General features: G+C 42.5%; 2 protein-coding genes across 3 annotated transcripts; one reads left to right on the top strand and one right to left on the bottom strand.

The window, feature by feature from the left end:
- Positions 1–27,447: 27,447 nt before the first annotated feature.
- On the bottom strand, positions 27,448–48,191 carry LIG4 (DNA ligase 4). Its single transcript, XM_075265295.1, has 3 exons — positions 48,112–48,191; positions 45,305–45,401; positions 27,448–30,277 (listed from the first exon to the last, which is right to left on the bottom strand). The coding sequence occupies exon 3, from the start codon at positions 30,263–30,265 to the stop codon at positions 27,542–27,544; it is 2,724 nt and encodes a 907-aa protein (XP_075121396.1). The 5' UTR covers positions 30,266–30,277; positions 45,305–45,401; positions 48,112–48,191; the 3' UTR covers positions 27,448–27,541.
- A 3,326-nt stretch (positions 48,192–51,517) lies between these two features.
- On the top strand, positions 51,518–67,620 carry ABHD13 (abhydrolase domain containing 13). Of its 2 annotated transcripts, none has more exons than XM_075265293.1 (3): positions 51,518–52,185; positions 63,687–63,819; positions 66,516–67,620. In XM_075265293.1, the coding sequence occupies exon 3, from the start codon at positions 66,539–66,541 to the stop codon at positions 67,547–67,549; it is 1,011 nt and encodes a 336-aa protein (XP_075121394.1). In that variant the 5' UTR covers positions 51,518–52,185; positions 63,687–63,819; positions 66,516–66,538; the 3' UTR covers positions 67,550–67,620. The 2 variants fall into 2 exon arrangements, with proteins under 2 accessions (XP_075121394.1, XP_075121395.1); XM_075265294.1 differs by lacking the exon at positions 51,518–52,185 and adding an exon at positions 60,114–60,432.
- The last annotated feature ends 4,469 nt before the right edge of the window (positions 67,621–72,089 follow it).

The raw sequence follows: 72,089 nt of genomic DNA, 5'->3' as shown, positions 1-72,089 counted from the left end.
CTTTAGTATATGGTATTTATGAAACTTTGTGGGCAAAATGTACATAAAAAGGGTGTTCTCTCAAAATCTTAGAAGAGTGGGTTATCTCCTGGGTCTGGCAGAATGCCACTGCATCAATCATTTTATACAGTATATAACATGGGCCCATTATGTGCTAGGCATGTCTTTAAATTATGGGCATGACCAGAACATTGCTTGTCTGCATCACAAAAAGAAGCGTTTATGGGGATAATGTCACTCCATAAGGAGAGACCACCTATTAGGTGTGTGGAGACTAATACAGCCATAGTCGCTCCACTGTAAGGGATCATGGGAGAAATATGCAAATATGTGACATACACAAATAGGGGTTCAGCTTTATTCAGAGGGTATATGGTCATCACAAATATCTTTACTCGCCTGTTTAGTTCAAAGTCGGACCCATGGCAAGATGGAAATCTTGTGATGGTCCCATTCTTTCCAAAACCACTTTCCATTGCGTTATAAATTGTGGTGTCTGTCATTTTGATAAGAAGATTTGTGCTGCATGCTGTGCTAGCCTTTCCAACCAATCTGCTATAACTGCTGATTGAGGCTCTAACACAGGTATTTATTTTGTCAAGAATTATAATCGATCACTACTTTAGGGTTTCTTGGAAGGTACTTTTCACCAGGGGGGTCCTTCACATGAAATGGTTGAGACACACAGCTCTATCAAGATAAGATTTTGCCATCAAGCCTGTAGCAATGTAGTAATCCATAACATGGCAACCAATGTGCTATGAGTTATTGCACTCTTCATGTGTGAGGGTATCATACTGCAGTACATTAATGTAAGTGGACTGTACCGACAGTACATGTCTGGGCCAGCACATGCCAGTAGATGTCAACAAAATGAGTGATACTGTTCAGTTCTATATATTTCAGAAAATGCACTTGCAACTTGGGCAAGTAGAGCTCTGCCCCTCTTATACACCACACACCTCCCTGCCAACGTGCTTTTACACATTTAACACATCCTTACTGGTTGCCTCTTGTACACTATTCACATCACTACTGGCTGCCTTATAATACTCTACAGAATGCACTCCACTGCTACCCACCATACACATCATACACGCCATTACTTCCCTCTCCCATCTACTCCTACCTGCATTTTACACAGTATATACCTCACCGCTGCCCGTCTTTTAGAAATTCACCCTTATTGTCATGCTCCTTCTATACTATACACCATACACTCCACTGCAACCCCCCACCCACATAACCACCATACAACTCACAACCAACTGCTTGTTATACATTTCCCTCAATGCCATCTGTCTATTTTTCAGCATTAAATTAAAAAAATATTTTGGTAACAGCAGGCAATTGTGTGAATATCAAAAAAAAAAAAAAAATCAGTCTTTCTAACCAGTCCTTTGATCTGCCATTCCTGTGGCGGGGTCTTGGTTCGCTCAATCAGTCTTTGGTTCAAGTGGTGCAGTAATAAGGCCAGTGATTGGCTGCCAGGGCCATATGAGGGGTCACAGATGTCATCAATGGAGGACTGAAACCAGAGCCGGTGAACTGGCGCCCCACCACTGGAACACCAGTAACATTTTATTTTACACCATTATAATGCCATAATTGATTTTTACTCTTGGAAAACCCCTTTATAACCATAGAAAACATCTATTTATATCAAAATATCAGGCACAGGACATTTATTTGTGGAATGTCATGCCCCTTAACACAACCTTGTCCCCTTTAAGTAACCCAGTTCTTTAGTTCTCCCCAAACAGTATAATGATCCCATAGTGTCCCCCACACAGTATAATGCTAGTTGAATAGTGTTCAACATCCAAGTTTGTCCTGATCCGGGTGGTATATTACCTATGTGAGAGGGCCACTGTCATCACAAATCAGTTTCCCACTGGTGAGGTATATGGTGTTTATTGGAGGCAGCAGTGGGGTGCACAGTGCATATGGGGGAGGGGAGCAGTGTCCATGTGCCGTAACAGGCAGGAGTCAGGAAGGTGGAAGAAGAGGCACACTGCATTATGCCAGCTGCAAAGAAATGTATCAGCAGAGCATTACAAAATGTCTTCTCTTGATTGTAGAGTTTTTGGCCTGAACCATACAGTATGAATCATATACATGAGTACCAAAGTATTCCTTGCAATCATTCACATGTGTGGTTAAAAGATTCACATGCCATCTGGTGGCAAAATAAGGCTATTGCAAGCTAAATTTGTTGTTTTTTTTGTTGTTGTATTAAGGTTTGCTACCTCTATAACTCAGCCACTTGGCTCTCAGAAGAGGTTCTTTAAATACTGAGGCAGAAGATACAACGTCTATCCTTTTCCAATAAATGTAGTGCCTTTAAGGCACAAATGATATCACATATGACAATAGCATATTTTCTCTTTCATCTACTGTATGCTTATGAGATTTACATTGTTCAATGCACACGTTGTAATCTATGGGGCAGATTTACGAATAGGGTGAAATTATTAACAAATCCACGCCAGGTTTCTGGCATACATGCGTTATGATGTGTAATGTTGCACCAAAGATATGTGTGGTGGTATTATAATTCATTCAGGTTTTCTGCTGTAAATGTCTACAACCACCACCACCTGTATTCTGGCTTCTCCCGCCCCCCCTCCTTTAACCTCCCAGGGGTTACCTGCAGTGGCTGCCAGCCCCCCTCCCTCCAAAGGGTTACACACAATGATTGCCCTCCCCACTCCCCATGTCTTATACCAGTCACGGCTGCTGCTCCACTCCTGAGTCCCAGCTGGAATGGCTCCAGCAACCACCAACCCCTTTCCCACTTCCGGGGGTTACCTGCAATGCCAGCCAGCTAATGCCATTAGGAGTAGTTTGAGGAGGCAGGGGAGGGGGCAACCATTAGTGGTAGCACACGTTGGGGGGCAGTAAATCCCTAATGGCTGCCCCTACATGTGATACTCCTAATGGTAATTGGTGAAGCACATGTGGGGTTTAGCAAAGGAGTTGTCCCCGAGAACTCCAAATTACAGCATAGATTTAAAAAAACAATATTATGCCCCACAGCGGCCCCTGCAACATCTATTATGCCCCACAGTCTATTACGCCGTATAGGTGGCTCGGGTGCGTGGAGAAATGAGGAGTCAAAAATGTCTGTGTTGCAAGCTTTACAGAGACATGTTACAGCTGGAAGAAGTGGTTATGGCGGTCAAAGGGGAAGAGACAGGAAATGTGAGCGATTAATCAGATACGTACATCACCTGTAAGGGGGCGTTCACACTACCATTAGTGTCCGACAGGTAGTGTCCGCTCCTAGTGTCCGTTCAAAATCTGGCACAGACATTAGGAGCGGACACTAGCTGTGTCCGTGACACTTTTCACTCATTTAAATGGCGATCGGGTGCGTTCTTTTGCACTCCGTGCCCTTCCTTCACTGTCCGCTTGTAAAGATGTCCGACTTTTCAAGCGGACAGAAAAAACCTACATGTCGGGTTTTTCTGTCCGCTTGAAAAGTTGGACATCTTTACAATGGGACAGTGAAGGAAGGGCATGGAGTGCAAAAGAACGCACCCGATCGCCATTTAAATGAATGAAAAGTGTCACGGACACAGCTAGTGTCCGCTCCTAATGTCCGTGCCAGATTTTGAACGGATACTAGGAGCGGACACTACCTGTCGGACACTGACGGTAGTGTGAACGCCCCTTAAGTCACAAAATGTTACTGCACTGTATTCACTCTAATGTTACTAGCAGCTACCACCCCCCCCCCCCCCACTGAAATCTGTCTGTAGTAATTGAATACATGTAAATAGTTTTTTTAGGAATAGGGAGAGGAAAGTTTGAAGATATTCTCTGTCTTTCTGTGACTGGATGCTGTGAGAGGGGAACAGAAGTTGAGAGATGTCCAATTAGCTCAGAGTACTGTTAAACATAAAACTTCTGTAAAGTCACAGTTTGTCTTGTTTTCTTTTAACCATAGTAATATTTTACTTTTTTGCTACTTTGGTAAGAGGGAGTCTGTCACCATTTCTTCATAATTTAATTAATAGTTTCATGAGTGGTGTTTTAGCCAACAATAAAACTGCATTTTCAGAGAGTCAGTGAAATTCCCTCCCGTCTTTTTGATTTATCTACACATTTATGTTCTAGACATAGGCAATAGATATAAAGGATCTATTATACTGGATTGAACGCTATCAGGGTTTTTTGACCGGGAAATTTGCAGCAAATCTGCTGCAAAATCTAACTTTATTACATGTGTTATATCTGTGAATTACACTTTCGGCAATGAACAAGGGAAAATTCCCAAGTAAAATCTGTGGTAACGCCACTACATTAAAGCAATGTGTTTTACTGCAAATAGTTGCAAAATTCAGAATTTGTGATAAATCCAAGGTACATACAGGAACCATGAATGCCTACTACAGCTGTATGCATTGTAATTCTATGGGAGATATAATTATTTTGCCATAAAACGAATTGTATATTATTGTAAAATCTTGCTTAGATATGACTAAGGAAACATTTCAGATTATAAAACAAGTTATTTATAGAAATCAGCAACCTAAATAATAAAATAGAAGGGATGTCACTATGTGGCAGCAGAGTAAAGCAACAAGATGATGTCAACCCAAGGACAATGCAGAGCTAAGAGATGCATTATGCTGATTATAAAGGTCCAACACCAATAAGTATTCCCACTGAATGTAACAAGGTCAACGCTGCGCTTGGAAATTAATACAGCATAAATAACTCGGAGGTGTCTGATCTGCAGTTCTGCACAGTATAGTAGCTTAGTACAAAGAAGCACCTATAAGAATAAACTGATTTCCACATCAACTAGCATGACAAAAATATAATCAATAATTGTATATACAGTCCTATGAAAAAGTTTGGGCACCCCTATTAATCTTAATCATTTTTAGTTCTAAATATTTTGGTGTTTGCAGCAGCCATTTCAGTTTGATATATCTAATAACTGATGGACACAGTAATATTTCAGGATTGAAATGAGGTTTATTGTACTAACAGAAAATGTGCAATATGCATTAAACCAAAATTTGACCACTGCAAAAGTATGGGCACCTCAACAGAAAAGTGGCATTAATATTTAGTAGATCCTCTGTTTGCAAAGATAACAGCCTCTAGTCTCTTCTTGTAGCTTTTAATCAGTTCCTGGATCCTGGATGAAGGTATTTTGGACCATTCCTCTTTACAAAACAATTCAAGTTCAGTTTAGTTTGATGGTCGCCGAGCATGGACAGCCCGCTCTCAAATCATCCCACAGATGTTCAATGATATTCAGGTCTGAGGACTGGGATGGCCATTCCAGAACATTGTAATTGTTCCTCTGCATGAATGCCTGAGTCGATTTGGAGCGGGTTCATGTGACGTCAGAGATGTCAGAAAGGACGTCTGGACGGAAGCCTTGCAGGATCGTGGAGAGGTAAGTAACAGTGTTTTTTAATGTTTCTTACCTCTCCCGGTCCGCCGATCATTATACTCGGGGGTCTGCAAAGACCCTCGAATATAATGATAGTATTTGTGGGGCCCGCGGTTCACTTACTGATCCCGGCCCAGCCAGGATCAGCAAGTGAATAGGGCCTGTAACGGCCAATTAAAAAAAAAAAATGCAGCGGTAGCGACTGTCACCGGGCCCCCTAATGGCCCGGGACCTGTGGCAGCTGCCTCCGCTGCCTCTGTGGTAGTTACGTCCCTGAGTATATTCAATACAAAATTGGGTAGTGTCAATGATAAATACAACCATCATACCTGATGTGCGGCTTGTTGACATCCTTTAGCTAGCTAATGATCAGTTATAATGCAGCTGATTAATTGGTAATGGAACTATCCCACCATCAATGTAAATAACTAAAGTGGACAATCAGAAGGCTAATTTAGTGGAAAATATTTCTCTGAATCTGCTCATTATGGCAATTGAATTCAGCCAGTCATGCCATACATTTATATTTTGATCCAACATGACCAATTTTACTTTTGGCCAACTATTGGTGGAGATTGACTATAGGAATATGTGCAGTGTCCACTGAGAAGCATATCATACTGTGCGGAGTCCACTGTGGAGCATATTATACTGTGTGGGGGTCCACTGTGGAGCATATTTTGAGGTTTGTAGGCATCTGCCTTCAACTTCGTCTGAGGGTTGGTGGTGGCGCTGAGCCGCTTATATGGATGCAATCGCTGTCGCTTCTGATTCGCGGTGTGCACACGTGCCAATCCCTGCGAACCCGCAGCCCCCATTGCCCCTCGCTTGGCACAGCAGTTTCTCTACCTTCTACCTACTGGCTTACATTTGTAATCATCAGGTTGTCTACTTTCAAAAAATATATAGGGTTTAGGGGTTCACTTGCTTTTCATGGTGTGTAATCCCTACATTTTATAGGATGATACTTTTTTAACATCTCTAGCTTCAAAGTTGATTTTTGTTCCTTCCAGTTCTAGCGATTTTCTGAAGACATGTGCATGCAAGTGTAGGCCATAATGATATGAATGAACTCTGTACATGTTGAACTCTTATTTTTAGGAGGTTTTGTGCATATAATTTATGGTTTGGTTTCCAATTTAACAATTAATATACATTTATTTGCATTTTTTCATAAAACATTCACTTTAAATCAAAATTTCATAAAGGTGCCTATTCGTATACAGTACCAAGTGACATTGAGACAATGCTGCAGGTGTCTACTTTAAGAAAATATATACAGTAGATATGGGGGGTTGGATGCTTTTTTTAATGTTGCAATTTAGCTTTGATTTATCCATCCCAAAACTGTGAAAATTGCTCTGGCTACTGGAGGTGCAAAATTTCCAGAGACCCTTGGCAGTGAAAAGGTTAAGGGCTACTAAAACTAAACAGTTACTGTAACATTTCATAGTAAATGTGAACAAAACTTAAAGGGAACCTATCATAGAAACTCTTTTTTTGTGAGTAACACATCGGAATAGCCATAAGAAAGGCTATTCTTCTTCTACCTTTCGTTGTCTTCTCCCCGCCGCTGTTCCGTAGGAATCCCGGTTCTTGTAGGTATGCAAATGAGTTCTCTCACAGCACTGGGGACATCCCCAATGTTGCGAGAGAACTCTCTCCAGCGCCGCCTCCATCTTCGTCAGAAGCGTCCTCTTCCTCCTCTTCTTCCAGTAGTGGCTTGTAACTTCTAGGCCTCGGGCCTTGGGTAGAGCAGACTGTGCATGCCCACAGGCCACGAGAAAATGCCCGCTTACAATACGAAAGGTAGGAGAGTAGCCTTTCTTAAGGCTATTCCGACGTGTTACTCATAAAAAAAAGGGTTTCTATGATTAGAGATGAGCGAACACCGTTCGAATAGGTAATCGATCAAATATCAGGCCGTTCGAGGTATTCGTTTCCAATCGAATACCACGCGGCATACACAGTAAAAATTCACATCCCCTCCCACCTTTCCTGGCGCGTTTTTTCACCAATAACTGTGCAGGGGAGGTGGGACAGGAACTACGACAATGGAGGCTTCAAAAAAATTGAAAAAACCCATTGGCTGCCGAAAACGTGACCTCTGATTTATAAGAACATCGGCCACCATCTTCGATTCATTCACGGAAAAACAACAAAAGCTCTTTTCAGAGCTATACACTGCAGGGACAGGAGTCATGCTTTCAACGGGGTGTCTCCCCAAATCAGGGATACAGAGCAACTGTCCAGCGATATATGCTCAACCCAGCTTTGTAGGCAGTGTGTAACCCCAAAACAGGGATACAGAAAAATTCAGTCCAGCTATTTACACTGAACCCAGCTTTTCAGGCAGTGTGTAACCCCAAAACAGAGATACAGAAAAATTCAGTCCAGCTATATACGCTCAACCCAGCTTTTCAGGCATTGTGTAACCCCAAAACAGGGATACAGTGAATTCAGTTCAACTATATACGCTCAACCCAGCTTTACAGGCGGTGTCCCCCCAAACACCTAACAGGGATACAGAGCAATTCAGTCAAGTTATATACGCTCAACCCAGATTTGCAGGCAGTGTCCCTCCAAAACAGGGATACAGAGCAATTAGGTCCGCCTATGTACGTTCAATCCAGATATCCAGGGTGTGTACCCCCAAAACCTAGGTGGTAGACGCCGAAATTCAGTCAGGCTATGTACGCTCAATCCAGATATCCAGGGTGTGTATCCCCAAAACCTAGATGGGAGACACCGAAATTCAGTCAGGCTATGTACACTCAATCCAGATATCCATGGTGTGAACCCCCAAAACCAAGGTGGTATAGACAGAAATTCAGTCAGGCTATGTACGCTCAATCCAGTTTTTCAAGATGTGTACCCCCAAAACCTAGGTGGGAGACACAGAAATTCAGTCAGGCTATGTATGCTGAATCCAATTTTTAAGGGTATACCCCCCAAAGCTAACTGGGAGAAACATCAATCAGGCTATATCAGCTCAATCCAATTTTTAAGGGTGTACCCCCCAAAGCTAAGTGGGAGACAGCTGTTCATTCAGTCAGGCCATGTATGGTCAAACCTGTTTTTAATGCTGTACTGCGCAAAGCTAAGTGGGAGAAAGCCGTTCATTCAATCAGGCCATGTATGGTCAAACCTGTTTTTAATGTTGTACCCCCCCCCCCTCCCCGAAGCTAAGTGGGAGACATAGCAATTCAATCAGGCTATATCAGCTCAATCCAATTTTTAAGGGTCTACCACCCAAAAGCTAATTGTGATACACAGCAATTCAGTCACGTTACATAAGCTCAATCCAATTTTTAGGGGTCTACCCCCCAAAAGTTAAGTGTGATACACAGCAATTCAGTCATGCTATGTAAGCTCAATCCAATTTTTGGTCAATCCAGATCTGCTACCAGGTTCCGGCCATTATCACATACGCAAACATGCCTGGGCCCAGGTGCAGCGGGAAAAACCATATTGCCATATCATCCAGGATGGCATCCCTCACCTCGGAGGCAGAGTGCTGTCTGTCCCCCAAGCTGATGAGCTTCAGCACGGCCTGCTGACATCTCCCCACACCAGTGGTACAGCATTTCCAGCTCGTAGTTGGGGTCGAGGTTGCAGCTCAGGAGTAGGATTTCAAAGAACCCCTGCCATGAATTTTGGGCTGGGAGAGGAGTTAGGCCACCCCAGTTTGCACCCCGGGCCCAGACTCCACTACATTCACCCAGCCTGTCATTAAAGAGAAGCAGCATCCCTGATCACAGGTGCTTGTCCATGCGTCGGTGGTCAAGTAGACCTTGCAGCAAAGCGCGGAAGTGGCTGGGAAGAGGCGCATGATGGTGCGGGCAAAATGGGCGGATGAGGGTGAACTCCCCAAAGTGCCAGAGACAGATGTGTAGGTGTCCAGGCTGGTGGTCTGGACTGCAGCACCAGCACTATAAACAGTGGAGTGTCAGCAAGGCTGGGCTTGCCTTCCAAATGACTGCACACGCAAAAGGTGGTAAGATTTCTCTTTTCAGAGCCCCTACTCAGTTTAGACTTGCAAAGTGTGCAAACCGCACTAAATTCGTCATGTAACTGACATGTAAATGATGGGTCTATCCATTGGCTGTTAATTTTGATGAAAGTCAGCCGGTCAGCACTGTCAGCTGACAGCCGACTGTGCTTAAACGTGATGATGCCACCGGCTGTGCTGAAGACACTTTCCAATAGTACGCTGGCGTCAGGACAGGAAAGGACCTCCAAGGAGTATAGCACAAGTTCCAGCCACAAATCCAACTTGAAGACCCAATAAGTGTAGGGTGCAGAGGGATCGGGGAGGACAAGGCTGGGGTCAGCCAGGTACTCCCGCAACATGCGCTTATACTTGTCCCTCCTGGTGACACTAGGCCCCTCAGTGGCGTTCGTTTGGCCAGGGGGTGCCATTAACGTGTCCCAGACCTTGGAGAGTGTGCCCCTGGTGGGTGTGGATCGGATGGCAGTTGTTAGCCTGTTGGAGGAATAACTCTGCCAACATGGGCGAGTTTTGCGCGAGTGGCTAGTACATGGAAAATCTTTGACCTTGCTGCCTCTGGACATGCCTCTGCCTCTAGCCACCTTTTTTGCTGCTGCGCTTGCATCCACATCTACACTGCTTTCCCTCCTAGACATCACCTCTGTCCATGCCTCTGCCTCTAGCCACCTTTTTTCCTGCTTAGCTTGCCTCCACATCTACACTGCTTTCCCCGCTAGACATCACCCCAGTCCATGTCGGGTCGGTGGCCTCGTTGTCCACCAACTCCTCTTCCAATTGCTCATTCTCCCCTTACTGCAAACCGCACATAACCACAGCTTGCCCTGATGGCAACTGTGTCTCGTCATCATCACTGAGGCCCAGAAACGCTGGTTGCGGGTCCACAACCACAAAATTGGTAGGAAATGATGGATGCTTCAGTATTTGGGCATCAGGACACACAAAGTTGTCTGGTAGCTCCTGCGATTCGGGAAGTGGTTCAACAGAGGGAGAGACCCGAAAATGACCCGAAAATAGATCCTGGGAGGGGGAAAGGGTGGGATGACTCTGTTGGGAAGATTGGCCATGTTGGGCGGAAGGAGGGGCAGACTCTTGGATATGAACACGACTGCAGGTAGTGGCTGACTGGCTGGTGGAAAAGCAGCTGGAAGCATTATCCGCTAGACATTGTAACACCTGTTCCTGGTGCTCGGGGCTGGTCTGCATTGTACCCTGCACCCTGCTTAACGCAGCTGTCATATCAGGAATTGTGATGAGCGCATGCTAATGTTTCTTGTCCAGTGGAAAGGATGGGATTGGATTTCACATAAGTCTGCCACCCATGGAAACTCATGATGCATAAACTGATGGAGCTGACTTTGATGAACCCTTGGGTTTTAGAGATGGAACTCTATTAAAGGTTTCTGCTGCTCACACACTCTGCTCAACATATGGTATCTAGGGTTTCAGCGTGTGGTGACCTCGCACAACAGCCGGTGCTTCGGGCAGATGTAGGTATTGCTGGAGTGTATTGAGGCTAGCAGCAGCTACTGTAGACTTGCCAAAGTGGGCGCACAAGAGCCAAACTTTAACCAGTAGCTTGTGTAAATTGGGGTACATTCTTAGAAACCGTTGCACCAATAAGTTGAAAACGTGGGCCAGGCATGGACCATGTTGGAGGCTGGCAAGCTCCAGAGCCACTACCAGGTTCCATCCATTATCACACACGACAAAAATGCCTCGCCCCAGGTGCAGCAGGGAAAAAAACATTGCCATATCATCGAGGATTGCATCTATCACCTCGGAGGCAGAGTGCTGTCTGTACCCCAAGCTGATGAGCTTCAGCACGTCCTGCTGAGGTCTCCGCACACCAGTGTTGCAGCGTCTCCAGCTCATAGCTGGGGTCAATTTAACGGCGAAGGAGGGTGGTGTTTCAGCACTCCTGCCAGGAATATTGGGCGGGGAGACAAGGCAGGGCGCCACAGTTTGCGACCCGGTCCCAGCCTCAACTACATTCAGCCAGTGTGCCGTGATTGAGAAGTAGCGTGCCTGGCCTCATGCATATGTCGGTGGTCAAGTGGAACTTTGTGCAAAGCGCAGAACTTAGGGCCCGCCTGATGTTACGGGACACGTGCTGGTGCAAGGCTCAACTCACCCTAAGGGCAAAAACACTGCTGGTGAATTTTGCTCAGTTCCAAAGGACTCTGTGTTTAGATACGACTCAGTCACAGCTCCAGAACATGCCTTTGAAGGCAATGTTTCCTTTAGTTGCTCCATTTCAGTAGGACGATGACGGTGAAGCTTGGTTAAATCTGGTGCCGGAAGGGAAAGTGGTTTCTGATCTACATCTAAAGTACTGGAGCATGTTGTTTGGACTATTAACACCTGATCAGAACCCTGTAGAGGTAATGTAGAGTCTGATATTAGAGGACCATTACCGGTAGTAGTGGTTGCAGCCAATTCTCCACCTTTGCGGTCCTCTAAATAAAAGTTACCCCCAGGACTTGATGCCAAAATGTTATCAATTTCCCAATCAAAATCAAGGTTAATGTCTGGGTCCTCACTCCAATCCACTGCATCAATCCCACCCAATGAGAGTGATGGTTCTGGAACCACCATTTTAGGGGCTAAGAATTTTAAAGGAGCTAACACTCTGCTGGTGCAAGGCTCAACTCACCCAAAGGGCAAAAAACTCTGCTGGTGCAAGGCTGAACTAAGTTAAAGGGCCTAAAACTCTGCTGGTAAGAGGGTGAAGTCACCTAAAGGGCCACAATCTCTGCTGGTAGCTCAGTTTATGGGCCTGTAACTTAATTTGGAAGGGCTCACATTAAGAGCCATAAAAGTTAATTTTGGAAGGTCTTACCACATCACACACACACATCCACAATGACAGTTAAGGGTGGGGGCTGTTGGATTTCCTATTACCTATGCCATCTGTGGTTGTCATGGGAACGTGATTTAAAGGAGTGCTTGATAATGTTTCTTTAGCTTAAAATTTAGGTTTCTGTCCATCCATTTGGGGTGGAAAGAAGGTTTCTAGGTATTTTTCCACTTTCATAGAGGTCTTTTGGAGTGTGGAAAGTGTGTAGTTGATAGGCTATGATTGTGGGGTAAAACTGTGACTTGGGCTTGTTAGATGCCCCCAGCCATGCTTCCCCTGCTGTCCCAGTTGCATTGCAGAGGTGTTGGCATCATTTGCTGAGGTGTCATATTGGACTTGGTGACCCTCCTGAGTCGAATGGTGGGTTCCCCTGACACAAAGCATTTTTCCCCATAGACTATAATGGGGCTCGATATTCGTTCGAATAGTCGAATATTGAGCGGCTAACATAACGAATATCAAATATTTTACTGTTCGCTCATCTCTATCTATGATAGGAGACCTTTAAAAAAATACAGCACTTTGGCATGGCATTAGGCCAGTAGCCTCGCGGGAGATGGGTGCTGTAGGGCTTTGCATATATTCAGTGGGAGATGCAACAGTTATCCATTGCTACCTGTTTATCTGACATGCCTATGGTCGAGGGAGACAGAGCAATAGTGTTTAGGGAAAGAACATTCCAATGATCTGTATTCAAGTTTACTCCCTCAAATCTATGTTCATTTTTCTGACTTGTTCAAGTAGTTTACTATTTGAAGTGGCTCAAATATATGGGATCATCCTGTAATTTGTGACCTAAAAAAGATCTGCTGGTGTTTGTGAAGAAAAACTTTTTTATAAACACGTTTTGAGACAATCTTTTTTTTATTTTTAATAATATTTAATAAAAGTCAAGTTTTATATCTATATCTTCTAGATAGTTTTGTCAGTGAATCTTGATGGCACTTGGCAGCACTGTAAGCAACCGTCTGCTTCACCCCAAATGTGAGAAGGAGCACTATCGCAAGTCCTTTCTTCCAACCGCGATCAAGCTACATAATCTACATCAGACCAAGCGAAGATCACTCCACACAGAGGACTAAATGATCCTGAAGTCTTCCTTCTTTCTTTCTTCTCTTCCTTAGGTGCTATGGACTCCTAGTATATCTTCTCTTCTCAGCATACCGTGTTTCCCCGAAAAAAAGACAGTCTTATATTAAATTGTCTTCCGAAATATATGACCTGTTTTACTTTTGGGGGATGATTTATACAACGGCTGGAGCGGGGGACAATCAGCAGTCATGCCAGCGCTTCCTTAGCGGAGCACCGGCTTTACTGTCGGTTGTAGGTGGTCCAGGAGGTGAAGGGGGGGAGGTATGCTACTTACCTTCCCCATCTTCGTAGCAGCACTGGTTCTGCTGTTGGTCGTGTTGGATGTGGTGGGCGGGGCTTAGCGTAGATAAGTGAGGCTTCTGGCGGTTGCGCTGAAGAGCCTCACTTAGTGGGCATTGCAGCCGGCTGAACGCTGTGCTCCGTGTGCACAGGAAAGCCGGCTGCTGCCTCTGCTTTGATACCACTATTCCGGCTGCTATGGGATAAGCTGGGAGAGTGGACTCCCTGCAGCATACGATGCTTTCCCAGCGCATCTTACAGCAGCAGGAACAGTGGTATCACAACAGAGGCAGCTGCCGGCTTTCCTGTGCACATGGGACATCGCACACAGTGTTCAGCCGGCTGCAGTGTTTTTTTGGGAGATGCCTTATTTTCAGTTGGGGTGCCTTATATTAGGCAATTTAACAAAACCTCCCCCCTGCCTTACTTTCGGGACATGTCTTATTTTCAGGGAACACAGTGTGTGTGTCTACTTCTGAAATATATTACTGTGTATTATCCTGTAACTGTATTACTATGCTGCTGTAACATACTGAAATTTCCCGGATTATCTTATCTTATCTTAAGCCCTGCTGCCATGTTCTGTTTTGAATGTGTTCCATTTGTGAATAAGCTTTCTCTTTCATTCTTTGATGGACTTCAAATTGTTTGGAAAAGGTCTTAAAACCCTTTTGAGTCTCATGGCATCAGCAATGTTGTTTATGTATGAATAGATCTGGCACTCACATGGTACATAGAAACATAATACTGGAATGTCCGATTCATTTCATCAATAGCAAGGTTACAGACAAATAGAAGATGTAGAGATTTCCTTCTTAGATGAAATGAATCACTTCAAGCAGTTTGTCATGTCAGTTTCTGTAGAGATGTTTGTCTTTATAGTCCAGCTTTTCCTGATACTTATGAAAAGGTTTGCGACAGACGGCATCAGAAATGTAACAGAAATTAATGACTTAGGTGTTAGGAAAGTGAACTGCAGCAGAGCCTGAAACATTATCAATTGTAGCCCCAGCAGGAGAAGGACTTTCCTCCCTGTGTGAAACAATTAGCTGAGAGCCAAAGGAATGCCATATATTGTTCAAGATATGTGAATTTAATGTGTGAAAATGCTATGATAGATATAAAATGAGCTCTGGCCAGATGGACCGCGCTTATTGTAACACTGCAATACTTCAATAAGATCAACAGCTGACAAAGTATGATTATTAGAGATGAGCGAACAGTGTTCTATCGAACACATGTTCGATCGGATATCAGGGTGTTCGCCATGTTCGAATCGAATCGAACACCACGTGGTAAAGTGCGCCAAAATTCGATTCCCCTCCCACCTTCCCTGGCGCCTTTTTTGCACCAATAACAGCGCAGGGGAGGTGGGACAGGAACTACGACACTGGGGGCATTGAAAAAAATTGGAAAAAGTCATTGGCTGCCGAAATCAGGTGACCTCCATTTTAGACGAATAGTGGATTTCAAATCCGGGTCATATGAGAATGTGAACTTTGTGACTATGAGACAGGGATAGCTGTACAGGCAGGGATAGCTAGGGATAACCTTTATTTAGGGGGGAATGTTATTAAAAATAACTTTTTGGGGCTCTATCGGGTGTGTAATTGTGATTTTTGTGAGATAAACTTTTTCCCATAGGGATGCATTGGCCAGCGCTGATTGGCCGAATTCCGTACTCTGGCCAATCAGTGCTGGCCAATGCATTCTATTAGCTTGATGAAGCAGAGTGTGCACAAGGGTTCAAGCGCACCCTCGGCTCTGATGTAGCAGAGCCGAGGCTGCACAAGGGTTCAAGCGCACCCTCGGCTCTGATGTAGGAGAGCCGAGGGTGCACTTGAACCCTTGTGCACCCTCAGCTCTGCTACATCAGAGCCGAGGGTGCGCTTGAACCCTTGTGCACACTCTGCTTCATCAAGCTAATAGAATGCATTGGCCAGCGCTGATTGGCCAATGTATTCTATTAGCCTGATGAAGTAGAGCTGAATGTGTGTGCTAAGCACACACATTCAGCTCTACTTCATCGGGCTAATAGAATGCATTGGCCAGCGCTGATTGGCCAGAGTACGGAACTCGACCAATCAGCGCTGGCTCTGCTGGAGGAGGCGGAGTCTAAGATCGCTCCACACCAGTCTCCATTCAGGTCCGACCTTAGACTCCGCCTCCTCCGGCAGAGCCAGCGCTGATTGGCCGAAGGCTGGCCAATGCATTCCTATGCGAATGCAGAGACTTAGCAGTGCTGAGTCAGTTTTGCTCAACTACACATCTGATGCACACTCGGCACTGCTACATCAGATGTAGCAATCTGATGTAGCAGAGCCGAGGGTGCACTAGAACCCCTGTGCAAACTCAGTTCACGCTAATAGAATGCATTGGCCAGCGCTGATTGGCCAATGCATTCTATTAGCCCGATGAAGTAGAGCTGAATGTGTGTGCTAAGCACACACATTCAGCACTGCTTCATCACGCCAATACAATGCATTAGCCAGTGCTGATTGGCCAGAGTACGGAATTCGGCCAATCAGCGCTGGCTCTGCTGGAGGAGGCGGAGTCTAAGATCGCTCCACACCAGTCTCCATTCAGGTCCGACCTTAGACTCCGCCTCCTCCAGCAGAGCCAGCGCTGATTGGCCGAATTCCGTACTCTGGCCAATCAGCACTGGCTAATGCATTGTATTGGCTTGATGAAGCAGTGCTGAATGTGTGTGCTTAGCACACACATTCAGCTCTACTTCATCGGGCTAATAGAATGCATTGGCCAATCAGCGCTGGCCAATGCATTCTATTAGCGTGAACTGAGTTTGCACAGGGGTTCTAGTGCACCCTCGGCTCTGCTACATCAGATTGCTACATCTGATGTAGCAGTGCCGAGTGTGCATCAGATGTGTAGTTGAGCAAAACTGACTCAGCACTGCTAAGTCTGCATTCGCATAGGAATGCATTGGCCAGCCTTCGGCCAATCAGCGCTGGCTCTGCCGGAGGAGGCGGAGTCTAAGGTCGGACCTGAATGGAGACTGGTGTGGAGCGATCTTAGACTCCGCCTCCTCCAGCAGAGCCAGCGCTGATTGGCCGAATTCCGTACTCTGGCCAATCAGCACTGGCTAATGCATTGTATTGGCTTGATGAAGCAGTGCTGAATGTGTGTGCTTAGCACACACATTCAGCTCTACTTCATCGGGCTAATAGAATGCATTGGCCAATCAGCGCTGGCCAATGCATTCTATTAGCGTGAACTGAGTTTGCACAGGGGTTCTAGTGCACCCTCGGCTCTGCTACATCAGATTGCTACATCTGATGTAGCAGTGCCGAGTGTGCATCAGATGTGTAGTTGAGCAAAACTGACTCAGCACTGCTAAGTCTGCATTCGCATAGGAATGCATTGACCAGCCTTCGGCCAATCAGCGCTGGCTCTGCCGGAGGAGGCGGAGTCTAAGGTCGGACCTGAATGGAGACTGGTGTGGAGCGATCTTAGACTCCGCCTCCTCCAGCAGAGCCAGCGCTGATTGGCCGAATTCCGTACTCTGGCCAATCAGCACTGGCTAATGCATTGTATTGGCGTGATGAAGCAGTGCTGAATGAGTGTGCTTAGCACACACATTCAGCTCTACTTCATCGGGCTAATAGAATGCATTGGCCAATCAGCGCTGGCCAATGCATTCTATTAGCGTGAACTGAGTTTGCACAGGGGTTCTAGTGCACCCTCGGCTCTGCTACATCAGATTGCTACATCTGATGTAGCAGTGCCGAGTGTGCATCAGATGTGTAGTTGAGCAAAACTGACTCAGCACTGCTAAGTCTGCATTCGCATAGGAATGCATTGGCCAGCCTTCGGCCAATCAGCGCTGGCTCTGCCGGAGGAGGCGGAGTCTAAGGTCGGACCTGAATGGAGACTGGTGTGGAGCGATCTTAGACTCCGCCTCCTCCAGCAGAGCCAGCGCTGATTGGCCGAATTCCGTACTCTGGCCAATCAGCACTGGCTAATGCATTGTATTGGCTTGATGAAGCAGTGCTGAATGTGTGTGCTTAGCACACACATTCAGCTCTACTTCATCGGGCTAATAGAATGCATTGGCCAATCAGCGCTGGCCAATGCATTCTATTAGCGTGAACTGAGTTTGCACAGGGGTTCTAGTGCACCCTCGGCTCTGCTACATCAGATTGCTACATCTGATGTAGCAGTGCCGAGTGTGCATCAGATGTGTAGTTGAGCAAAACTGACTCAGCACTGCTAAGTCTGCATTCGCATAGGAATGCATTGGCCAGCCTTCGGCCAATCAGCGCTGGCTCTGCCGGAGGAGGCGGAGTCTAAGGTCGGACCTGAATGGAGACTGGTGTGGAGCGATCTTAGACTCCGCCTCCTCCAGCAGAGCCAGCGCTGATTGGCCGAATTCCGTACTCTGGCCAATCAGCACTGGCTAATGCATTGTATTGGCTTGATGAAGCAGTGCTGAATGTGTGTGCTTAGCACACACATTCAGCTCTACTTCATCGGGCTAATAGAATGCATTGGCCAATCAGCGCTGGCCAATGCATTCTATTAGCGTGAACTGAGTTTGCACAGGGGTTCTAGTGCACCCTCGGCTCTGCTACATCAGATTGCTACATCTGATGTAGCAGTGCCGAGTGTGCATCAGATGTGTAGTTGAGCAAAACTGACTCAGCACTGCTAAGTCTGCATTCGCATAGGAATGCATTGGCCAGCCTTCGGCCAATCAGCGCTGGCTCTGCCGGAGGAGGCGGAGTCTAAGGTCGGACCTGAATGGAGACTGGTGTGGAGCGATCTTAGACTCCGCCTCCTCCAGCAGAGCCAGCGCTGATTGGCCGAATTCCGTACTCTGGCCAATCAGCACTGGCTAATGCATTGTATTGGCTTGATGAAGCAGTGCTGAATGTGTGTGCTTAGCACACACATTCAGCTCTACTTCATCGGGCTAATAGAATGCATTGGCCAATCAGCGCTGGCCAATGCATTCTATTAGCGTGAACTGAGTTTGCACAGGGGTTCTAGTGCACCCTCGGCTCTGCTACATCAGATTGCTACATCTGATGTAGCAGTGCCGAGTGTGCATCAGATGTGTAGTTGAGCAAAACTGACTCAGCACTGCTAAGTCTGCATTCGCATAGGAATGCATTGGCCAGCCTTCGGCCAATCAGCGCTGGCTCTGCCGGAGGAGGCGGAGTCTAAGGTCGGACCTGAATGGAGACTGGTGTGGAGCGATCTTAGACTCCGCCTCCTCCAGCAGAGCCAGCGCTGATTGGCCGAATTCCGTACTCTGGCCAATCAGCACTGGCTAATGCATTGTATTGGCTTGATGAAGCAGTGCTGAATGTGTGTGCTTAGCACACACATTCAGCTCTACTTCATCGGGCTAATAGAATGCATTGGCCAGCGCTGATTGGCCGAATTCCGTACTCTGGCCAATCAGCACTGGCTAATGCATTGTATTGGCTTGATGAAGCAGTGCTGAATGTGTGTGCTTAGCACACACATTCAGCTCTACTTCATCGGGCTAATAGAATGCATTGGCCAATCAGCGCTGGCCAATGCATTCTATTAGCGTGAACTGAGATTGCACAGGGGTTCTAGTGCACCCTCGGCTCTGCTACATCAGATTGCTACATCTGATGTAGCAGTGCCGAGTGTGCATCAGATGTGTAGTTGAGCAAAACTGACTCAGCACTGCTAAGTCTGCATTCGCATAGGAATGCATTGGCCAGCCTTCGGCCAATCAGCGCTGGCTCTGCCGGAGGAGGCGGAGTCTAAGGTCGGACCTGAATGGAGACTGGTGTGGAGCTATCTTAGACTCCGCCTCCTCCAGCAGAGCCAGCGCTGATTGGTCGAGTTCCGTACTCTGGCCAATCAGCACTGGCCAATGCATTTCTATGGGGAAAAGTTAGCTTGCGAAAATCGCAAACTGACAGGGATTTCCATGAAATAAAGTGACTTTTATGCCCCCAGACATGCTTCCCCTGCTGTCCCAGTGTCATTCCAGGGTGTTGGTATCATTTCCTGGGGTGTCATAGTGGACTTGGTGACCCTCCAGACACGAATTTGGGTTTCCCCCTTAACGAGTTTATGTTCCCCATAGACTATAATGGGGTTCGAAACCCATTCGAACACTCGAACAGTGAGCGGCTGTTCGAATCGAATTTCGAACCTCGAACATTTTAGTGTTCGCTCATCTCTAATGATTATCCTTATACAATCCCATAATGTAACTCCAGCATTTACCAGGCAGTGCAATCGGCCAGAAACTCTTATAGAATCCTAGAAAATGGTATTAGCAAATATTTTTAGTATAAGCCCTGCCTATAGAAGGCTGTAGAGAAGGCGGAGAAAGAAAAAGCTTAAGCTCACTATATCAAGATAACAGTTATTTGACCCGAGAATGGCGCTTAGTATTAATGTTAATTGTGGAAGGAAGGTATTAGTAGATAAGGCAAATCCTTTTTCTCATTAGGAGGTAAAACCAGGAATGGATGGTACTGCTTTCTACTTCCCTTTCAAGGATTTTCTTCCCATGTTTTACTAACAAAGAGAAAAAAAAAATATTGGAGGACAGCAGTCTTAGGGCTAGTTCACACAGGGGGTGGTGGGGTGTATTTTGGCACCGAGAGTGACGCGGGGAGCCGGAGTCAAAACCCGCCTGCCACGACTGTCGCAGTCGTGGTTTCCCCCTCCAGACTCAGCACAAAGGAATGAGTCGACTGCGGAGGTTGCCGCGGAATCCGCCTGAAGAAAGGGCAGCTCGCTTCTTTTTTCCGCTAGTCGTCACCATAGAATACCATTGTGAGGGGACAGATTATGACGTGGATTACGCGCCATAATCTGCCCCCTCTTTGCGTTTTTTTCCACGTGGTTTTTGCCAACTCCACGTGGATTTTCCACCTTCCATTGACTGTGTTGGTTTTTGCAGGTGGAATCCGCCTGAATGAAGTTTTTTTTCTGCTAGTGGAAAAACAAAAGCTAGCGGAACCCATAAAAATCTATGGGGAGGCATTTTTTTCCACCTGGATTCTGACACGGATTTAGCGCCAAAATCCTCGCCAAAAAACTGTGCGAATAGACCCTTACCATTCTCACCTTATTCAGTAATGAGAACCTGCCCCAGCTGATCTCGTGATCCAAACTTACAGTACAGCAGCATAGATCTCTAAGACAATACTAGCATGGGTCAGTCTGTGCTACAAACAACATGTTACAGGAATCCTTTACATGGCAATGTAAAAAAAAAAATCTGTAAACAGTATGTCATAGAGCAGGAGGAGCGGAGAAAAATTGATACATAGTCAAGGAGGCAGTCCTACTTCGAGTCAATCACTGATAGAATGCCTCCTTGACTTCTCAGCACAGAAAGAACAGAGATATAAATGAAAAAAAAAAAAAAAAAAAAAATCATACACAGTCTCTTCCTACAAAGTTATATGTCAATCTACTCCTCTCTTCTTGTTCTGTACCATAATACTGGGACATTATACTGCAATTCCCTTGTAACAGTGAAAGCTGGCACCATGTATTCCAGGCTTGTAGTCACAGTGACAATGGACACTCATTTAGGCAGAAAACTAAACTTTACTTATAAAGCACAGCCACAGTAAATTAAGGCCATTACTGAGGTATACTATCCTAATTCAATTAATGCTGAAACACACAGGGGCAGATTTATTAATAAATGTATGCCAGATTTGTTGCAAATCTCAGGGTTGCGTTATTTTGAACTCCAGGTGTTTTTGTACCTCTTTCATTGCATGCCACTTTCATGGTGTGGGAATTGCGGTACATTAAATATACTAAGGATGGCAGGGGAATTTATACTAAGAATCGTAATACTTACTAATCCAATAGATTCATCATTTCTTTGAAAAAGCCATTTTTCTAAATATGCAATTTAAGACCAAGTGCAATTTCTAATATGCAGCCTTTTCAAAAGAAAAAAAAATGGTGCAACTATTGGACTATCCAAAAAGGTAGAATAACAAAATGTCCCCTGCAATGCATTGTGGCTAATTGCCTCCCTTTATTAATCAAGCTCCAGTACCTTGTAGTGTAACGTCTCCTTCATCACAGTCTTACCGCTAGAATTGCAGATTGTTGATCTATTTGTATTTTAAAAATAAAATGTTTTTTCATAATATACAAAGAAACCCCAAATGTAGCATGGTGTGTGAGTCTGGATGGACTACATTCCAGGAGCTTCCTTCTTCCCCAAAAAAAAACTGCGTCACACGCGACCCCTGGACCTTTGACTGACTGCTCCTGTCTTGTTTTTGACTTTGAGACTCAGTGCAAAGTGTGGAGGACTTTTCCATATCAAAAGATAACCACAGCTCCCTCCATCAGATGCTGGCTGGAGCATGGACAATACAATCCCAGATGACACAGGCACCAGCGAAACTGTATTATGTGCATGAGTCAAACAGCCAAAAACAAGACAGAGCCCATCAACTAAAAATCCCACCAGGTGGGTGCTGGTCAGAGTATTGGGCAACCCCCCCAAAAAAATAAATAAATAAATAAATAAATAAACAAATCACCCCTTTCCATAGATCTGGGGGGAAAAAACAACACATTCTCTGTGTACCACTCCCCTCTTCACTCTCCCCTGCAGTGAAATCACAGGTAATAAATCATTCCAACATCCAAAGTCACATGGAGCTGTGATATTTCGTTGACAAGTTCACACCCCTGATGGATGACCATCAGCCCATTTGCACCGACTCCCTGAGCTTTTTCTATTTTTTTTTTTTAGGTAAACTAATCCCAGATCAAACAGATATTACATGCTGATTTTAAAGAGGACCTTTCACGATTTTGCCCACAGGCAGTTCTATATACTGCCGGAAAGCTGACAGTGCGCTGAATTCAGTTTGGTAGGCGAGTGCGGGGTGGAGCCAAGACTCGCTGCATGTCCTGCATAGTACTAGAATCCCGGACACACAGTGGGTCCCGGCTCAACCCCGCACTTTGCTCACCTTATCCCAATGAGCAACAACCAAGCATCAGGGTTGTGGTCCTGGCTCAACCCTGGGCACTCGCCAGCTCCACAGCAGCTGCTGACTCCTTGCCACCGGTAGGCGGACCGATGTAACACACCCCGCGGCTCGGTACTGGTCCGGTTGGGGACCCTTGCACTAGACACTCTGCACGGCAGGACTGCAAGAGCAGCACAGTAGTTCTCTGGTGTCCATGGCTGCAAATGTGGCTATATTGTTCCTTCTGCTAACTACTTGACCCGTTTTATAAAAGTGGGCTGTAATGATACTAGTTATCAGATCTGGAGTCCAATTGGTGAGGCAAACGGTATAGTACTTAAATAGTGAGACATGCAAGAATAGTACCTCAGGAGTAGAAGAAACCATGGTCAGACGGTTGCAGAGTTCATTTCACAGGACCGGTAGAGTGGTGGTGAAGCTCAGAGTAATCAGGTACAAAATGGAGTATGCTGTGGGTTTATATGGGACTAGCTAAACTGTGATTGGCCACAGAGCAGGCGATATCCATAAGCCAATTACTCCGATGGAAAAGACTAGACAAAGCAAAGCACAGAACAAACAGGCTTCTCAATCGCATAGTGGTTAAGGGTGCGTTCACACGATGTAATGTGCCGTGTGATGTGGCACGTATACGGCGTGTGAGACTTTGCGCGCCGTAAAAGCTCTCATTGATTTCAATGGGGGTTAGGATCGTTTATGCCGCGTTATTTTGCGCAAAATCACAGGGAGTATACGATCCTAACTCCCATTGAAATCAATGGGAGCTTTTACGGCGCGCAAAGTCTCACACGCCGTATACGTGCCACATCACGCGGCACATTACATCGTGTGAACGCACCCTAAGGCTGTAGAACATATCCAGGAAGTCATGGGTTCAAGACCCAGTGCTCTCAGTTCCTGACATGGGCAGGCTGGGGTGGGATTTCCATGGCCAGACCCAGTTACTATAACTCATGCCAGAAAACTGCTGAGCTAATCAGAAATCTATGTGCTGGTCCTTGACTGCCATTTTAATCCTGGTGTATGGTAGTGTGTCTGAATTATTAACAGGCTGGAGCATCTAAATCATTCAGGCACAGTTAGTGCCAGCAGGGAAAAGGATTAAACCTGGTATTCCAGGGGCCACACGGTGGCTCAGTGGTTAGCACTGCAGCCTTGCAGCGCTGGAGTCCTGGTGTTCAAATCCCGCCAAGGGCAAAAAAACATCTGCAAGGAGTTTGTATGTTCTCCCCGTGTTTGCATGGATTTCCATCCCATATTCCAAAAGACATAATGATAGGGAAAAATGTACATTGTGAGCTCTATGTGGGACTCACAATCTACATTAAAAAAAAACAAAAGAAAAAAAAAGAAAAAAACTGGTATTCTGTACTGTGTATCACTGAGGGGTAATTACTCAAAGCAAATATATTCACTGAAGGAGTAATAAAATAAAACTTAACTTTTAATATTGGTACTTAAAATAGGATTCTAAAATCACCCATCACCTAAATACACATGGTGCTCAGGGGTTGATAGATTGGAGGTATGTCCATATAATAAGGACCATACTATTAATACTTGCCTCCACTATCCCTGTTACACCACTACACACCCCTAAATGCAAGCAGGGGTTAGACTTGTATGGTCAGTAGCTTGGTTTTAGCTCAGACCTGATTGCAAGTACGGCTGGACTATTTCTAACATCCTAGCCAATAGTGTTGTTGCAGAAAAATTAAAGTCCTGCTCCCAGCATATTCCCCTCAACGCGTTTCTTTGACCCTATTGCGGGTCAGGTCATCAGGAGGAGTAGTGTACTCAATCGTACTGGTTGTAGTGCGGTAAAAACCGCAATTCCCCCGTCCCGTATGGTAGGACGGAGTACTGGTATATGCCGCCGACCGCGGCGTCTCTCTGGGATATAAATCCAAAGCTCCGCCCATACACTCACGCCCCCCGTGACGTGGCGCTCCATCATTGGTCGCGCTCATATACAGAGACGGAGGCTGTGTGCATGGGGCCGATGTCGTAACGCTAATAGCCCTTCGCGCTGTAATCATAAATAGATCACTAGCGTGGTGATAGCTCGCTGGTAAGTAAAGCATAATCATGTAAATATGTACCGGCTTATCCTATCTCATCATTGATATAATTTATTAGTCGGCATGTATATGACAAGACCAATCGCATCATCTACAATAGCCCTGACCATCTTTATTTTTATTAGTAATCAAAGGTATTGAATCACAAGTATCTGCACGTCGCTACATTATATACAAACTAATGCTGAGCCACGTTGTTAGTATCATATACTGTAGTACATTGTCTCACTGATCAACCAAATATCGGAGATGGTGTGAACTGCTGCTAATGTGATGGTAAGTATGCATATGGTATAACAAGCTGGAGATGGTATAAACTGCTGCTAATGTAATGCAGTAAGTATGCATATAATATAGAAAGCTAGAGATGCCGAAAACATTATGTAGTATGCAAGGGATGTATAAATCAGCACCCCAATCTAAATGGCACTCCAATTGTATCAAGGGCCGTTCATACAAATCTCAAGTACGGTAAACTGGTTAGATGAACCAGTGAAAGCCAGATACATAACCAAAAGGGAGAATGAAAATAATTTTAACCCTTTATAGCTACAAGCAGGTAGACTATATGTATGTAAGTGATTACATCTAAATGAAACAAGTATAACCAATATTTTCATTTAACCCTTTAGGGCTCAATGATTGCATCCTGTAGATCCAGGCAGCCTCTTTTTGTAATATCCTTTGATGTAAATCCCCCCCTCTAGGACTCGGTCTAACAATCTCAATGCCTTGGAACTGTACAGCATTAATATCACCCTCATGGTGATCCCAAATATGTCGGCTTAAAGGTCTATCTTCCTTCCGCCTAATGTTGCCGATGTGATCTAAAATACGGCGGCGTAACTGGCGTGATGTCATGCCAACGTAGTTCTTAGGGCAGCTACATGTTGCTACATACACCACTCCCTCACTAGTACAGTTAACAAAGCTACGGATATCATATGTTTTTCCGGTAGAGACGCATGAGAACGTAGGGCCCGTTTTAATAAAATCACACGCCTTACATTTCCCACATTTAAACATTCCATTGGGCACGTTTTTATTGAGCCAAGTAGTTGCAGGTATTGGAGTCATATGGCTGTGTATCAGCCTGTCCTGAAGGTTTCTACCCCTCCGAAAGGTAATAGAGGGTATATCCTGCAACAAGCCTGCAATGTCTGTATCTAGTTTTAATACGTTCCAGTTGGAATGAATAATAGATCTTACTTCTCTACTCAGATGGTCAAATGTTCCAATAATTCTGATTTGATTGTTTATATTGTCCCTAGGACGGGGATTGAGTAGGTCAGTGCGATTCTGTGTACGTGCATAATTATAGGAATCAGTCAAAACTGATTCTGGATAACCACGTGTTTTCAGTCGGCTGGAAAGGTCTCTCGAGGCATGTTGGAACGATGAGAATGAGGAACAATTACGCCTCATTCTCAAAAATTGTCCCTTGGGGATACCTCTTCTCAAAGGAAGGGGATGGTGGCTATCCCAAGAGAGAATGTTATTAGTGGCAGTCTCTTTTCGATATACTTCAGTGGACACATCACCCATTTCATCAATAGTAATTCTCAAATCCAAAAATGTAAGTTGGTATTTATTCACTTCAACCACTTTTGGCCAACAGGCCAACTACCACATAAAAGACAACATAATTATAAAAAATGTATACATTTATTAGAAAGATACATAAATAATAAATAGATTTAGAGGTAATTAATGCAACCAACATTGGATGCAATGACACACATAGTAATAGGCTTCTGTGAGGTAATATGCTTTCACATTTTAGTCAATACAATATTCAATGAAAAAAGTTTTTTAGCCCCATGAAAATGGGTATCATTCCCTATATATGAATGTTTGAAGATTACAGAACATTAGTAACTCTTACTAGAGAAACAGTACATTTACACTTGATATTGTAGACATAAAAGAATCATATAGGCTGCAATGAACATTACCTGTATGTGTATCATGCAACAGAACGCGCGTTCTGTTGCATGATACACATACAGGTAATGTTCATTGCAGCCTATATGATTCTTTTATGTCTACAATATCAAGTGTAAATGTACTGTTTCTCTAGTAAGAGTTACTAATGTTCTGTAATCTTCAAACATTCATATATAGGGAATGATACCCATTTTCATGGGGCTAAAAAACTTTTTTCATTGAATATTGTATTGACTAAAATGTGAAAGCATATTACCTCACAGAAGCCTATTACTATGTGTGTCATTGCATCCAATGTTGGTTGCATTAATTACCTCTAAATCTATTTATTATTTATGTATCTTTCTAATAAATTTATACATTTTTTATAATTATGTTGTCTTTTATGTGGTAGTTGGCCTGTTGGCCAAAAGTGGTTGATTTTGATAGTACTACCCAGTATTGCCCTATATTTTTTGTGTGACGTTATTTATTCACTTCAGCGGTGAATTTGAGATTAAGATCATTCCTGTTTAGAATATTGACGAATTCATTAAACTGTGACTCCGTTCCTGTCCAGAAAATCAAAATGTCGTCAATATATCTAAGCCACATCTGCACCATTGACGTCCATAAATGGTATTCTGTACTGTTAAATTTGCTGCAGTGCACCAGTATGCTTCATAGAGGACACATAATACTTTGTACATTGCAATTTATCGTAGAAAGCTGTATTCTTCAAACAATTAAAACTGATCATTCTTCACAGACATAAAAATAGACATCAGCAATAAAAACAGTTAAATGTGTGAATTATGTATAAAAAAATATCTAGATTAAAATGTTAATTCAAATTTCTAAAATAGTTATTAAAATGTCATTTTACAATAAATAATCCTGTTCCATCTGAAGCATTTCCATCTTCATAGAGTCAAATACCCACATAACGGTAACAATCTTAAATTTTCTGTTAAATGTCCTTCTCAAACGCTTAATTTCATCTAAGCGAGACAAGTCATTACCTAATACAACATGGGTCACTCCTTCTTCAAGATGGCTCACTACTTTAGCTCCATAAAAGCGTAACTCCAATGCTCTTAGACTCAAAGAAGAATTTTCATTTTTAGTGTGCGAGTCATTAATGATTGTATATATATCTAGATATACAACACATTGACGAAATAGACTGGTAATAGAATTTTCCCATGAATAGCGTTGCTCGAGGTCAGCAATCATGTCCAAAGGGATTTTTTCCTTAGTGTCAGGCATTCTGGAAAACAGGTCCTTCAGCTCCTCCTCATTAGTATCTGTGACATAGCTGTCACCATAGCAGTCATATTCACAAGCAAAATGTTCTTTGGTGGACGGACACATATGAATCATGTGGTTAGGTTGCCAAGGTACAAAGATTTTATTTTCAAAGCACTCAAGAAGCCAAGCGGCTCTTACTACATCATGCTTATTCGACGAGATGATATTTTTCACTCTGACATTTGTAGTCCCTGCAATAACACAATAGGTGTCTTCTCCAGGATTCTGCACTACTATGCCACCACAAGTAGCTATCATACTCTCTAGATCTGCTTTTGAATGTTTCTCTGTTCCACTCATGACACAGAACTCAACCTCTTCAAACATATTTGACTGCTTTGAGATGTTGGTAAGATCGGGTGCTTTCAAATGAGAAACCACACCGATTACTTTCCTAATCTTCGGGACGGTTTTCCGTTTCTTTTCTGGTGGCTCTTCACTGACATCAAAGTGTTTTGAAGCTAATTTCCCAGAAGCTTTTTCTCTAAATTGCTCCAAGTCATCAAGTGTCATACAGTCACACCATTCCTTGTCTTCTCTGATCTTTTCAATTCGGGGAAAACGGAGTGTACAATTCGTCTTGTACATATCACTGGAAATAATCTCTGCTGCCTTCACTTGAATAATAACAGAATTACAAGGCTCGATAAACACCTCTGGTTTTTCAGTCCCACACAAGAGATTGGTAGGTGGATCTCTTTTTCGATAAGGCTTCCAGTGGGGGGCCAACTTTAAACCTAGGTCATATAATTCCTTCATAGTGTAACCAGAGCCGATACGACAAAGCGAATGAAAGACAGTGGGCTTTTCTCCTGGAGGTGCCTTCTCTGCCACTGCACACAAAAAATGGGACATCATGCCGCCACGAAGACCCTTGCCCCAATATCCCCCAATAATTAAAAGATCTAATTCATCCATCAGTCCATTAACATATTCAGGTTTGATCTTCAACCAACCTTCTCCACGTTTATCTGGCTTATAAATAGACATAGGGTCTTTAACCATTATTCCTTCTTCACGATTATCGATCGCTTCATTTAGTGCATCAACAACATTCCTTTTGGTGCTGGCTTCAGTTTTTTGAACTACTTGAATCCTTCCAGGAACTGTGGTGAAGATTTTACAAAGGATATCATACCTTTCTCTAAGTTTTTCATGGGCTAGCTTTTGGTCATTAAACATCAACACATCAAAGACACAGAAACAGGTTTGAAGATCTGAATCGTCCACCATCCTTTTGATGTCAAACTTGTTTCCTTTTTGCATGAATGTCTGAGTATTGGGATTGTAGGCCATCATCTCACCGTCAAGTATGCAGTTTTGCACATCCATATGAAAGACATTATGAATAAATGGAGTTAAGGAACCTTCAAGGGGAGAGCCACCAAACTGTTGTGTGTAATCATACCCATTCCGAGAAAAGTATTTATACACATCTCCATCCTTGTGCATCTGCATTCGCTCACCATCCAGCTTTGTCTCAATATAAAAACTCTGGTGGTTCATTTGCTTTTCTATCTGCTGAATGTTAGCAATTGCAGCAAGCATTGGTTTGAAAGGAGAGAATATGGAGATGGAGACATCACTAAGGCACACGTTGGGGTCGTGCAGCTGTATACACACTTTTTCTAAATCTGTGGTCACGTTATGTAGTTCTAAAGCATCTGGATGAAAGATGGAAAAGACAGTTTGCTGGCTGATCCCAAGTTTCATGTCCTTTATAATCATTCTTATAAGCCACTTCTGTTCCAGAGCAGTGGTGTTTGCGATCAAATGCATCAGACTTTTCTCTATCAGTTCTTTCTTCCTGCCTGCATTGTTGTTTGCTATGGAATCTAATTGGTCATTCACATCTTTTATGAACAATGTCCCTTCTTTTCGACAACGTGATTTAAGCACAAAGTAGGCAATTGCTGCAAAGTCGCCGGCATCTGAATTGGCACCTGTAGGGGTTCTATAATTTAAAAGATTAAGAGCATCTTTACCATCTTTGGGCAAACCAAGAACTTTAATATACAGTTTAGCAAGCAAAGTCTCTTTAATTCCGTAAGCCATTCGCTCCCTTTCTAACTGGGGTAAAATAAGTCGCATTGCTGGATAAAAAGAGTCTGTGGTTGTAGGTTCGCTCTTGTGAATGGCATCATGGAATCTTCTCCAAGAGTCAACAAACTGTTTTAAAATCTTTGCTTTCTCTGCTTTGTTCTTACATTTTTGAATTCTTTCCAAAGTGCTACAGAGATCTGCAAAGGGTACTTGAGAGGCCACAGTTTTTGTGGGCAGGTGACTTGAAGACATTATGCCAGAGATCTGTAAACAGAGACATACAACACTATCATTTGTAATTGGCCAATACAGAAGGTTTAGGTAACAAAACAAAGGTTATGGATGCATTCACATGGACATCATTTTTATATTATGTTCACAAACTTGGTCCCAACCATAGGGACCTATGATGCTGCTAGTTTAGGTCATTAGAACCACAGTTGGAACAGGGTTTACGGCTGTAATGTAGACTCTGTAATAGGTTCAGTAGATGCCATAACAATGTGAATATAGCCTTATACAGGACCTATACTGTGCATACATTACAGTAGGGAGATGTGCATATAATAAACATGAAAATAAATGACCACTGCAAGCATAAAGACAGGAGTCATCTTGAAACTGGGAACTCAACATGCTATATTTTATTAGGATATGTCCCAAGATTCAATAGCGTATCTAATCCATGATCATTCTTACAGTAGTATGTATCGAGTATATCTAAGCCTATTATGTGTGATATGGTGCTACTAAATCAGTGTGCCTAACCCTATGATATCTGAGGCAATACTGTGTACATAAGACTGTCATGTGTGGTGCTGTACTGCTGTATCTAATACCCTCATTTGGTACTGTCTACTGAGCTGATGGACTACTGGGTAGCCATTTATATGATCATAGTACAAATCACACAACTTTGCCAATCCACTGCATGGCAAATCTAACCATCAGGGCTGTGATGCTTCCCTGGGTCTCATCTCAGTTCTCTACTAAGCAGATTAGTCAGCTGTCTTGGAAAACTGAGTGAGAAACTTGAATTTGTGTAACATATTACTTATATATTTTACCTAGATTTTCCAGACCATGATCTAAATGTTTAATTTGTCTAGCTATGCAATAATGTCACCCAAAAAATTGCAAGGAGAAACACATGATAAAGAAAAAAAAATCCTTCAAACATAATTTGTTTGGGCCCTTTGGCAACAGAGTTTCAGTGGGTCCCTTGGTGGCACAAATCAAACAGCAGAGTTTTCCTCTAAAAGGAACAGCTATAATTGCCCCCCCTCCCCTTATGTCTGTATAAAATATAATGGCAATAGAATGGCTTCCGTATTACTCCATGCAGTACAACACCCCCATTTAATGGTACCTTATATCCCCCATACAGTTAGCCCGTATTCCTCCATATATTGGCTCCCTATATCTCCTTTCAATGCCACCTAATGTTCCCCATATAATGGTCCCAAACAGTACAATACAGTGATGCTTTATTACCCCATATAATGATTCCTTGTTCAAACAAGTGAAACAGTCCACAGCTCTCTATATATGCCCCTATACCTAGACTGTCAAGAACGCCCTTCTGACAGTGGGTAGAGATCAGTAACGGCACCGATATCTCTTTCCCCAGGGCACATAACAGGAAAGCCTTCAGTGTGCTAAATTCATTGCACTGTCGGCTTTCTAGCAGTATATAAAACTGCATGTACCCGAGAACATGAACGATCCTCTTTAACCCCTTAGAGACACAGCCCAAAAGTGACTTAAGGACCAGGCCTCTTTTTTCAAATCTGACATGTGTCACTTTAAATGGCGATAACTTTGAGACGCTTTAACTTACACAAGTGATTCTGAGATTGTTTTTTCGTAACACATTGTACTTCATGTCAGTAGTAAATTTTCGTCGATACGTTTTGTCTTTAATTATGAAAAAATAGGAAATTTGGTGAAAATTTTGAAAAAAATGCAGTTTTCAAACTTTGAAATTGCAAGCCTTTCAAATAGAAAGTCATACTACCCGAATTTTTTCATAAATATAATTAACCATGTCTCTGATTTATGTAGCAATCAAATTTTAATCACCCTTTCGTTTTTTTCAGATATTATAAGGCTTACAAGTCAAGCAGTAATTTTCCAAATTTTCAAGAAAATTTCCAAAACGCATTTTTCAAGGGACCAGTTCAGTTCTGAAGGGAACTTGAAAGGCCTCTCTAATAAAACCCCCCAAAAGTCACCCCATTCTAAAAACTGCACTCCTGAAAGAATCTAAAACAGCAGTTAGAAAGTTTCTTAACCCTTTCAGCATTTCACAACAATTAAAACAAAATGGAGGTCAAATTTAAATTTTTCAATTTCTGTCACTAATATATTCATTTAGCCCTAGAATTTACACATTTACTAAGGGTTAAAGGAGAAACTGCACCCCACATTTTGTTACACAATTTCTCCCGAACACGACAATACCCCATATGTGCTGGTACCCTAATGTACGGGCACACGGTCGCTCTCAGAACAGATGGAGCACTAATTGGATTTTGTAGGCCAGATTTTGCTAGAATATTTTTCAGGCGCCATGCCCCGATTGCAAAGCCCCCAAGGTGCCAAAACAGTGGAAAACCCCAAAATGTGACCCCATTTTGGAAACTAGACCCCTCAAGGAATTTATCAAGGGGTTTAGTGAGCACTTGGACCCTACAGGTGTTTCAAAGATTTTTTTACCATTGAAATGTGAAAATGAAAAATTACTTTTTTTATAATAAAATGTCACTGTAGCCCCAAATTTTTCATCTTCACAAAGGGTTAAAGGAGAAACTGCACCCCACATTTTGTTACACAATTTCTCCTGAACACGACAATACCCCATATGTGCTGGTACCCTAATGTACGGGCACACGGTCGCTCTCAGAACGGATAGAGCGCTAATTGGATTTTGTAGGCCAGATTTTACTAGAATACTTTTCAGGCACCATGTCCCTTTTGCAGAGCCCCCAATGTGCCAAAACAGTGTAAACCCCCAAAATGTCACCCCATTTTGGAAACTATACCCCTCAAGGAATTTACCAAGGGGTTTAGTGAGCCGTTTGACCCTACAGGAGTGTAACAGAATTGGCCCAACAAAAGGAAAAGTGACATTTTTTGCAATAAAATGTAGCTTTAACCCCAAATTATGCATTTCCACAAGGGGTTAAAAAAGAAAATGCACCCCACAAATTGTCAAGCACTTTGCCCCAACTACAGAAATGCCCCATATGTGAATGTAAAGTGATGTATGGGCACACTGTAAAGTCCAGAGCTGAAGGATCGCTATTGGGATTTTGGAGGGCAAATTTAGCTGAAATCTGTTTCAGGCACCATGTTGCATTTGGAGAGCCCCTGAAGTGCTAGAACAGTGGAAACCCCCCCCCCCCAAATGACCCCATTTTGAAAACTAGACCCCTCAAGGAATTTATCAAGGGATTTAGTGAGCCCTTGGACCCTACAGGTGTTTCACAGATTTTTTTACCATTGAGATGTGAAAATGAAAAATTACTTTTTTTCCAATAAATCGTCCATTTAGCGCCATATTTTTAATTTTTGCAAGTAGTTAGAGAATTAAGAGCCCCCCACAGTTTGTTACACAATTTCCCCTGAACACGGCAATACCCCATATGTGATCATAATCTGCTGTATGGGTACATGTTGGGGCTCAGAATGGAAAGAGCGCTATTTGGATTTTGGAGGGCATATATTGCTGGAATAGTTTTGAGGTGCCATGTCGCAGTTGCAGAGCCCCTAAAGTATCAATACAATGGAAACCCCTCAAAAGTGACCCCATTTTAGAAACTACACCCGTCAAGGAATGTATCAAGTGGTATTATGATTTTGAGACTAAAAATGCTTCCCAAAAATTGAAATTTTTAAAGAAATATGCCATTTTGGTATCCAATACATTGCACCCACTTTGTGTTGTCAGAGACCTGCACTTCTAAAACTATTAAGTGGGCGATCCCGAGGGGCAAAAAAATTATATATGTGGGTATAAACTGCTGCTTGGGCGCACAGCAGGGCTCAGAAGGGAAGGAGCACTGCGCTTTTTAGCTTTTGGGGTACAGATTTAGAGGGACTTTCTGGGTGCCATGTTGTTTTTGCAGAGCCCTGGAGGTGCCAGTAAACTGGAATTCCCCAAGAAGTGACCCCATTTTGTAGGGGAAATTTTAGAGTCTCTGCAAAAGTGCCATGGCATCCAAAAACCAAACTGTCTAAGTCTGTGCTCCAAAAACCAAATAACCTTCTTCCCTTCTGTGTCCGGCTGGGCCCTAATATCAGTTAATACCCACATATGACATTACATATGTTATCCCGGGTACACCAGTGTCATATATGTGCCCTAATATCAATTTATACTCACATATGACATTACCCCGGTTACACCAGTGTCATACATGTGGCATAAACTGCAGTTTGGGCACACAGCAGGGGGCAGAAGGGAAGGAGCGCGATGCGGCTTTTGGAGTACAGATTCTGATGTTTGGTATCTAGACGCCATGTCATGTTTGTAGAGCCTGTAAGGTACCAGAAAAGTGGATTCCCCAAAGGAGTGACCGCAGTTTGAAAACTGCACCCCTAAAAGAATTTCTCAGGGGGTGTAGTGAGTATTAGTATCCCAGACGTGACTGCACAGCGGATGGTGAAGAGGGAATATATAAGCGGTGCGGAGGACATTGCAAACACTAAATTCCCTACTGTACCCCCAGTAGCTCCTATGATTGGGGGAGTCACACTGGGGTCACTTTGGGGGTCACTTCTGGTGTCTGTTCCCTCATAAGCTGTAAATATGGGGTGTCCCCTGATATTCGTTCACACAGCTTATATATTCCCCTCCTGCCGCAGCCAGTTGTGTTCTAATAATTTGGCGATACTGCGTGATTTTGTCTTCACTTTGGTAGAGGCTATATTTTCTTTATTTTTCTGCTGACGTGGCCATATAAGGGCTTGTTGTTTGCGGGATGCGATGTATTTTGTAATGACACCATCTTGGGGTGGCTAAAACGTACTGATTACATTTTGTTAACTCTTTTTTTGCTGGATTTAAAAGAGAAAAAATCAATTCTGGTATTGAGTTTTACCTTTTACATTTTTCGCCATGCAGCGTACAGTATAAGTAACATGTGACCTTTATTCTGCGGGTCGGTACGGTTACGGCGATACCTCATTTATGTTATTTTTTTATGCGATGCTAAGTCTGCAGAACAAAAACACATTTGGGGACATAAATCAGTGATTTTTGCATCGCCATCTTCTGAGAGGCGTAACATTTTTATTTTTCGCTTGACAGTGTTGGTTGAGGGCTTATTTTTTGCGGGACAACCTGTGCATTTTATTGGTACTATTTTGGGGTGCATATGACTTTTTGATCACTTTTTATAGCACATTTTGTAAGGTGAGATGGCGAAAAATCACTACTTCCGGCGGGTTTTTTCCGTTATTTTTTACCGCCGTTCACTGTGTACATTAAATATTGTTTCAGTTTTGTTGTACAGGTTGTTACGGACGCGACAATACCAAATATGTATTGTTTTTATTATTTTTTTGTGTTTTTTTTACATAATTCATTTTTTATAGAAAAAAGGGATTTTTGGGACTTTATAACTTTATTAATTGTTTTCAAATACTTTTTTTTTTTTTTTTTTTACACTTTTTTCTTTACTTGTTCTTGTGTCCCTATGGGACACATGGATCAGTGATGATTGCATCACTGATTCTCTACTATAGACTGAGACACAGGCTGCAGTGACAGCCTGCACGTGTCTCACTCTAGACACAGGAAGTGAGCTGTGCGGACGGCACAGACTCACTTCCAGAAGACGCCGGGAGCATCACCAAGTAAGTGAGTGCTCAGGGCTGTCTGGGGTCACTAACCAGACCCCAGACTACATATTACAGATACCGGCACCCACCGATCTCGCTGCGGGGGGTGCCGGCGGGGGGGGGGGAGAGATCACGGCACCCTTTGTTTGCGGTGGTCATGTTTGACCATCGCAATCAAAGGGTTAAAACCTCCGATCGGTAAAAGTACCGACCGGAGGTTATGGAAAAGGGTGATAGCTGTCAGTAACAGCTATCACTCAGTTCCGATTCCGCCCGCTCAGCTAGTGAGCGGGCGGAATCACCATGACGTACTATTACTTCATGGTGCGCGAAGTACCTCGCGTCCATGACGTAATAGTACGTCAAAGGTCGCTAAGGGGTTAAAGAGGTTATCTGGGCAAAAATTTTATTTTTTAAATAGTCCATGGGAGGTGAAAAATAAAAAATAATCATCATCATATTCACCTTTCCTCGCCTGGTGCCTCCCAGCACAGTTCGGTCCTGTTGCTCCATTGTTGTCTCCCAACTGAAGTTTCCATCACATGTGATTGCTGTGGTCAATTAACAGAAGGTATCCAGAACAGCCAGTGAGGAATTTCACTTCAAGACCCAGGAGCAGCAAGACCGGACCACTCTGGGAGACTCCGGAGCCCTGAGGACAGGATTGTATGATTTTTGGTTTTCCCCACCTCCCCCAGCTTAATTAAAAAAAAAAAAAAAAAAAAAAAAAAAAAAAAAGGAGGTGGAGAGGGTGGTAATGCAGATTTCACTTTCACTAACTGGTCGTGGCTAGTAGAGATGAGAGAACACTATTCGAATAGCACGCACCCATAGGAATGAATGGACGCAGCCAAAGTCTGCGTGCCGGCTGCTTCCATTCATTCCTATGGGAGCGTGCTATTCGAAACGGCAGTTTAGAATAGTGTTCGCTCATCTCTAGCCACTAGAGATGAGCGAGTACTATTCGAAACGGCAGTTTCGAATAGCATGCACCCATAGCAATGAATGGAGCTGGCCGGCATGCAGACAGGGCCGGCGTCCTGCCACTTAACCCCCTGCGTGCCAGCTGCGTCCATTCATTCCATTCGGGGCATCTCGTACCCCACCCCTTTTCCCTGCTCTGGGAATCCTGGCAGTGCCGAAGCAGGGAAGGGAAGGGTCCAAGGCTGTACAAGCAGTAAGTGAAACCTGCACTTACTGTTTGGCTCTGTGAGTGAGCCCCCACAGGTGCTTTGAGCCTGGAAACTGCCCTGCACAAAATATGCATAGTTGTCAATCAAGACTCTGGCACAGTTAGGTGACAACTAGGTGAAAAAATGTGTGGTCGAACAGATCATCACCCAACTTTCCTAGGAACCAATAAGGAAGAAATTTTTACAGTAAACTCAGTCTATTGGAGAGATGTGGATTCTCCCTCCACGATGTTCCACCCCACCAGATGTACACAGCACAGCAAAATACCCACCCCAACAGATGTACACAGATCAGTCAACTGTATTTACACATGCTATTTTTGGTGCTGCTTTTCTATACAAAAATCACAGCAAGAACAGGTCTTGTGAAAAGAATTGCATGTGTGAACACAGTTCTAAATATTCAGAAACTGTGTGTAGATAAGTTTGACTGTATTAATGATACACTCATACTGATAAACACCTGACAAATGGCAACAGCAGGCACTTTGATGTCCTGCAACAGCTGTCCTCAGCTGAAACTCAACCCTTCTGTAATTTCCATTTGCAGCCTGATCGGTTATCCCTCTGGTTATTACTGCATCTCTGGCCCCAGCAACCAACTAACCCTTACCTGTCCTTGCAGAAGGCTGTGCACTTTCACTTAGTGGCAGGCAGCAAAATATCCCATTATGATAAATATGCAGCTTATTTCTATTCTCTTCTTGTCATCAGCTACTCTGTGTCTTGAGTTATCAAGGCAACTTACTCAGCATCTTGGAATCTAACCAATAAGCCTAAAAAACTGGGGTTCCAGTGACTGTACCTATCACCTGGCAGAGAGACTGCCTTCCTGAGGTTTTTAGTGTTCAGTTAGGGTCAGTGCACAGTTTGTTGGCGCAGATTTTGATTCTGAATCTGCCTCAAAATCAGCCTCCAAATAGAGTTCTATCGGGAGGCTTTTATTGGAGACTGATTTTGAGGTGGATTCAGCATCAAAATCAGCGCCAAAAAATTCTGTGTGCACTGAACCTTACTTTCTACTGTTCATCTGGCTGCTTTAGATTTTTGTTCCTGGTTCTTCAATGTACTTGTTGTGATGTTGCCTGTACCCCCTCTAGGCCTAAACGAGTGGCACAGCACTGCTGGAGATGACAGGAATGTTTCAACTGGTTCTTTATCAGTGACTTTGTTCTTAAAAAAAAGTAGACCATTTTGCATACAGTGCCACCACCATGTCAAATTAATTGCAATAATATGTAGAAAGCTTATTATTTACTTAATAGGACTTTATTGATAAAACAGAGATGGGTCATCTGTAAGAAATGTTATAGAATGCTTGTGATTACACTAAGACTCTGTTCACATTATGTCTACGCCTTATACAGTGGCAGACTTTCCTATATATATCTCAGACAGAAGCTCTGAAATACATCACAGTATACAGTAGAGTATGCCCATATGTCCTATGTTAGAAAGAAAAAAGTATATCAAGGGGTTGCTCTACTATAGACACCCTGTATCCACACGATTAGGGTTAACTGCTCATTATCAAAGGAGGGGTGGTATACATGCATGGCCACTGTTCCATTCACTTTTATGAGAGTGTTAGAATCGCAAACCCTGGCAGCCCCACAGGCAGCGAAGTAGCTATAATGAGTACAGAGGTAGCAGTCGCTATTGGATCCTGGAGCCATAGGAGGCTCCAAAGGTCCCTCTGCCACGTAAAATATACCATTATTGCAAATGGCACAAAGTAGGAATGAGGGCCCATAAGCTTCAAGTTATGCCACTGGCCGTAGAAGAGTATGAAACATTGGCCACTGGGAGTATTTAGTGGAAATTGTGGGCCCAGTTATCCTGATTGCTGATGGTACTTTATTCTTTGGGATAGCCCTTCAATAATCTAAATCTATTGAATATGTTACAGGTATCCAAAAATGATTCCCTTGAAAAAATAAATTCAACCTGAAAAACATAGTGCTGCATTGATTTTTTTTTTTTTTTTTTTAAGTTATGGTATTCAGAACAATGAACAAATGAAAAAAAAGTAGGGTACATAGGGTCAAAATTGGCTGCAACCTTTAGAGGTTAAAGGATGGTGATATTACATTTTTAACCGGTTAAGGACCGCCGTACGTAAATTTACGGCCTGCGGTCCAGGTACCTAAAGACCGGACTATTGTAAAAATACGTCCTGTCTTTAGGTACCTATTTCGCGGGGGGAGGGGTGCGGGGAGGACGGGGGTTAGGTGTTACTAACACCTAACCCCTTCCTCAAATACGTCCAGTCGGAACTGAGTCCGACTGGACGTTTTAACCCTTTCGATCGCGCCGTGAAACATCACGGCGCGATCGAAAGGCATCCGCCAGCAATTGAATCAGATCGGCACCCCCCGCGGCGAGATCGGAGGGTGCCGATAGCAGTAAAAGGTAGTCTGGGGTCTGGCCAGTGACCCCAGACTGCCCGGAGCCCCCACATACCTGGTGATCCTGCCAGGACCTTCTGATGTCAGGCTGTGCGTCTACACAGCCTGACATCCTGCTACGGAATGCCATGTGGGACACCTGCAGGCTGTGTCTCACATGGCATTCTATATCAGCAAAGTATTGCTGATTGAAGTGTCCTAAATGGACACATGAAAAAGTAAAAAAAAAATGAAAAAAAAAATAAAATGAAGTGTATGAAAAAAATTAATAAAGTTATAAAGCCCAAAAATCCCTTTTTCTCAATAGAAAATGAATTATATAAAAAAAGAACTAAAAAGTAATAAAAACAATGCATATTTGGTATTGTCGCGTCCGTAACAATCTGTACAATAAAACTGAAATAATATTTAATGTACACGGCGAACGCCGGAAAAAAAAAACGGAAAAAACTTGCCGGAAGTAATGATTTTTCGCCATCTCTCCATACAAAATATGCTATAAAAAGTGATCAAAAAGTCATATGCATCCGACAACAGTACCAATAAAAAGCGCAGGTTGTCCCAAAAAAAATAAGCCCTCAACCAACTCTGTCAACCGCAAAAATAAAAATGTTACGCCTCTTAGAAGATGCGATGCAAAAAACATTGATTTATGTCCCCAAATGTGTTTTTCCTCTGCAGAACTAGTAACACATAAAAAAATAATATAAATGAGGTATCGCCGTAACCGTACCGACCCGCAGAATAAAGGGAACATGTTACTTATACTGTACGCTGCATGGTGTAAAATTAAAAAAGTAAAATTCAATGCCAGGATTGTTTTTTTTTTTTAAATCCAGCAAAAAAGGGTTAATAAAATGTATTCAATAAGATGTAGACACCCAAAAATGGTGTCATTACAAAATGCATCTCATCCTGCAAAGAATAAGCCCTTATATGGCCGCGTCACCAGAAAAATAAAGAAAATATAGCATCTCACAATGTGAAGACAAAAACCCTCAAAAATCGCCAAATTATTAGAACACAACTGGCTGCGTCAGGAAGGGAATATATAAGCTGTGTGAGCGAATGTCAGGGGACATCCCAGATTTACAGCTTATGAGGGAACAGACACCAGAAGTGACCCCTAAAGTGACCCCCAGAGTGACTCCCCCAATCATAGGAGCTACGGGGACATAGTAGGGAATTTGGTGTCTGCAAAGTCCTCCGCACCGCTTATACATTCCCTCTTCGCCAGCCGCTGTGCAGTCACGTCCGGGATACTAATACTCACTACACCCCCTGATAAATTCTTTGAGGGGTGCAGTTTTCAAAATGGGGTCACTCCTGGTACCCCATGGAATCCACTTTTCTGGTACCTTACATGCTCTACAAACATGACATGGTGTCCAGATACCAAACATCTGAATCTGTACTCCAAAAGCCGCATAGCGCTCCTTCCCTTCTGCGCCCTGCTGTGCCCAAACTGCAGTTTATGACACATGTATGACACATGTATGACACTGGTGTACCCTGGATAACGGACATAATGTCATATGTGGGTATAAACTGATATTAGGACACAGCCGGACACAGAAGGGAAGAAGGGTCATTTGGTTTTTGGAGCACAGACGGTTTGGTTTTTGGATGCCATGACACTTTTGTAGAGCTGAAACGCTAGTAAAGTGGAATCCCCTGATATGAGACGTTATTTTGGAAACTACACCCCTGAAGGATTTCTCCAGGGGTACAGAGAGCATTTTTAACCCCCAAGTGTTGCTATAACTTATTATCCATAAATGAATACGAAGCGGATTGTGAGAGGTGAAAATGACCATTTTTCCAGGAATACGTCCTTTCAGTGCGTAATATGTTGTGCCCACCTTGTATCAGAGATGAACGCTCTAAAAGCTGTTGTGCCTGGGATACCCGTTTAACAGTTTTTGGAGTGTCTCTGCTGACATAAGTCGGGCACAACATGTTGCACACTGAAATGGCAAATCTGTAAAATTTTCATTTTTAACTTCTCTATCAGTTGCGATTTCATTTCTGGAAACTAAATAAATGCAACACTCAAGGGTTAAAAATTCTCGCTACACCACTTGATAAATCCCATCAGTGGGGTAGTGTCCAAAATGGGGTGACATGTCTGCGGATTCCACTTTATTGGCAATTCAGGGGCTTTGCAAAAGTGGCATGACGTCCAAAAACCAAACTGTGCTCCAAAAACCAAAATAGCGCTCCTTCCCTTCTGTCCCCGGCTGTGTCCAAACAGCCATTTCTACCCACATATGGTATTAAGTCCGTTATCCAGGGTACACCAGTGTCATACATGTGGGCATACACTGCTATTTGGGTACCCAGCAGGGTGCAGATGTGAAGGAGCGATATGTGCTTTTGGAGTGCAGATTTAGATTCTTCGTTTTTGGACACCATGTCACATTTGCAGAGACCCTAAAATTGCCCCTACAAAATGGGGTCACTTCTTGGTGAATTCCAGTTTACTGGAACCTCCAGGGCTCTGCAAAAACATCATGGCGCCCAGAGGGTCCCTCTAAATCTGTACCCCAAAAGCTAAAACGCACAGTGGTTCTTCCCTTCTGAGCCCTGCTGTGTGCCCAAGCAGCAGTTTACACCCACATATATAATTTTTTGACCCCCGGGATGGCCCACTTAATAGTTTTAGGAGTGCAGGTCTCTGACAACACAAAGTGGGTGCAACGTATTGGGCACCGAAATGGCATATTTTTAAAAATTTCAATTTTCATTTTGTACATTAATTTTTGGGAAGCATTTTAGGCTCAAAATGATAATACCCCTTGATACATTCCTTGACAGGTGTAGTTTCTAAAATGGGGTCACTTTTGAGGGGTTTCCATTGTATTGATACTTTAGGGGCTCTGCAAATGCGACATGGCCCCTGAAAACTATTCCAGCAACATCTGCCCTCCAAAATCCAAATAGCGTTCTTTCCATTCTGAGCCCCACCATGTACCCATACAGCAGATTATGGCCACATATGGGGTATTGCCGTGTTCAGAAGAAATTGTGTAACAAACTGTGGGGGGCTTTTAATTCTTAAACTATTTACAAAATTAAAACTATGGCGCTAAATGGACGATTTATTGGGAAAAAAAAGTAATTTTTCATTTTCACGTCCCAATGTTAATAAAATCTGTGAAACACCTGTGAGGCCAAAATACTCACTCTACCCCTAGACAAATTCTATGAGGGGTGTAGTTTCCAAAATGAGGTCACTTATAGGGGGTTTCCACTGTATTGGTACTTTAGGGGCTCTGCAAATGCGACATGGGACCTGAAAAATATTCCAGCAAAATCTGCCCTCCAAAAGCCAAATAGCCCTCTTTCCATTCTGAGCCCCGCCATGTTCCCATACAGCAGATTATGACCACATATGGGGCATTTCTGTGTTCAGGAGAATTTGTGTAACAAACTTTAGGGAGCTTTTTCTCCTTTATCCTCTTGTGAAAATTAAAAATTTGGGGCTAAATTGACAGTTTGTTGGAAAAAAAGTAATTTTTCATTTTCATGGCCCAATGTTAATAAAATCTGTGAAACAGCTGTAGGGTCAAAATGCTCACGCTACCCTTTAATATGTTCTGTGGGGGTGTAGTTTCCCAAATGGGGTCACTTTTAGGGGGTTTCCACTGTATTGGTACTCTAGGGGCTCTGCTAATGCGACATGGCACCTAAAATTATTCCAGCAAAATCTGCCATCCAAAAGCCAAATAGCGCTCCTTCCATTCTGAGCCCCGCCATGTTCCCATACAGCAGATTATAGCCACATATGGGGTATTGCCGTGTTCAGGAGAAATTGTTTAACAAACTGTGGGGGGCTTTTACTCCTTTAACCCCTTGTGAAAATGAAAACTTTGGAGATAAAGTGACATTTTAGTAATTTTTCATTTACACATCCCAATGTTAGTAAAATCTGTGAAACAACTGTAGGGTCTAAATGCTGACTATACCCCTTGATGAATTCTGTGAGGGGTGTGGATTCTAAAATGGGGTCACTTTTGGGGGGTTTCCATTGTTTTGGTACTCTAGGGTCTCTGCAAATAAGGCATGGCGCTGAAAATTATTCCAGCAAAATCTGCTGTTCAAACACCCAGTGTCGCTCCTTCCCTTCCATGCACTGCCGTTTGCCCAAAAATCAGTTTACACCCACATGTGGGGTATTTCTGTGCACGGGAGAAATTGCACAATAAACTGTCAGATGCATTTTCTCCTTTAACCCTTTGTGAATGTGTTAATTTTGGGTCTAAATGAATGTATTAGTGAAAAAAAATGAAATGTCTAAATTTCACTGCCATATTATTTTTATTCTTATGAAATGCTTAAAGGGTTAACAAACATCCCAAATGCTGTTTTGAATAATGTGAGGGGTGCAGTTTTGAAAATGGGGTAATTTATGGGGGTTTCTATTATACAGGCCTTTATAATTACTTTCAGAACTGAAGTGGTCCCTAAAAAATTGGTTTGGAGAATTTTCTTGTAAATCTGGAAAATTGCTGTTATACTTGTAAGCCTTGTGACGTCCAAAATAAATTAAAAGACAATCAAAAGATATAAATATAAATATAAAGCAGAGATATGGGAGATAATATTTATTCATGTATTTGGATGGTATGACTATCTGCCTGAAAAGCAGAGAATTTCACATTTTGAAAATTGCAATTTTTTTCAAATTTCCATCAAATTTCCTAGTTTTTTTTATAAATAAATGCAAAAATATTGATTAGTGTTTACCACTAACATGAAGTATAATGTGTTACGAGAAAACAATCTCAAATTCATTTGTGTAAGTTAAAGCGTCTCAAAGTTATTGCCATTTAAAGTGACACATGTCAGTTTTGAAAAAAGAGGCCTGGTCTTTAACATACTTTTGGGCCTGGTCCTTAACCGGTTAAAGGGCATTATATAAACTTGCTTACTGTATACAATAAGTCCCTCATGTCCAATGTCTCTTTCCTCAGGTTCCCCTGCTGACGCACTGACTCTCATTCACATGACTGAATCCATTCTATAGACCTATAGTCAAAGTATAGAGACTCAGTCACAACACAGGAAGCCATAGAGGCAGTAAGAGTATCTGAGGAATGAGACTTCCACACCCTTTGCAAAGTTAACCATCAGGGACTGTCTTCTATACAGCAAGCGAGTTTATAGAGTGCAGTGAATGTATGATTAAAAAAAAAAAGTAATAGTCCTACATAACTCCTTTAAAGTGAAAATACCCCTTCAATTTACCGATACATTTGATGTACACAAGTTCCATTTCAATGGCTATTACTGTAAGTGTCTGTTCAAAGCAGACCTTTAACCACCCCCACCAATTCAAGTTCTTAGAGTTTAATAGACACTGTTCCACTGATTCCAGCACAGCTGGATTTTACTTTCTAGTCCCCACATTTTTTGAGGAATAAGCACAGTTAGTTTTGGTGCTTGATGTGCTATACAAGCTCTGTAATGTCAGAAGGGCGGTGTCAGTCAGGGGGTGTGATTCAGAGCTCCAAACAGCAACAACCAGCGTCAGAGCTCAGAATCACACCCCTTTGTCTGCTCCTGTCTGACTCCTCCCCCCCCCCCCCCAAAAGTACAGATCCTAAATAACATCAGATACCAAAACTAACAGCATTGATTGCTCAGGAATGGTGGGAGCTAGAGAATTAGTTTAACAGCAAATGTTAACTAATGTAAAGAGCTGGACTTGTTTGAGGTTGTGAATGCTCTTTAATAAGATTAGCAAAGTTTGGAAGTTAAAATGAAAGCCATATTACATTGCATAGTGTATCTTAAAACTAAAAGTAATAAATAAAGCATCTTCTAAAAATAATACAAACCTAAAAACCATAAAAGAATGTCCACTGTCTTCTTGGTATGCCTCTGCCGATAGTACCATTAGTAATAGGGCAGGACTGGGCACTCAGGGTTTATATCCTACAAACAGAACATCAGGTTAGATTCTAAATCGTCTATATATAACAGGCAGAACATGCATAAAAGAAAAAATTTCACAGCTGTGACAAGATCTAGAGTTCCAATTTAAAAAGTAGAATACCAATATCTTTATCAATGTGAAGTGCTCCAACTCCGGCATTATCCTCCAGCAAGTGACAGATTTGTTGCAGATTTGCAGTTCAAATTTACATCAAAAATCTGCATCAAAGAACAATATTTGTAAATGAACATCTGAAGCATATTTATTTTGTTGCAGATTTGCAAATTTGCAACAGAATCCTGGCAGCAGAGGGTGTACTATAGGAGAGGGCAAGCAGAGTATGGCTAAGGGAGGTACCTAATGGGAGGTGATTGTGTGATTGGGCTCTGCTTTAGCAACTGAGATGGTAGAAAATGAGGAGTAGAAAGGGAGAGCTGGATGCGCTTCCTTACGCTAGACTTTAAGGCTGAGTTCACACAGAGTTTTCTGGTCAGAAATCCGCCTCAAAATCAGCCTCCCAACAGAGTTCTACTGGGAGGCTTTTTTTGGAGGCAGATTTCCTGACCAAAAAGCTGTGTGAACGCAGGCCCACATAGCGTTCCGCAGCAAGAAAACACTGTGGGAAAAATTGCAGCAGCAACACATTGCAGTTTTTCCCACAGCACTTTTCAATTATACCTATAGAGAAATCACTGGCATTTCCGTTGGTATAACTGACATGCTGCGATTTCCAAAACTATCACGGATTTGAAAATTGCAGAGTCTCCGCTGCACGTATTTCCCCACATCGTGGGGATGGTATTCTAGAGGATACCATCCACTTTGTAGGAACTGTACAACGCTGCATTTTTTTTTTTTCTGTCCCCGAATAACCTCTTTAACCACTTCAGTACGGGGCCAATTTGTGATCCAGGAACCAGACACATTTTCTGTTTTCTTTTTTTGTATGTGCGGTTTTGAGGGGGTATTTAATTTTCAAATGCACCTCTTTTCAGTGAAATTTTGTGCAGTTTCGCCTTTCCTGTACCTTTTCAATTCCTGGCGTGATTTACTAACCGGGCGCAAGCTGTTGATAAATTCCATGCAGATGTCTTCGCCATGTATCTTGCAATTTTTTTTATTTATTTTGGGCTTCCACAATAAATACCGCGCAGACACAGAACTGAATGGATTATAAAGAAGCAGAAACTGGATCTCTGGAACTGCTCAAATCAATTCAGCTTGTCCAATGAAGAGAGCGCCTCTGGTCTCAGAAAAAGCTTTGACCACAAAATCCAAAAAGAAAAAGCAATTCTTAAAAGAATAGTGTGGACAGGTCCATCGCACCCTCCATTCTTGATGCAGCCATGCAATGCATTTTTGGATTTGACACAAATAACTGATTGAATAGGATTTATAAAATTGTTGTAAATGTTAAGTCTGATAACTTTGCATAGTTTTGTGTATGTCTTATGCTTCTGCAATTCTGCATGTTTTATACGTGCCTCCCAGAGTGGGGTGATTTTGCGCTTTTTAATAATAAATTTGGTGAAACATGTTTACCAGAGCTGCCACACCTATGTGGCCATAATGAAGAAAATGAAGTTGGAGCACATCTGATAAAAGTAGTGCCTACACATACTTGCTATTTATTTATGTTTCTTAGGCTGGGTTCACATGACCGACTCTCCGAACAAGATCAGTTTTTGAAAGTCTCATAATCCTCAAATGCTGATTTCAAATGGTTCGTTTTAAAACCCATTGATTTCAATAGGTTATAAAAAGCATCTGCAGGTCTGCATTTGGAGCATTTCTGTCTGGTATCCACTCTTTTTGGTGGAGCAAAAAGTCAGACTTGTAGGACTTTTTCTCTATTAAAAATATAAGGATACCAGACAGACAGAAGACATTTTGTATTTATTTATTTATTTATTTATATCAGTTTGTGTCTGTTTTGCAATCTGTATTTATTTTCCCTCTGCACATGCTCAGAATGAAGAAGAGGGAAGAGAGCGAGAGAGAGAGAGAAAGAAAAAAAAAAAAAAAAAAAGATGGCTCAGTTCAGATACCCATTGACCAAGGGTAGGTTCACTCTACTGTTGGTTATCCGATCTGATAGTGTCCGTCAAAACCGAAAAACGGACACCTGTCATAACAGACATTAAAGGACACTACCTGATGTTAAATCAGTTAAAAAGAAACCCCTGGACACAAGACATTAACAATGAGCATTAGATACCCAGCATTCATACAATGCCACACAGGCAGCTATTCCAGCACCAGTATACACAGCACAACTGAATACTGCCTGACTGTGCCTATACAGTGTGCCCTATATATCTCTTGTTCCTTCTTATGTGTACAGCTTTCTCCCCTAGACACAAGACATCAACAATAAACATTAGGTACCCAGCATTCATACAACATAATTTCTGTACGTTGAGTTGTTTTTGTTTTATATCCCTTTAAAACTGATTCATACCTTTTGCCCCACCCTGTACAATGTCACATTAACTACAGGCAGCAATTCCAGCAGCACCTGTATACACAGCACAACTGACTGCGGTAACCTGTAGACAGCCTCTCTCCACTCATTGGTGCCCCGCTGCTCTGAGCTGTAGGGGGCAGTACATTGCAGCAGTGACATGGTGCAGCATAGTATAGTACTTCATGTGTAAAACTGTGAACATGCTAGAAAGGCTTCTTGTATGAATAATAACATGCGAGTACCTTTGTGTGTGCTCTGCCCAGTCCTGGCCTCCCCCATGTTATGAGGCTCCTGTTACACTTCCTAGATACATACTTCCTGGTCGGGCTGTTTCAGAGCTCCTCCCAGCAGGTCTTATCCACGCCCAGTACACCCTCATGGCACCATCTATCCTGCCCACTACACCTCCTCAGCCTGACTCTGCCCACTACACCTCTTGCATCATCTTTCCTGCCCACTGCACCCTCTGATGACGTGTACTGCTCCATGTACACTTCCTGTCTTGTCACTTCCTGTAGCAGTGTTATTCATCACTTAATTCCACTTCCGGGCCATCTGCATCACACAGAGTGACAATACATTGCACCAATAAGAGCCTCTGACTTGGAAATAAAGACTTGACCCCCCCTTCTCACGATATTGTTCATAATAGTACTAAAGCATGATATTATAACAGCAGTCTGATATACACTGGACTCAGTATGGCAGTATACATCACACCATACTAGACATGACAGCAGCCTGATAGACACTGGATTCAGTATGGCAGTATACATCACACCATACTATACATCACAGCAGTCTGACAGACACTGGATTCAGTATGACAGTATACATCACAGCAGCCTGATAGACACTGGATTCAGTATGGCAGTATGCATCACACCATAATATACATTACAGCAGTTTGATAGACACTGGATTCAGTATGGCAGTATACATCACACCATACTATACATGACAGCAGTCTGATAGACACTGGATTCAGTATGGCAGTATACATCACACCATACTATACATCACAGCAGTGTGATACACACTGGATTCAGTATGGCAGTATACATCACACCATACTATACATCACAGCAGTGTGATACACACTGGATTCAGTATGGCAGTATACATCACACCATAATATACATCACAGCAGTTTGATATACACTAGACTCAGCTAGGGCACTGTACAGGTCACCATGTTAGACTGTAAAATAAAAGCATTTTGAGAAAGTCCAGGACATTTCATTCTCTACTCTACTAATAACACTCCTTTGGCCACGTATGCCCCACCCTATGGAAACATTCTGTACTCCCTCACCTACAAGTTACTTTGCCTTTCAATCTATTTTGTTCCCTGTAGACTTCCGTTGCAGCTTTGTCCTGCTCTCTTCCACCTGTATTACAACAAACATTTGCCAACTATCGAGCAGCCACCTGGCCATAAAGTGAATCTGTATGCCCAGTTATGCCATTGGACTAGTGGAATCAATGTGACGTCTTTCTCAATATTTGCTAAACAGTGATCAAATTCACGTTGGATTATGCAACAGAACTCCCCGCACATACATAGGTACCAGTCTACTACCTGTATTTCTAAGCATACTCTGTACTTTTCTATTTTTATTTTACAGAGATTTTATCAACATAAGTAATGTTTCATTTTAACTATTTTATCTGTGAATTTATGTATTCACTTTTATTGAATAGTAACTCAGAATTATATCGTAAAAATGTGCAACATTGTATTACCTTGCATTTAAATTGCAGCATAACTTGGTAAAATGTATTCGTAATGACTAACACTTGGTTTACACTAATATTCAGCATTCTGTTCCTCGGAGACCCGAATAACGGAAACCTAATCCACTTAAAAAGTAGTTACCTGCGGAAACCTTTGGACCCCATATACTATAATGTGGTCCGTCTGAAAAATGCAGAGACAGACTTTCCTCTCCGCATTTTTCAAGCGGAATAGGGGACAGAAAAGGTAGTGTGAACCTAGTGTTATGCATATCGAGCAATAATAATGAATGTATTTCATGACTCCATTTTTACATATTTATTTCTACTTTTATGCAACATCTTATGTAAGATGATATTGCCCTGAGTAAGAGATTAGTCTAGTCTTTTAATGCATTGGCTACACACTTGTAATATTATTTACCAAATTAAAATCATAGTTAAGCCTGGGTCACTGAGGTTTTTTCACTTTGTAGCGGTGCCAAACAATTCTTACATTGTTTCCAGCCAATGTCTGTCTGCAACACAATTAACCAATGGGCCAAGGACATGAAGGCAGCAGCTCTTAGGGCTAGTTCACATGGAATTTTTTGGATCGGAACCTGAGGCGGAGGCTGCCTCAGGTTCCGATCCATAAAATGTGTTGCGGAACTGAAAGCCGGTGCACGGCACCGGCTTCCAGCTGCGCACCCGCCTCCGGATCAGGCTCAATGAATGGGCCGAGTCCGGAAGAGGGTGTGTTTTCAGGATGACTCGCGAGGCGACTCGGCCGAAGAATGAACACCTCGCTTCTTTTTTCCGGGAGGCGGAAGAAACGGCTCCCGGAAAAAGCTCCTGCGCAGCTCCCATTGATTTCAATGGGAGCCGTCTTTTTGGTCCGGGTTTTGAGGCGTTTACGGCCTCAAAACCCTGACCAAAAAACTCTGTGTGAACTAGCCCTTACATTTGACTGACACTGAGAGATGATTTATTCTTAGTGCACCACTAAGGTGAGCAGACACCAGTGTTTCACTTACATTAAAGCTAAGGCCCCAAGTTGCGGAAACACAGCTTTTTTTGTTGCAGATTTTGTTGCTACAGAAGGAATGGGACAGTCATAGGAAGTCCTTATACTTGTACCTTCTACACCACCTGTAACCACTGAAAGGACCTGGTGAAATGATGTCACCGGATCTTTTCAAGTCACTGCTGTGGCCACTGACTGACCTCAGTGGTCACGTGCGACACAGGACTTTCAGCAGTGAAGGCACGCCAAGCACCCCCACATGGGCACCAGCAGCAGAGACCGGATTGCCTGTGACAGGCGAGTATGATATATATTTTTTTAATTTTAAGTTTCCTCTTCCCAGTCTCCTTTGTGATTTGTCCAATTCCTGGACAACCCCTTCAACTTCAAATCTGTCATCCTGTTCTTCCATTGGGTGATGGCTTAGACTAGGTTCACATCTGGGTTGAAATCAGACTCCGCTTCGGACACCGCCGAAAATCAGCAGAGAGAAATCATCGGTTTTAGTGTAAAAATGTTGAACACCTGACTGACACCCAGTGGACCCCATTATAGTTTAAAGGGTTTGAAGTTGTCCACAGGTAATTGCTGTTTGTGCAGTCGATGGGAAGCCTAGCAGAGGTGTGAACTGAGCCTTAGCTGTTTAAAAAAAGCAAAAAAATGTGCAGTGAGACTGTGCAAGTAGTCTGATAGCCTTATAATGCGATTGTGCTAAAAGGAGCATTAAATAAATAGCTTCCTATTATGCTGGTAATATAACATTTTGCTACAAGGACTCAACGGTCTCCTCAGTTTATACGTACATGACACAGTCTGCTATTGTGTATCTTGTACAGCTGACATAGTAGGTTCTGTATTTAGTGCACCCTGCTTGTAGAGAAGTCATCGCCCTTTGATAAGAGATGCAATATCTGCATCACTTGATACACACTGCTCCCTAGTGCCTTGAGCAAGGATATTTCAGCATGTAAAGAGTTAACAGGAGCAGCTTTACTACTCTGCAGCCCTGTCATTGCTGCTCTGTGCTCCCCCCTCCCTACCACAGCAGCACAGCACCAATGAATGGAGGGAGGGCGTCACCTAGTGTAATTCTCCTGTGCCAGCCCCCAGTCTGTACCCACTAGTGACGTCACACGCAGGCTCAGATGACTGGAGGGGCGTGTTTACAGGCCATATGAGACGTGTAGGCGTGCCAGGGTGCACAGATACCGGAAACAGGTGCTGGAGATGCTGCATGCAACTAAGGAGGCATTACATTAAGTTGCCCCGAGTGCCAGTCTGTAAAGGCTGGGCCCCATTCTATTGTTCATGTGCCTTTAAGAGTCCTGCATATAGGGATGAAACGTGTCCACATTGGCTGGAATAGGGACATATAGAAGACACTATACAGGGTCAATACTGCGACTGCCCTTGTCAGCACAGGAGGCAGTGGTGAAGTTAGAGCTACAGAAACCCCCTCCCCTCTAATAGGGGTAGAGTTCTGGGAGCATGGAAGATTGGACGTCACCTGACAGGTGTGAGCCTGAATGTGACGTCATCTGAATATTATTCATTGCACGCTGCCACGCTATGGGTAAGAGCCATCTATTTTACTACATATTGAATCGTTTATTGTAGATGTGAATCTGGTTTAATAGATATAAAAACTGTTTTGTTGTTTTTTTCATATGTGCAACCATGGCATGTGCAAATGTCATTGTTTTGTCACTTTTTTTTTTTTCTTTGTAAGTTATGATTATTTTTTTAGCTTGCTTGTATAGCGCCAACATATTCTGTAGCGCTTTTACAGACATTGCCAGTCACTGTCTAATATAGGGGTCACCATCTACATTCCCTATCAGTATGTCTTTGTAGTGTTGGAGGAAACCCACACAAACACAAGGAGAACATACAAACTCCTTGCAGATGCTGTCCTTGGTTGGATTCGAACCTAGGATGCCAGCGCTGCAAAGCTAACCACTGTGTGTTTTAAATACTAAATTGTTGCATGTTAAAAGGCCATCTTATTACATTAAGGGGTCCTGTTCAAACTTCATAATTTAATTTTCCCTGCCCAAGCTCCACACAATACCCCCTACCTCCTCAACCCAAAGAAAAAAAATAGGCTCTGGCTATAATGATGTCTGCAGCTTTGCGCTCATTGCGGTCCCTGCCGCAGACATCCACAGCTGAAGTCTGATTGCTCCGTGCTCCACTATTGTATTCAACCTCTATCTGTATCCTAAGGGTCCATTCGCACGGAGGAAAATGGTGTGGAATTTCAACACTGAAATTCCACACCAAATTCCCCACCATTTTCCTCTGTATGAATGCCCCCCTAAGCATGCAGAGTTGAAATCATTACCTGCCACCCAGAACAGCTGGACAGCACTCGAAATGTAGGGTCCAATGCACATGCACTGTTGGTCCTATCGTTAAAGCAGCCCTGCCTAATGCATGTTTTATGTATCAGTATCTGATCTATGGGGGTCTGATACCCACACCCGCACAAATCAGTCGTTCCAGAATGCAGAACTTTTTCTGCTCCCCGTCCACTGTCACAGCTCATGGAACAACTGATTTGTGCAAGGCCCTGTGTGTTGGACTGTATATGACCTTTGAGGCCCCCCATGGTATTGACTGCTATAGCTAAGTGTCTTATGCAGTTACAGGTGTACCATAAGTAGTAGTACAGTGACATCAGTACAACTTATTACAGTTCCTCAGATTTGCCTTTCCCAAACTGCTGAATGGCAAGTATTTATCTATTGATAATTCCTCTTTCCTATATCCCTCTGTAATTAGTCAGATTTACCTTTTAGGAGCTATGGAAAATTGGGTAGCAAGATAATTAGGGTAAGGGTAATAAGAAGGTATCCTAAATACAAAACTGGATATATACATGTATGAGCCTCCATTATTTCTCTGTAAAAGTTGTTACCCAGCTTTTTCAGACTACTGAATTCTAAATCTGCCTATGAGGTTCTTGCATCTCATCAGCTTGGCACAGAGAGGACTGACCTGGCAGAGGTGAGAGGCTTAGACAGGGTTGCACAGTGGAGCACTCATGGCTTCATAAGACTCCACACACCTAAATGGTGGTTCTCTCCCTATGGAGTGACGATATCCCCTCAAATAAATCTGCCTAGTCTTGGTAGTTATAAATGTCTCTCTATAGACTGACTACTTGTCTGTGTCCTGGGAATAGGGGATAGCAACATGGAAGAGCTGCAATGGTGACCACTGTCAAAGTTGTTACACACCTACCTACCCCTCGATACTACAGAATGCCAGATTTACCTAAATATACATGGGCAGACCCCCAACTCTACCATTGTAGGAAAACTAGCCTTATCTGCAATTCAGTATCCTTGGAAAGCTGGGAAGAATCCCTGTGAGCCTGCAGGGGACAAATCTGCTAAATTATGCGATGATGTAGCCTCCATATTGTAGCATAGCTAGACTATTGAGGATATGCATAGCATAGGTAGATTAGCATTCAGCTAATTTACCATTTAGCATCACTGGCAATGAGTAATGGGGAGGGATCAGTACTAAAACTCCCTAAATAAATTTCCCTATCTGCTCCATAACTGAACCATAGCTTGCCATATTTGCTTTTCAGGATTCTGAAAAAGTTGGGTAATACTACAGCATATGGAGTATTAACAGAGAATAATGAATATTACATTTACCTAACTAAAGTCTCCTTCTTGCTCCATAATCTTACCTGTACCATGCCAGAATTGCCTTTTAAGGATCCTGGGAAAGCTGAGTAACATAACGGGTGTGTTTTCTATGGACCCATGTAAGAGGAAGGTGGCCTATGTCACTTGTAAATGTTCCCCTGTCTTAGTTGAGGTGTTTTCTGTATTAGTGGCATGGTAGAGAAAGGACTGAATGGGGGAGTAGTTAGAGAGCAGAGCTATGAGGAGCCATCCAGTGGCAGTTGGTAAGGAGCCACAGGAGCTTCTGATGGGACAGAGAGCTAAATCTCTGAGTGAAGATGACTTTTGTCCAGCTGTACGATAGATTTTTATTTCCCTGTAAGGTGTGGTGGAATACCTCAAATTTTGTCTGAGACTCTGACAACAAGTGGAAGGAGAACAGGAGTGTTGCTCTCTGTTTTCATTGATCCAGGTTGAGATTCCTGAATTGAATTGCATACCTCTATTTTAGCTCGATGCCTGGAAGTGTGTACATGTATTACACTAAACTAGAGTAGAAGACATTTTTGTGTCCATTTCACAGTCATACCTGGCCATGATTACACAGGAAAGGGATAGGACCTGTTGTGAGTTTTGCAAGGGTTACAAGAGCTCCACATCAGCTAGAATAGAGACTGCTGTATTAAAATCTACTTAAATATCTCATTCCTTGGTCAATAAATGGTGTAATAACTTGCCAAATTTGCTTTTCAGGATCTTGGGAAGGCTGGGTAACATAGCATTTTGAGCTGTAACAGGGAACGCTGAATAAAAAATCTAGCTAAAGAAATGGTTTATTTAGGTAGATTTTGTTTTCATGTTATGCCACAGCTAAACTGTTCTTAGGAAAATGAGGAAGGTGGGTGTCTTGCACAAAGTAAATGAAAACAACTGACTTGTAATATTCACATCTCCCAGGTGTAATTCCTGCTCTGAAGCTGCATTGCTTCACTCCTTTATGCTCCGTTTAGAACCTCCATTATAATCAATGGGAACAAACCCCTGCCCCCTCAACACTAAGCCTTCCCGCCTACCTGAGCTGCTTGGTCCCTATATCTGAAGATGGAGGCGGCGAGAAGGAAAGAGCTCCTTTTGTGCCTATAAGATTTCAGCAGAAGCGCTCTGCAACCTGACAGCCTTGCAGACATATCTGTAGAGACCATTTCTATATATGTGTTTGGTTATGTTTTTAACGGTTTAGTAGTACTTGATCAGGTTATCCTCAATGAGAGAATTAACTTGGACATTCCTGAAGCCAAACTAGAGTCGTTTTACAAGGACAAATAGGAGGTCAAGGACAAGCGAGTATCAACAGTATAGCAAGTTGGTTGGTGCTTGTTTATTGGCCATTCACACAGCCCAATGTAAACTATATGAGATGAGCAATCATTGGTATGATTGATTGTATGCTGTCAGTTTACATTATATGCCAGATGTGCTAACAAATATTGTGCAACATACAGGATGCGATCAGCCAGTGTACCAACTTTTGTTTTCATTCGTTGGCTGATTGTTCCTTTTTTTGCATAGGCTGCCACTTAAGCTGAACAAAAGTTTTTACGAAGGTTTGTTATAATCTACCGTCCAGTATAAAAAGCACTTAAAGAAACAGAATCAGTTACAGAATACTTTAGACAAGTTATAGTAGAATTTCTAGAAATGAAAACTAACCTGCAGGTCTTTGTAGACAACAAAGTATCAGTTCCTGTGAAATAATACTAAGCGCTACTAAATGGACCTCTTAGGGTCTTCACTTTCCACCGCTAGCTGTTTCACGTGGCTAGTATCAGCTAAAGCATAGACATATGTCATGATAGGTTCCTGAGCCATTTGTGATGACTTTGGTAAGAGACAACATAGACCTATTGTAGATGAGGAAGTGCTTATAGTCAATATTGATGAGAAAAGCCCTCTACTCATTGATACCACACGATTAGAGATGAGCGAACACTATTCGAAACAGCCGTTTCGAATAGCACGCTCCCATAGAAATGAATGGATGTAGCCGGCTGTTTCAAATAGTGTTCGCTCATCTCTACACGTGATGAATAATGGAATACTTCCTTTAAAAAAGTGACTTGTCAGTACTGTGTCCACAATAGGTTCCTATTAGATCTCCATGAAATACTCCCTCGAAAGAAATTTCTTTCTGATTAATGGGGAAACACTACCACCCACTCAGTGACTTGTGTGCACTACATATGAAGATGTGTTTCTGGGCTGTTTGGAGGAAACCATGTTCTAGGGGAGGGAGGGGTCTGTTTCATACAGAAAGTGTAAGGACATGGACATAAATGACTTTTTTTTTTTTTTTTTTTGTCTGCGGAGGAAGGAAAGAATCATTTGATAGACTTCAGGAGAGCTTGAATATAAATGAGAGAGTTTACATTTCACTGTAATTTATCCTACCTGTACTTCATGAAATGGGAGAGTGCACATCCAGAAACACTTAGCATTTGTGCAGGAACTGTTTGGATAAAGGAGAATTTGTGATGTAAGAAAGAAACCTTCAGTAGTGATTTAAAGAAAAAAAAAAAAAGGTAATTCAGATGGGGTCCTGAGGTCAGCCTGTAGGTTAGCAATAACTTGTGAGAAGAGTGGCCTGCTACCAAAAAGATGGAGAAGACAAAGGGTCAGCACATCAGGTTTATAACTGGGCTTGATCATGAGGCTTAGGAGGCATGTGTCAGAGGTGAGGGATATTAATCCTTTTTCAGAAAGTGATGTTCCCTGAGGGATCATCTGGTGGACAAGCCATTTCATCCCACAACCTAAGGAAAGAACATGGCTGGACAAAAAGATCTGGGGATGTTACAAATGTAGGTGCTGTGCACCCTATTACTTTCTATCCACAGAAAAACCCTTTTAGAATAAATTTGCCTTTGCAAATTTTGTTTTGGGAATATTCATGAGGTTCACCTGCTTGTTTCATTTTCGCACAAACTGTAAGTGCTTGTATGATACTGCAGGATCCCTTTTGACCCCACAGTATAAGTAGTAGAGGCCCAGGGGAAGTGCAGAAAATAATAAACTCTGATCCTCCCCTTCCCGTCTCTCTTCTGGATTCCCTTACTGCATCCAGTGCTCCATTGAGGTTCATTACTTATCTCCTGGGTGATGTTAAAAGCCCTGGGGGACTACTATGTTTGTACCTCCGCAGTCTCATGGGGTGTGTTTACAGCATCATGACATTTGCTTGCCGTGACCACTCAGGCCCAGTCACAGGTCCCATGCCCCAGTGACAACCCTCAGGAGGCTAAAAGAGGGCCATAATTGAGCATCAGACACTGTGAGGGAAAGTCAGTATCAATGTTTATTTTACTGCACTTCCCCATGGCCTCTTATTATACTGTGGGGTCTGCAAAGACCCAGACTACAATAGTGATTTGTAGTAGTAAAACCTAAAATATCTCAGGTTTGCCCAAACGCAAGAGTCTTGGAAATTCCTGAAAGAAAGAGACCCTGTCCACTTAAAAAAAACAGTTACCCATGGAAACTATATATAGACTATATCAGGGGTGGGCAACCCCCAGCACGCACGCCACGAGTGGCACGTGATGCTTATTTTCCTGAATCCTCACTGAAACTATTATTATTATTATACTGTGGGTTTTCTTCAGACCCCACAGTATAATAAGCGGAGCCTCAGGGATGGTGATAAAACATAAATAATGTTACTCTCCTTCCCTGTGCTCTGGAGCCATGTGCAAGGGCCTCTATGGGATATAATGCCGTGTGCAATATTCGGTATAAATGTGTGTTTTTGCACAAAAAACACAGGTTTTTTTTTGTGCAAAATTCAGAATGTGAACGCAGTTTTACATTGAAGTAAAAGTTCCAGTGGCCTAAGAGTATAGCTGCATCCAGATACATAATGTGTTTCCACCATAAGGATGCTGCCATACGGTGCCCCTGAACACCTACATTTAACATGAATTTCAGGATGCGCATGTACTTTTATTGTTTCTAATGGTAAAGTACAGGTGTACACTTTGAGGACCTCATCTTTTGTTTTGTTTTTCATTTAAATTGACATGACGAACAAAAAAAAAAAAGCCTACCCCTGGACTATATTATTAGAAGCTATAGTATAGGCTATAATGGGGTCTTACTTTTATGCCGAAACCACTGGAGAGAAAAGTCCTCCTTTCATGTCCTTGGACACCTGCGGTATTATATACCGCTAGAAGTGATCGGCTTTCTGTTATGTTCCCCTGATGAAGATCTATTGGTGCCGTTACTGTAGCTCTTCACTGTCAGAAGGGCGTTCTTGATAGTCTGAATTCAGCGCACTGTCAGCTTTCTAGCGGTATTATAAAACCTCAGGTGCCCAAGGACATGAAAGGTCCTCTTTAGGCCGGGTTCACACGGACTATTCTGGCTCGTCATTTGGTACGTAGACGCCGCGGGAGGACTTGCGGGCCGTATACGCTCCCATTGTTTTCAATGGGAGCTGGTACCGTACACGCGGTGCTATTTTGCGGCCGCCGCAAAATCACGGCTGCAAAATAGCGCCGCGTGTACGGTACCGACTCCCATTGAAAACGATGGGAGCGTATACGGCCCGCAAATCCTCCTGCGGCGTCTACGTACCAAATGACGAGCCAGAATACTCCGTGTGAACCCGGCCAGTGGAATCTGTGGTGGAATCTCCTACACCAACGCAGACATAGTTACATAGTAGATGAGGCTGGATGAAGACCTCAGTCCATCAAGTTCAACCTATAACCCTACAATGTTGGTCCAGAGGAAGGCAGAAAAACTTCATGAGGCTCATGCCAATTGCCCCATTTCAGGGGAAAAATTCCTTCCCGACTCCAATCTGGTAGTCAGTATAAAAACCATGGATCAAAGTGTCCTTATAATCTAGAATTGATAATCCTAATATTGCTTGCTTCAAGAAACCTACTGTTAGTGAGTGAAGGATAATGGGTAACCAAATACTCCTGAGCACCTTTAAAAAAAAATTAAAAAAAAAAGGCTGAATATTCTTACCTATAGCATATAGTACTGGACAATATGTGTCTATAGAATCAGCTCGAGATAGCAGTAATAACACATACTGCTCTTATAATTAAACATTAGTGTATGATGTCGCTATAGCGTAACAGTACTATACCGATATAATATACAGGTATACCATATCTCTATACTATACAGCAGTACATAATGCCCTAATAAAATGCTACTTAATTTTAAGAAAGCAAGAGTAGTATATGATGCCGTTATAATGCAACTTGGGAGGACAACCTTATGCATAATAGCCCTACTACTATGCTTGGGAATGTTCTAGTATTAAATAAATGGTATCCTATTATGCTGGTAATATAACATTTAGTTACAAGGACTCGATGTTCCCATCAGTTTATGCTGTTGCAGTCAATACGTACATGACACAGTCTGCTATTGTGTATCTTGTACAGCTGACATAGTAGGTTCTGTATTTAGTGCACCCTGCTTGTAGAGAAGTCATCGCCCTTTGATAAGAGATGCAATATCTGCATCGTCTGATACACACTGCTCCCTAGGATATTTCAGCATGTAAAGAGTTAACAGGAGCAGCTTTACTACTCTGCAGCCCTGTCATTGCTGCTCTGTGCTCTCCCCTCCCTACCACAGCAGCACAGCACCAATGAATGGAGGGAGGGCGTCACCTAGTGTAATTCTCCTGTGCCAGCCCCCAGTCTGTACCCACTAGTGACGTCACACGCAGGCTCAGATGACTGGAGGGGCGTGTTTACAGGCCATATGAGACGTGTAGGCGTGCCAGGGTGCACAGATACCGGAAACAGGTGCTGGAGATGCTGCCTGCAACTAAGGGGGATTACATTAAGTTGCCCCGAGTGCCAGTCTGTAAAGGCTGGGCCCCATTCTATTGTTCATGTGCCTTTAAGAGTCCTGCATATAGGGATGAAACGTGTCCACATTGGCTGGAATAGGGACATATAGAAGACACTATACAGGGTCAATACTGCGACTGCCCTTGTCAGCACAGGAGGCAGTGGTGAAGTTAGAGCTACAGAAACCCCCTCCCCCCTAATAGGGGTAGAGTTCTGGGAGCATGGAAGATTGGACGTCACCTGACAGGTGTGAGCCTACCTGTATCTGAGTCTCTGCACAATACCAGGCTATGGGTAAGATCCATCTACTTACTGTGTACTGAAGGATTTATTATGTCAGTGAAACAGCTTGAATCCATATACTGTGATTAGATGAATATGCTGGTTTTCCATAGTACTACCCATGGTGAGAGCAGATGTTTTACGCTCTTCTCTGGTTGTTTATTATTTATTATTATTGTTGTTGTTTTTATAGCCTCATTAATACCATATTGCTTTCCATTTTGTTGTGGTTACTCTTTACTGACGTGTGAATCTTGGTTTATTACAATGTTCAGTAGGAATGACCCTCCCCCTCCCCCTTTCTCCCTATTCCCCAAAATTAATGTGTCTGGGTGTCATTTTTTCCAGGGCCCCATACACATGGAAGTGATATTCTCTGATCCTGCAGTGTTGTGTTGAATGTATTTTGAGAGGTTGAATCTGATACGAAAAAGATTACTATTCCCCACAACAGCACCACTGTAATCCATGGGCTTGGTGTGGAATTGCAGAATTCCATTTAAAGGGGTTGTCCAGGGAACTGGAAATCCCTCATGTCTCTTCCTTGTGCTACCACAAGTGGAACATTATGGTAAATATTGGTCCCTTTGCAGCATAGTAAAACCATGTTCTTCTCTATAACTGGTCTAATGTTACTACTACTGTAGGCAGAACTCTAACTATAATAGATGACTTTGTACAGTTAGTTATATTACACAGCCCAGTCCTGACCACGACCGGCCACCACCTACATTCACTGATCAGTGCTAGGTAACTTGTAACTGGATGCGCTGCAAAAACACAAGGTCAGTAACAGATTCAATAACACTAATCAGTTAAAGGCCTTCCCTAGAGTTACATATTGATGACTTATCCTTAGGAAAGGCTATCAATATCTGATGAGTGGGGGACCCCCCAGATTAGCTGCAAAATAAGCCACATGACAAATGAATGTGACGTCACTGGCACACATTGCTCAGATTTTGCCAATATCTCTGAAAATCCCTTTAATATAAATAAAATATTGGCATATAGACAGGGCTGCAGCATGCACCTTTTACCTTTAGGGCAATTATCAGTAAAATTTGCCTTGAAGATCGGGTAGTGATATATAGGGCCATTATACATGGTGATTATAGGCTTCTTCTTCTACTTGCACTCCTTGCTGTGTGCCAAACCAGCCTATATTCCCTAATATTTGTCTATATGCAAGAAGAATGGATTTGATATAGTTTCTAGTAACATTAATTGTCATATTGTATAAAAACAGCTTCTGTGTATACTACAGCCACAACCTTAAAGTATCAGCATATGCGTATAACACAGTTTTAAAGCATTTGTCCTTTCTGTTTAGTATTTAGTGTTACAGCATGATAACTGATGGGAATGTAACTGTATAATGGGAAAAGCTCGTGATGTGTTGCCTTGTATTGAAAATATTGTGCGGTCCCAAGTAAGAAATCTGGATCTCAAACCTGTAAATCTCTACTTGAATGATGCCACCTTATAGTCTATAGTAAATGAAAACTGACTACTGTTTACTCAGGACAGATTTCAACAAGTGAACAAGTTTTCTTAAAACAGAAAATAAGTAGAGAACAAAGGGATTGAGGGATCATCTGATTCTTATGGGATGTCTGTGAATGAGAAATTCACATTGTAATTTTGGTGGAATGTTGGTGTTGCAATGCTTGTTATGACCCTGCATCAGCTGAACTATTTGTGTTATCAAAACAAAACATTGCTCATGTCTTGTAAGATCAATAACTATGGATTGCTGAGAGACTCTACATGAAGGTGCTTATCAAATGTTCAGAAAACAGTGCAGCAGCATACTTGAATATTGCATATGTAGATCAGGGGCTAGATGTTCAATATGTAGAACATGAGGATGTCCCACTGACTTACCCCTCGTGCACATCTGCGTTTGGTAATACCGAACGCATTTGCAAGCGGTGAGCAGTAAAAGCACACGGATCCCATAGACAATAAAAAAGGGGTCCGTGTCCTTGCCGCACGCTGCCCGTACGAATCATGCGGACAGGAAAGTAGATCGTGAACTACTTTCATGTCCGCATGATCCCTGCGCAGATCTCGCAGCAAGCACATAGACTCTATTATAGTTTACAGGGTCCGTGTGCTTTTACTGGAACACCGTTTACAGTTGCGTTGAGTATTCAGTCCGGGGGGTTCCTCATGCGGTCTCCCGCAGACGGAATCCAAACGCAGATGTGAACGAGGCCTTAGCTGACAAGGTATATCTTCAAGCTTACCAAGACATCCTAAAAATTATCTGAATAGTAAAATGTATCAACTATTTCCATGGCCAAGATTGACTGAACTGGGTGGTATTGCACATTTATGGCTAGCTGTGCTTTAGTATTGATAACTGATTTGTATGTAGACGCAAAATATTCTGTTACATATCATTAAAAATAATGATGTTGAAAACTTTTTTTTTTTTTTTTTTTTTTTAAACGCATCGTTATTTTTACTTGCAGAAATATTTTCCATTGACTTCTATTGCATGATGAAAAAGTGTTGTATGGCGTTTTATTGTGGAAATGCTTTTAAAAATGCAATAACAAAACACGTACAAGTGCAATTTTTTTCCTACATCATTTCCTGATTTTTTTATTTTTTTTTTCTGCAGCAATTTTTAGCTGCATTTCCTCAATGTGTGGTCTTACCCTAAAGCTGTTTTCTAAGCCTCTGATATTGATTGCCTGTCCTACACTCCTGGCATGGAGGTTGCCAAGCTGAATAAAGGGGCTATTAGGTTTAGTTCACACGGGCACGGAATAGCGTATTTTGGTCCCGATTTTGTCACGGCTTCCTGCTCTAGAGTGGGCCCAGTCCGGAGGGTGCTGCCGCGAGGCGGACGCTGAGGCTCAATCCGCCTGAAGAAAGGGCAGCTTGCTTCTTTTTTCTGTGATCGGCAATATGCCATTCACAGAAAAAAGATCGTAGTTGTCTCCATAGACCACCATTGTGAGGGGTTGGATTATGACGTGGATTCCACACCATAATCCGCCCCCTCTGTGCCCATGTGAACGAGCCCTTACAGTCCCCAGGGGTAGAGAATTACAATATAGCCATAATCAATGGGCTATGGCATGTTCAACTGCTGGAGATATTGTACCTGCTACCCTACAAATAAACTGCTAGACAATTAATGTTGAGAAGTATAATGTTGATACACTGTCTTTTTTTTTTTTTTTTTTTTTTTTTTTTTTCTCTCTCTCTCTCTCTCTCATGTAGTAATGTTATTTTTGCTATTGAAATAGGTCCCATTAATCTGTGTCCCACTGAATGCTGCATCTAGAACATAGAACAGAATTCCTGATAGTGCATGCTGAAGAACTACATAGCTGGATTGTTGTCCTGCTTTATCTTCCATTGAGATTCTTCATATATCAGGTATGTCCATGCTTTTTGCGGTCTACTACTTTTATTTTGTAGGTATAAACTTCCTTTAAACAGAAAGGGAAGCAGTTAGCCAATGCAACTCGGAATTTTACTTTGGTTCTTAAAGTAATCTTCTACTAAAAAAAAATAAATAAAACAAAATAAAAAAAATCTTCTGATGCTCTATTAGATCCCCCCTCTCCGTTCTGTAATACAATAGCCACTGACTTCCTTTGGAGCACTGGCTGTCACACAATGTCCCTCATGCCTTCAGCACGGTGTCTATCCAAACCAATTCAGTACAGTATACATGTTTAGAACTTTCCCCATGTGTGACACAGATGTATATCATAATGGGGGTAAGGAGAAGACTCTGTATGTAGATCATTAAAAACACCCTTGTCTGGTTAAGCAATGCACATGCACTTACTGTCCACATGATGTACATGATTTATCAGACTAGGCCACTTTCTGTCTTGCTGCATGCTCACATGCCAATTGTAAGTGCTTTTGGCAGTGGATAGGAGTCAGCTTGTACATTCTGATCAGTCTGCAGCTACACAGCCCCATTCACATTTAGATGCACTGTACAGTTTGTTCTGATACCTTTCTGTCATAGCCAAAACACAAATTGAAAAGGACTTCAAGTAGGAGCTGAAGTGTCACACTTTGCACCATGATAGATGAATAAAACTCTGCAGTTATTCCATGAGAATGTTCTTTCTATCACAGCCAGCTGCAACATTATCAGTGACTTGTGCTACAGTAGCTATTCTATGACGTTGGACTCGATGAGTGCTTTCCTTCAACCCTGCACACAGCAGTGAGGCCAAAGACCTTGCCACAGGATCACAAGTTGTTCTTTCTTAGGGGCAACACAGTGGCTCAGTGGTTAGCACTGCAGCCTTGCAGCGCTGGAGTCCTGGGCTCGAATCCCGCCAGGAACAACATCTGCAAGGAGTTTGTATGTTCTCCCTGTGTTTGCATGGATTTCCTCCCATTCTACAAAGACATACTGATAGGGAAAAATGTACATTGTGATCCCTATATGGGGCTCATAATCTACATTAAAAAAAACAAACAAACAAGTTGTTCGTTCTTGGACCACTGCAGCTAGTGAAAAGGGGTTTTCCATGATAAATTAATATTTTTAACCCTAAGGTCTTCATGCTTCCCTTCAAACTTTCTAAATAATACTTATTAATAATTTTGCTTAATTTTAATGTAATATATGTAGTGAACTACATATATAAAAAATTTTTTTGCTTTTCGGCTGATCTTCCAGGGTCTCAGCCTAAGGGCTAGTTCACATGTATTGAAATGTGGCAGATTTTGACGTGGAATTAGTTTCAAAATCCGCCTCAAAACAATAGTCCTATGTAGACCGCTAGCATTTTTTTATTTTTTTTTTCACTAGTGTTTTTTTTTTTTTTTTCCACTGGCAGAAATAAGAAGTGACATGACCTTTCTTCAGGTGGATGCCGCCTGAAGAAACCAGTGTAACTCGATGAGAGGCGGAAAAACCGCGTCACTGTTTTTTCAAGGTCCATTCACTGTGCTTGAGGGAAAAAAAAACTAAAAACGCTTCCTAATTAATGAAGCAGATTTTTTTTTCCTGACCAAATTCCTCGACCACCTAACAACGTGTGAACTAGCCCTAATGGAACATTAGTCACTAGCCACACCCTGGAACATTAGTGGAAAGAATCCTGCCCCCCAACCCCATCATACTTACTGTTTTTCCTGTGGATATCGGGATCCTGGGACGTCATTGCTGGGAGGCCACCTCTTCATGGCATGTGCAGACCGACACACTGAATTCAACACACTGTCAGCTTTCTAGCGGTATATAAAACCGCATATCCATCTGGACATAAAAGGAAGGTCCTCTTTAAAGGAGTTATGCCACAGGATAGAGGGCAAATATCTGATCGATGGGGGTCTTTCTGCTGAGACACCAATCCTGAGAACAGAGGTACTTTTTTTCAGTTAACAAAAGCCAGATTGAATGTAGTTGTGTTGCTTAGTGGACAGCACTTCCATTTTCTTCAATAGGAGTGTCAGCGATGACTGGAGCTCCGATGCTTCCATTGAAGTGCATGGGATCGCAAGTTTGTCTACTAAGCAGCAGGCCTACATTCAGCCTGGCTATAGTCAGAATACCTGCTGTTCATGGGATTGGTGGGGGTCTCAGCGGTCAGACCCCACAGATCAGGCCGTTAATCTCTATCCTAAGTGATAGATGATAAATACATTGCATGCAAGTTACCAAAGTTTATTGCTTATGGATCAAACAACTTTATATTCATGTAGTGAATATCATTAGTGATAACATCTACAGTTCTGTACAGAATGACACATTTATGTATTTAGTTGTATAGTGCCAACATATTCCGCAGAACTTTACAGACTTTGTCAGTCACTGTCACATATAGGGTTCACAATCTACACTCCTTTTCAGTTTGTCCTTGAACTGTGAGAGGAAACCAGAGTACCTGAAAGGAAACCCATACAAACACGGGAAGAACATACAAACTTCATGCAGATATAGTCCTTGGCTATATTTGATCCTAGGACTCCAGCGCTACATTTCTAACCACTCCGCTACAATACAATTAAATGATCATAATCTACATTGTATTGCATACTTGAGCTTGTACAATCTAGGTCAGAAGGAGACCTTTTTGAATGTTTCTTCTATTTTCTAGGACAAAACTAGAAGAGATCAAGAATGGAAAAACATTTGAAGCTTTGGGCTTGTGCCGAGCGGTGGTTACTGACTTTAGGATCCTGGTCGTGGGGACTATGTCGGATCTGTCTTCTCCCTTTAATATTAACGTTTAATATGTATGGTGGTATTATTCTGCTGCTTCTAATATTTGTCTCCATAGCTGGAATACTATTTAAGTTTCAGGATGTACTGCTATATTTTCCTGACCAGCCTTCTTCATCACGACTTTATGTACCAATGCCAACCGGAATACCACATGAAAATATCTTTATTAAAACTAAGGATGGTGTACATCTCAACCTAATCCTCTTGAGATACACAGGTGATAACTCCACCTTTTCTCCAACCATTATTTATTTTCATGGTAATGCAGGAAATATTGGCCATAGGCTACCCAATGCATTGTTGATGCTGGTCAACCTAAAGGTGAACTTACTTTTAGTTGACTACAGAGGGTATGGAAAAAGTGAAGGCGACCCAAGCGAAGAAGGCCTTTATCTAGACTCTGAAGCCGTGCTTGATTACATTATGACCCGACCTGACATTGATAAAACAAAAGTTATACTTTTTGGCCGCTCACTAGGGGGCGGAGTGGCCATTCATTTAGCATCAGAAAATGCACACAGAATATCAGCGTTAATATTAGAAAATACTTTTCTAAGTATTCCACACATGGCCGGCACCCTGTTTTCTTTTCTTCCTATGAGATACCTTCCATTATGGTGCTACAAAAATAAGTTTCTGTCCTACAGGAAAATTTCTCAGTGCCGAATGCCTTCCTTATTCATCTCTGGGTTATCCGACCAGCTAATTCCTCCGTTCATGATGAAACAGCTATATGAACTCTCCCCGTCCCGGACTAAAAGGCTTGCCATCTTCCCAGATGGGACACATAATGACACCTGGCAGTGCCAAGGCTATTTTGCTGCACTTGAACAATTCATAAAAGAACTGACCAGTAATCACTGTCCAGAAGAAAATGCAAAAACATCAAATGTGACAATAATATGAATGCCAACTTCTTCCCTTTGCACTGTCGTATATTTCGTTTGTGAGACTTGATTAAAAGAATGTCATTTGTACTGTTTGCTTTCCAAACATAAGAAGGTAAAACTTGGAGAGTGCGTCCATGATGTAGCTGAGACTTCAGCTGTTTTTCTATGGAGTTCTGATAAACTACACTTCTCTATAGAGTTCTTAATAAACTCAAGTTCAGTGCATGCACTGTTTTAACATATCCTTCATTTTCAATTGACTGCTGCGCTGGTTTTATAAGGTAGCTATGGCATTACCTGGAATGATACAAATGTCTTTATTATGATTTACATACTTTTTTTTTTTTTATTTTTTTAAAGCCATTGGTTCTAAAATGAATTGCAGTCCTCTTTAAGGGCCCCTTTACATGGGCATATTTGGTCTGTTCAATATGATCCATGTCAGTATGATGCATTGAATATGACAGTAGAGCCATGGTAGTTCTGAAGCTCATAGCATCACAAATCTGCATGATGTGAGTTAAGTTCAATGGAGCCGCAGTCAGGATGAGAATTATTATTGAGAAATGGACAGTATGTATCAGCCAGAATACAGACGCGTGAAAGAATTTTTTTGGGAATAAGATGGTGGTACACTGAAGTAAGTTGATGACTGTGCTGGCAGTGAATGACTGTTTTGCCAACATAGCCATACACATTTTATGTCCATATTGGCTCTCATGTTCATGAAACCTAACAATATACTTCCAATGATACAGGGCAAAGTTTACATACATATAAATGCTAGTGTATGTATATGAGCCAGACCATTCCTGGACTAAACATAGCTGACTTCCAGATAATGACGGGGTATTGTAGCTCTATTCTCTTCACTTAGTGGAGATAAACTGGAATGTCAGACATCATCCATATGAAAGAATGGCGCTATAGCTGAGAGAAAAAAAAGCTGTATTCTTTCCTAAACCCGGGTAACCTTTTGGAAAGATCAGAGAGAACGTCACGTTATGTCCGTGATAAAATAGGAATGGCCATAGAACAGTTATGTGAGACTACTATTCCAGTTAAACTTATTCTATACAGCAGATAACACATGCAGTATGTGCTAGGTTGCCTAACATGCTGTACATAAAGGTATAGTTTTCCTTTGGGTAAGCCTCACGATCCATTGTGTGTTCTTTAATGTGCTGTGATGACCAGAGATTTGTTTCTACTATTGTATATTTCATTCAGCAGTTACTGTTATTATGCATGCTCGTATTATTTTCCAGTTTCTATCTTTTCCCTTGACTAAACACATCTTCACCTCATCTGTGTATGAAAAGTGTTTACTTGGGACAGCCTGGCCAGGCTTGATCTCAGCGTCCTTCATAAAAGGTATAATTCATAGTTTGGGGACATGCAGAGCAATTTTTAGCCCACAGTTACAACATGCATCCTTTGCTCCATCCATTGCAATATATGGTTAAATAATGGAGTTTAAGCAATATTTACTTCTAATCATGGGTTGGGTTTGGTAATGTACATTAATGGTATTTTTCTGAATGATATGGGTAAGGTTTTTCATACTCAATAGTTATTATCTAAATGGCTTCCATTGCAATATCTCAGCAAGTGATACATACCGTATATAAGATCTGCACTAGAAACAGGAAACAATCTAGTCCTAGTGGCAATCTTCACATTACAATGGACAACTATTAAATGAAACAATGTTGTGACAAGTCCTTGGCGTGCTATCCATGATGAGATTATATCTGATATAGCTGGTGTCACATCATGCTCACAATCAAACTGCAAGGGCTTCTATCTTATTGTAAGAATGTTCACTTTGTATGAAAGCTGTTTTAACACCACTTTTACTCATGTCGAGATGTACATATTTAGAATAAATCATTCATGTTTCCAAAATGCTTGACAGATGAGTGGTTTGTATTACTTTTCCTGGATGGATATTTCTGATCCACAGTCCTAGCAAACAGATATGGTAACAGACTCTTGGAGATTATAAGAACTGCTTTTGCGCTTATTCATGCAAACATGTTAGGGCCATATATATTCTAGACTGAGCCATGTGAAATGGAACTGAAAATGTGGCGTGGTACAAGGCAATGAGCTCCCAAATGGCTAGTTTACTACTGTACTGAACTTTGACAGTTCAGCATGGTAGCAATCCATCTGTTCTGAAGCTCTGTTCGTCATTATGTATCATGCATGGAGTTCCATTTCACGCCGCGTTCACACCTGCATTTGGGTTTTAGACTCTTTTTTTTTTTAAAGGCCAGGTGAAACATGGTTGTGTGCATAAGTCCTTAGTGTACTACCCCATGATGTACCATGCTGCATTATAGCCGCACTCCAGGACAGGGCTGCCTTTTCATTCACTTAAGTGACAACACTAATTGATTATGTGTTTTTACTTATTATGAGCCACTTGGCAACCTGCAAAGCCAGGTAGTTAGGAAAAGCCGCTGTTCAGTCAAAGCCATGACAGCCCCATCCCAGAGTGCAGCTAAGGTATCAACAACTAGGTGGTAGATAGGAGGCAGTAAGACTTTGGTCACTAAGAATATTAAACACACATGCAGCATAAAATTGAGCGAGCAAAATTTCTGTGGATCAGTGTCATGGTAATTTCACTTTAGAATGAGAAAATCGAGTCTGAATAGCTTTGAAGGAGACATGGTCATTGGTTGTAAACTAGTTTGTAAGTTTTAAAAACTGGTTTTCTCATGCAGTGGGATAGAGAGTATACTAAGAATGGAGTGACTGAGCAAAACCATCCAGCAAAAGGGATCCTATGGACATAAATGACAAAAGGAGTTAGGGGAGGAAATCAAGAATCATTCTGATCACCAGGCTGTACAGTCAAGGAAATTTCTGCCAAATGCACAGATAGATTGTAACAGCAGCTGACAGTTACTGTCTAAGGGAAACAGAAATGTAAGACTCCAGTTGACAAAAGAGCACATCAATTGGAATATTGAGCCCTTGATCAGATGGATCCAAATTTCTGTTGCCTCATGCTGGTGGGAGGTTCAGAATTTATTGTAAGAACCTTGATTTGACAGATTCCTGTTATGTAAGGTGGTAAAAGGAATGGTGTTTGATGGAATCTTTTCTTGGTACAACCTTGGTCCTATGATACTTGTATATGCCATGATGAATTACTGTGGTTCTGAAGTGTTCTAATGTGCTACTAGATGGGTGTCTCTAATAAAGTGACTGTCATATGAAATTTACATATTGTTAGAGATCAAATTATGCTTAAATTTAGCATTTTAATGACCCTTTGCAATTATTTAATTTTTCCACAAATAAACCAATTAAATCTGTCTTTCAGTTCCATTTAATTAATCAATAATGGAGTTGTCACTAACAGATTTCAATAAGAGCTAATATTGTTTAAAGAAAATAAACTAGAAATTAGTTGCTTGCACCTTTGAACTGCTGGAACTTCTAAGACACGTTTGCTGTTCTTCAGCGGCAGGCAGTTGCTGTATCAAGATTGGTATATTGGTCATGATGATGTCATGGGCACTGCCAATGTGATTTACAATCTCAGGCCTGCATGGACAGCAGAGATTAGAGAATTCTATGATTTCTGCCATTTTATGTGATATATAAAAAGAAAAAAAAAAAAAAAGCAATCCTTGTGACCTGTCCAGGGTTATATCCGGTATAGACAGACTGCCAAAGTTTCTCCCCTCCCTTTAATATGGCAAACACCTACACTGGACTATTGGGGAATTGGTATTGGAATTTTTTTTTTTTATTAAATAGGCAGTGGAGATCTGGTAATGATCCGATCAGAGTGCTACAGGGCCCGCTGAAGATGGGTGGGGCCGATATTTGTCCCGGGGCTGGAGATATCGGTGCCCTCAGCGGGCGTAACTACCTGTGTGCAGGGACCAGTATGGGGCATAATACTGTGTGCAGGGGCCACTCTGGGGCATAATACTGTGCAAGCAGCACTTTTCTCTCCGCATGTTTCGTGTGAAAAACAAACAGAATCCATTATAGTCTATGGGGTCCATGTGGTTTCTAAGCTAACCGTTCTTTAATGTGTTCGGTGTTCTGTTTGGAGGTCCCCAAGTGGACTTCCCGAACAGAATACCGAACGCAGATGTGAACCAGGCCTAAACGTCTTAAAAAAAAAAAAAAAAAACTGATTCAGTTATCAACTGTGGAACAATTTGGAACCCTTTTTGTACCAAACAGTTTTTCTCTTAAAACTGTTTGCAAGCGGACAGATACCAGAAGCAGATGTGAACCCAGCCTTACAGTTGGAGAGACACCTGAATATGTGAACGAGGTTTCCATTGAGCCAAATCGGTGGTGGCAGCAGCAGCGCTTATTTGAGGTGCATGGACTGTGTTGCACTCAATTTGCAGCCTTAGTGAAAGGTGAATGAAAGGGTGCATTCACACGGAGTAAAATGGAGTGTAATTTGGAGCGTTTACGGAGCGTTTACGTAAACGCTCCGTATACGCTCCGTATATGCTCCGTAAACGCTCCGTAAACGCTCCAAATTACACTCCATTTTACTCCGTGTGAAT

The sequence above is a fragment of the Leptodactylus fuscus genome, chromosome 2 (assembly GCF_031893055.1).
Source record: "Leptodactylus fuscus isolate aLepFus1 chromosome 2, aLepFus1.hap2, whole genome shotgun sequence".
Classification (NCBI taxonomy): Eukaryota; Metazoa; Chordata; class Amphibia; order Anura; family Leptodactylidae; genus Leptodactylus; species Leptodactylus fuscus.
This window is presented reverse-complemented; position numbering and strand designations above follow the sequence as displayed.

Bases quoted from the DNA above. Each gene is read 5' to 3' on its own strand.
- LIG4 (XM_075265295.1), bottom strand. From the start codon at position 30,265: ATGTCTTCAAGTCACCTGCCCACAAAAACTGTGGCCTCTCAAGTACCC.
- ABHD13 (XM_075265293.1), top strand. From the start codon at position 66,539: ATGGAAAAACATTTGAAGCTTTGGGCTTGTGCCGAGCGGTGGTTACTG.